Below are 69,747 nucleotides of genomic sequence, written 5' to 3'. Positions count from 1 at the left end.
CCCCGTCCCCTGACTGCCGCAACCCCTATCCACACCCTGCCCACAGACAGCCCCCCTGGGACTCCCACCCCCTATCCAACCACCCTCTGCTCCTCATCCCCTGACCACCCCCTCCTGGGACCCCCCCGCCGCTAACTGCCCTCCCGACCCCTATCCACATCCCCGCCCCCTGACAGGCCCCCCAGGCTCCCATCCCCTGACCGCCTTCCCAGAACCTCTGCCCCATCCAACCGCCCCCTCCTCCCTGACTGCCCCCCAGGACACCCAGCTTCCTTACCCACCCCCCACCCCCTTACCAGCAGCAGGAGCTCGCAGCTGCAACACCCGGCCAGAGCCAGCTGCGCTCCCCATGCTGCCCAGCGGAAGCGGCAGGCCAGAGTGCGGCCTGCACTGCGGCATGGCTGCGAGGGAGGGGGGACAACGGGGGAGGGGCTGGGGACTAGCATCCCCGGCCCAGAGCTCAGGGGCCGGACAGGATGGTCCCGCGGGCCAAATGTGGCCTGCGGGCCAGTTTGCCCATATCTGCCATAACCATTGAGCTGAATGGGGCCAAATTCACCCCCTGCCTTACACCAGGGATTAATTTGGCTGACTGTTCCAGTCCCTGCAGATTCAGCACTGCTATGCTGGTTCACACTTGGGATGTGTTCTGCACAGTCAAAGGAGCTAGCGGCTTCTGTTCCTAAGTGAAAGCTGAAATTCTAGAAAAAACATTAAGGCCTCCAGCAAAGGGATGGTCAGATGCAGCTGTGCTTACTGCCTTGATCTGGCCTTCGTCCTGGAGAATTGCTTCTCCCCTTGGTGGGCAAGCTGGCATGGCACTATGTAGTGGCTCAGTCTGACCCCGCCCAGGAGACTTGGCAGCTTGGGAGGATATGACTGAGTGTGCTTCTCTCGCCCTGCAGAAGATCTTCCGGACAACCATGCTGTTTCAGTTTGTGAATGTGCTGCTTCAGGTGCTGGTCCACAAATCACATGACCTGTTGCAGGAAGAGATTGGCATTGCTATCTACAACATGGCCTCAGTGGACTTTGATAGCTTCTACTCAGCCTTTCTCACGGAGTTCTTAGCCAGTTGTGACGGCGTGGACTCCAATCAGAAAAATGTACTGGGAAGGAACTTCAAAATGGACAGGGTAAGGGGGAGTGACGCTGCAGAGGGGTTACCTCTGGGCCAGGTACTGGCATGCATCACAGCAGAGTTATGTCATGACGCATTCTCTATCAGCTGGAGACCTGACCCCCGTGAATTCCCCGCCAAACAAAAGGGATTTCTCAGAATTGTCACTAAAGACAGGTGGCATTCCTATTGTCCTCTGTGCCTGCAACTGGAATTTCCTAGGGCTGCTAGTAAATCCAGCTGCTGTCTTGTCTCTGATTGTCTATCCAGCTGTGAAAGAATTGACATATTGGGGGAATAAACTTCACCTGTGGCACTTCCTCACAGGGCCAGGACTTACACTCCTTCTGGAACAAGGTCACTCAGGCCTTGCCCAACCACGAACTACCCTTGCAATTTAAGAGCTGTAGCAAAGATGTATAAAATAGTGTAGCTGGAATCTCATCCATCTCCTGCAGGCCTCTTGGATAAAGCTGGAGTAAGTGGGGGGCTGTAATCTCCTTATGAATAGGGCTGTCAAACGATTAAAAAAATTAATTGCAATTAATCGCATGATTAAACAATCATGGAATACCATTTATTTAAATATTTGTGGATGTTTTCTACATTTTTAAATATATTGATTTCAATTACAACACAGAATACAAAGTGTACAGTGCTCACTTTATATTTATTTTTGATTACAAGTATTTGCACTAAAAAACAAAAGAAACAGTATTTTTCAATTCACCTTATACAAGTACTGTAGTGCAAGCTCTTTATCATAAAAGTTGAACTTACAAATGTAGAATTATGTACAAAAAAATCTGCATTCAAAAATAAAACAACATAAAATTTTAGAGCCTACAAGTCAACTCAGTCCTACTTCTTGTTCAGCTAATTTCTCAGACAAACAAGTTTGTTTACAGCAGGAGATAATGCTGCCCGCTTCTTGTTCACAATGTCACCTGAAAGTGAAGAACAGGTGTTCTCATGGCAGTGTTGTAGCTGGTATTGCAAGATATTTACGTGCCAGATGTGTTAAAGATTCAGATGCCCCTTCATTCTTCAACCACCATTCCAGAGGACATGCGTCCATGCTTTTGACAGATTCTGCTCAATAACAATACAAAGCAGTGTGGACCAATGCATGTACATTTTCATTATCTGAGTCAGATGTCACCGGCAGAAGGTTGATTTTTCTTTTTTGGTGGTTCGGGTTCTGTAGTTTCCGCATCGGAGTGTTGCTCTTTTAAGACTTCTGAAAGCATGCTCCACACCTCATCTCTTCAGATTCTTAAACCTTGGGTCGTGTGCTGTAGCTATCTTTAGAAATGTCACATTGGTACCTTCTTTGCATTTTTTGTCAGATCTGCAGTGAAAGTGTTCTTAAAGTGAACATCATGTGCTGAGTCATTATCCGAGACTGATGTAACAGGAAATATAGGGCAGAGTACGGGTAAAACAGAGCTGGGGACATACAATTCTCCCCTGAGGAGTTCAGTCACAAATGTAATTAACATTTTTTTAATGACCGTTATCAGCATGGAAGCATGTTCTCTGGAATGGTGGCCGAAGCGTGAAGGGGCATATGAATGTTTAGCATATCTGGCACATAAATACCTTGCAGTGCCAGCTACAAAAGTGCCATGCAAATGCCAGTTCTCACTTTCTGGTGACGTAAATAAGAAGAGGGCAGCATTATCTCCTGTAAACGAACTTGTTTGTCTTAGCTATTGGCTGAACAAGAAGTAGGACTGAGGGGAATTGTAGGCTCTAAAGTTTTACATTGTTTTGTTTTGTTTTTTGAGAGAGAGAGAGAGAGAGAGAGAGAGAAAGCAGTTATGTAACAAAAAAAATCTACATTTGTAAGTTGCACTTTCATGACAGATTGCACTACAGTACTTGTATTGAGGTGAATTGAAAAATACTATTTTTGTTTATCATTTTTACAGTGCAAATGTTTAGAATAAAAAATATACACTTTGATTTCAGTTACAACACAGAATACAATATGTATGAAAATATAGAAAAACATCCAAAATATTTAATAAATGTCAATTGGTAATCTATGGTTTACCAGTGCAATTAATCGTGATTAATTTTTTTAATCACAATCAATTTTTTGCGTTAATCGCATGACTTAACTGCGATTAATTGACAGCCCTACTTATGAAATATACCTGGCAATAGCTACAGACCAGCTTCCAAGCTCCTGGGAGCACACATGGCCTTTGGGTGCTCCTGATCTAGAAGGAGATTTGTATGGAGGGAGGCAGGAAACCTGAAAGAAATAAGAATGGCCCTACTGGGTCAGACCAAAGGTCCATCTAGCCCAGTATCCAGTCTTCCGACAGTGGCCAGTGCCAGGTGCCCCAGAGGGAATGAACAGAACAGGCAATCATAAAGCGATCCATCCCCTGTCGCCTATTCCCAGCTTCTGGCAAACAGGTTAGGGACGCCATTCCTGCCCATCCTGGCTAATAGCCTTGATTTCCTTGGTGTTTTCTAAAATAGCCAAATGCAGTTGGAAAATAGGAGTCTTTGTTTCCATGTGTCCCATAGCACTAGGAAACGTGGGAATTGCCCTGCGTGGCTTCACTGCAAAAAAGCACACAGGTTGCTGTTCTAGCAGATGGCTCCTCCCCTGGCCATGTGATGCCAGCTCATGTTCTGCATGCGTAGGCACACTAAGAAATCAGTCCTGTAAATAAAATCCAGGATTTTCAAAGTTCTCTTGCAGGGAACTCCATTCTCAGTAACTAGCCATTAGATTGAAGAACTATTCCAGGCAGAGAAGTGGCTTCTCTCTTAATATGAGATTTCAATAAGAGCATATTTACATCAAGGATTTGCCCTGGGATCAAGCTGTTGGGGGGAACCGCCATAAGGTATTCTCCTGGCATCTACAGGAGAACTGGGTTACAGGTGAAATAAATAGGGGCTTTTGTCTTTGCTCATTGATTTACTAGGACAATGCCAAATGCTGCTGCCTATGGTAAGACAGGTACTTGCAGGCACTACTCCATTGTCACTGTAACTGTGTTGCTTGATCTTTCTCCAGGACCTGCCATCTTTTACGCAGAACGTGCACAGACTGGTGAATGACCTGCGCTACTATAGGCTCTGCAATGACAGTTTGCCCCCTGGAACTGTGAAGCTATAGTTTCTGCACTGGACTCATATTTTGATCGCTGTAAAGAATGGATTTGTACTTCTTTTGTCACCACTTCCTCTCCTCCCTGCTCTTGTCAGTACTGGAGGATGATGCAGTGTCTTGCGCATGGGCACATGTTCTTGGATTCACGCACCACCACGCTTCCTTACCCAACTCAGAAACCTCCCCGTTGAGTCAGCAGCACTGCCTGCAAGAATGGGTCTTAACGCCAACTGTAGGGCATTCCCACCATATGAAAAGTCATCTTGCTGGGTTCTTGTTTTACTAATGTAGCACTTCGTTGCGTCCGGAGATTTCAGTGAGTCGTCTTGACAAATCTGGTGTGTCAATCATGAGGCAGAAACGCCAAAGACTACTTCAGACATTCGCACCTTCGCATCATTCCACCTTCCCGCCCCTGCCCTGCTCTTGGAGGAGAATTGTGATGTCGGGACTGGTTCGGCACTTGTCACTCCCTCTCGTTTTAAATTGCCTTGAAGCCTCCCTGCTATTTTCAGGGATTTAGAAACTGGTGGGTTTTTTTTAATGTTTTCTCATCATTCCATTGTGATACTAAAACAACATGCTTAATGGAAATAAAGTGCTTACTTTGTTGTTTTAAATAGCTTCTTACCTCTTGGCTCCATCAAACTGCTTTGCTAGTTGGAAAAGCATTTCTTACCATGGGAAGTGTGAGGGGGAGAGGCACTGGGTTCTTGCCCTTCTGCCCATCCCAAAATGGGAAGAAACTTTCAAAGGTGCGTGATGCTGCAGCATGGGATACCTGGATTCAAGGTTAATCTTGGAATAGACCAAGGGCTTTTTACCTTGGAGATTGAGTGGTGGGTAAAAAGTCCAACAGTCTCCATTCTGCCTGGGCCAAAGTTTATGATGGCCACAGTAGCACATTTGTGCCATTGTTAGGCAACTGGTACATGGTCTTTGCTTTTATGGTCTCTAACTTCTGTAACAGTCCTGTCTGAAGTGTTACTTCACCATCTGATCCCCACTAGGTGGTGAGGCCATCCAGAGCCAGGGTTGAATGATTCGCATACCCTTGATGTTCGTGGATTCACATGCCACCACTGAGGAAGCAGTGCTGCTTGTTGGAAGAGAGCAGTTGTTTTGGTGCATCCTGAAATTTCAAGCTAATTTCCTTTAGGTGGTGCATACCTGAAGGACTTTCCACCTCCACCTAGAAAGATGTGCAGGTTGATGGTGCACTGTAGTGTTGGTAAAGGGGACTCTAACAAGGAGCCTTGCAGTAGCATTGCCAGCGTGCACAGTGTTCCAAAGCAGGCATTTTGTGGGAGCAGGAATATTCTAATACCAGGTAGGAGAGAGAGGGCTCAGTCCTATTCTGGTTCTGAGAGCTCCACTTCAATCTCGTGTTTCTGAAAACAGTCCCCTCACTTGTACAAGAAGGTAGCTGGCTGGGTGCTCAGGGCCTTGGCAATGCCTGTGTGTGCCCTGAAGTACATCCAGTGGGGGTTGACTTCTGCCATGGACACAGCACAGCCATTTCTGTGCACTGCTTCCCAGGATGGCACCCGTTGTGTGTGTTTGCACAATACTTAGCAGTCATAGCAAAATATTGACCTGGGATGAAAGTGCATGTTTTCCCCTGTCCGAACAATTAAGCAAGGGTAGGATTCTGGAAGGAATCCAGGCCTGGATAATGGCATCACTGGAGCTCATACTAAAACTACCAAGTCTTATTCATCCATAAAAAGAATCAAAAAGGCCACAAAGGCAATTGTTTGCGCTTTGTAGGTCACCTGTAAGGTGGCTAGTCTCACTAACCAAAAAAGGTGTTCATCTGGGGTTCATAAGATCCCTATATCTGTGACCGATATCTGAAATTGCTAAACGCTAGTATCTGCCACCATGCAGTTGGGTGTCTGTCATCCATCTTTGTCACACAAGGCCTCTGCCAGCATATCTGAGGTCACTATAAGGTCAGGCAGAGTTGGTCTTCCATGATGAAAGCTTTGGTATCTGGTGGTAATTGAAGAGACTGGTCCTTTTATTTTGTGGGCTGTCCCTTCCTTACAACTGTCGGCAGATTTTCCAGATGGTTTCCTAGTATGCCTCCACGTCCCAACTGGCAAGCAGACGACAGTGCATGTGCGGTCCCCATCACTGCTATGGGGTATGGGAGCAGCCTGCAGGGCAAGAATGGGCACAGCCCTGCTGGCAGAGAAATGCCAGCGTACAGTGGGAAGGTTGTGCCCGAGCTAATACACCACCTGGAAAAGACAAGGAAATTTTGATTCAAGTTTTTAGATTCCTGCGAAATTGTAAAATTCTGTCTCTCTCCTCTTTCCCCGCCCCCCTTGCTGTGCTCTTCCTTCTGTGCTTGTCAGCAAATTCCCCATATGGCAAGGTGGAGAGCTGCATTAACTTGTTACAATGTGTAGGTGAGACACAATCCACCTTTGAATGAATGAAGCTTTATCGTGAAGGGGGGATGTTTACACTAACTACTGGGATCACTGAATGGACTCTACTACAGGGAGAGGGGTGATACACAAGCTACAGGGACTGGGTGAGAGGGTACTGGGAACATATGGCCATGTGTGTTCCCTTTGTGATGTCAGTACCAGGATAGTGTCCTTGATACTTAGCTTCTTTAAAAGAAAACAACTTTCCTGGTGCCACTGTTCTGGGAGCAATGACCTGCTGCATTGCAACAAGCTGGGCCATTTGCCCCTTGGAATGCAGCCAGACTGGAACTGTAGATCAATGACCAGGTGCCTCTTTGGAGAGTGTCTTTAGCTGGCTTCACTCAGCTGAAAAGGTTTTGTGTCTTGAGGGGACCAGCATAGAAAAGCTGAGCCCGATGAGAACAGGCCGGGAATATGACTACTGACTGACTATCAAATGGCCTGGCTTTGAAGCCTTGTGTGGGACTGGAAGAGGGAAGGAGGCACCTTCTCCTCCACTAATGAGAGAGCTGCTCTGGAGCAGAATTCCTACACTGTTGCTTTACAATTTTGTAGCTCTTTTCCAGTTGTTTTGGGAGAAAATGCACCAGTCTAAATGGACGAAGCTCTCCTTATCTAGCTTGAAGGCAGGGCTACTTCAGAACACATCCAGCAGCCCTTTTGCATGAGCAGTACAGTTGTCTGTGATTGCATTGACAAAGGCGGGTGGGATGATCCTGTGGATAAAAGGCTTGGTGTATCTGGCCTTTCAGTCTGTCCTAATGAGATTAATTCCTTTGTAACAGAGCTGCCTCTTTCTTCAGCCATGAAACCAAACTCCCTTGTACATTTGCTGATGCCCTGCCATTGTATATTGTAATCATCTGGAACGGGTGGGCAAACTACGGTCCGTGGGCCACATCTGGCCCGCCAGCCAATTTAATCTGGCCCTTGAGCTCCTGCTGCGGAATGGGGTCTGGGGCTTGCCCTGCTCCCACACTCCAGCTGGGAACCAGGGGCCACTCCACATCCATGTGCCATGGTTCTGCACGGATCCCAGAAGTAGCGGCATGTCCCCTCTCCAGCTCCTACATTTAGGGGCAGCCAGGGGGCTCTGTGTGTTGCCCCAGCCCCCGCAGCTCCCATTGGACAGGAACTGCAGCCAATGGGAGAGGACCGGGCAGCACACAGAGCTGCCTGGCTGTGCCTCTGTGTAGGAGCTGGAAGAGGGACATGTCGCTGCTTCCAGGAGCTGCTTGAGGTAAGCACTGCCTAGAGTGCCCCTGAGCCTCTCCTGTGCCCCAGAGCCTGCACCCCCAGCCGGAGTCTCCTCTTGCACCCTGAACTCATTTTTGGCCCCACCCCAGAGACCACACCCCCAGCTAGAGCCCTCACACCCTCCTGCACCCAACCCCAATTTTGTGAGCATTCATGGCCTGCATACAATTTCCATACCCAGATATGGCGCTTGGGCCAAAAAGTTTGCCCATTCCTGATCTGGAAAGTGGTGGGAGATGGAGAACAGCCCTTCATCTTTGTCACCCATTTAAAAGCCAATGGTCTCGGTCAATTTTGTAGTGGCTGCATATTCACATCCAGCAGGGTTCCTTTGTTGGCAATCTCAGCAGAGAAGTTACGGGTCGAAGGGACCCTGAGATGGAACTCCCATTTCGTTTATGGGACTGGTGCATCCACAAGCAATGTGATGTCAGGAAGTTTGTGACCACCTTTGCTGGTTCTGTGCATCATGTATCTGCAGGGCTCAGTCTGTTTGTGCATCCCCTTTCTTTTCCATTTGCAGTAGCCTTTACTACATTGGCATGTGGCTTCCACTTACAGGAAGTGGGAAGCAAGATCTCGATGGAGTCTAGCCTTGGTCTGTCCCTTTCTCAGTTGTTTGTCCCCTGCATGCTGGAAGCATAGAGTTGCAGTTACCTCAGTCCTCCTGTCTCCACTACCTCTGATTTCTTCTTGCCTTCTAGGAAGGGGACAATGAAGGAGACAGAAGGAAAAGGCAGGTCAGGGATCAAAAGGGAAAGTAGTGGTGGTGATTCTGCCCCTTCTCTGGTCATTTGCCTCATCTGTAATCAGAATGTAATGGCTAGGCTGATAGCTGAGAGAGCCTGTTCTTCCAGAGCTGTGCTGGCTTTGCAGGGATTGTATCAGCGTGCTGTCAGGACAGTGAGAGAGGGTGGCCAGAAGGTGCCCAAGGAGCATGTCTTGAGTGAGAGGGGGCATTGATACACAGCCACTCCCTTTAATCCTCTGTTGCACTTGGAGAGGGATTGGGCATCAGCTGCATTTCCCTGTCCCCAAAGAACAGCTCCTGGGTATGTGGCTGTACTTCATCTGCTTGGCTGCTGCCTCCAGACCCTAAGAACTTTGGTTGCATTTTGCCTCAGTTGTTGGCCACCACCAGCAAAGTGTGAGGTCTTTACTCCCTGCTTGTCTTTGGTATCTCGCCAGCACCATCCAGAGCAGGTAGCCAGACTCCTCTCTCGATTTCCACTGGAGTGCACTGGGGCTCTAACAGGGATGGAGGAGGATGTTAGCTAGCAGCTGAGCAAGGCTGGGCCAACCATCAGCCAGCTATCCCCTCTGGAGGGCTGCCTTACTGCTGGAGGCCAACCTGTGCAGCTTGGACAGAAAAGAGCATTTTGAAAACAAGGTTGGACTCATGGGAAGAATCAAATCAAGGGCACGAGTATTTGCTGTGTGCAATGAGTGATCAGGAAGATTAGGCTGTGTGTTCCCTTCTTAGGAGCGGACAGAGCGAAGTATTTTTTGAAGGCTGTGGCAGTTTGACTCGTAGGGGCAGTTCAGCTCTTCATGCCACTGGGACCTGAAGAGGGGACATTGTCACGGGTCCTGATGTAACAGGAAACTTCTGAATAACAAGCTTCACAGCTGTTGAGCACATGGTGCACACTTGCTCATCAATAACATACATGATGGATCCTGTATGACTTGTATGAACAGCGCAGCAGCGAAGAAAGGTCTTTTGGATCTGTCCCAGGAGTGTGAGCCTAGTGATTTGGGTTTGCGACCTTGAGCTAAAGCACCTAACTCTTCTGCATCTCAATTACCGCATCCGGGCAAGGCTACTGTAAGGCTTAATTCATTGTTTGTAAAGGGTTTTAGAGATCCAGTGAGCACTATATGAGCGCACAGTAGTATTAATTAGCACATGCATACAAATGTGACAGGAGCATTGTGGGAACTAGTTCAAATTACCTCCCTTTTAAATAAAACAGTGACTACAATTTTCCATTAACTTGGAACTGGTTAAATAGAAATGTTTGAGTCAAACAGTTGTGCTAAGAAGAGTCTCAGGAGTCTTATGTGTATGGGAAATAAAATTCATCCAGTTATCAAATTAATTACAGGAAATTAATCCCAGCTGGGGGGGTCTAATGATGACCATTTTTAGCTCTTCTTATGATTTGCTGTCCCTAGAGCCCTTTTCTGAGCTTGCAATGGTCACCATTAAAACAGCAAAATTTGCCAGCTGTTGCTCTGCTCTCCTAACTGAGTTACTGCAGTAGTCCTCTGTGCTTTACCATGAGCAGTAACAGATCTGTGATGGTTACCACTGTCAGGAGCAACTGGTCTTTTAATAAAAAGAACAGGAGTACGTGTGGCACCTTAGAGACTAACAAATTTATTAGAGCATAAGCTTTCGTGGACTACAGCCCTTGTAGTCCACGAAAGCTTATGCTCTAATAAATTTGTTAGTCTCTAAGGTGCCACACATACTCCTGTTCTTTTTACGGATACAGACTAACACGGCTGCTACTCTGAAACCTGGTCTTTTAATGGTGACCAGAGATTTAATAAAAGCAAACCATCTTCTGTACAAAAGATCCACAAGATGCTTTTGTGGTGACTGCAGCTGTGGTACCATCCACTAGCCGCCATCCGCTGCCTGTTGGTGGATGGGGAAATGGGTTGGGTGGCAGGAGGACCCAACTTCTGTTCTCACCTGTGCCCTGACTTTGTGTAACTCTAGGCAAGTGGCTTTAGTTTCTATGCCTCTGTTTCCCTGTTTGTAACAGGGAGATGATGCAAAGTGCTAAGTGACCTCCCTTCCCTCTTCTCCTTCAGATTCGCCTACTTGGACTAAACTCTGAATGTTATTTGAAACATTCTTTGGAGCATCAGTTTTTAAATGCTTCCCCCACCACCACCCCTTTTCATATTCTTAGAATCATAGAATATCAAGGTTGGAAGAGACCTCAGGAGGTCATCTAGTCCAACCCCCTGCTCCAAGCAGGGCCAATCCCCAGACAGATTTTTGCCCCAGATTCCTAAGTGGCCCCCTCAAGGATTGAACTCACAACCCTGGGTTTAGCAAGCCAATACTCAAACCACTGAGATATCCCTTCTTCCCCCTCACCCCCCCCCCTTGTATTCTAATGCAAACTTTTGGTTTTGCTGCCTCTCTCCTCATTAGTGAGACTTCCCAGGAGTGTGAACCTGTCCCTGACAGTGTTACAGCTTGAGAGCTATTTTCCAGATTCCCACTCAATTAAATATTTCTATTAATTGGGAAAGGCCTCTAATGGGGCTTCTAGCTACCTTGGGTCTCTTTCTTTTGTTCCCCGGGGGATAAAGGAATCATGCTGATATCTGTATTTCCAGCAGCATGCATGGGAAGTTAATACTCCCACAGGATGTCTGCTCACATCCCTGAATCCCCACACATTTTGGCACAATTGGCACTCTGTAGGGGGAGGCTGGCAGAGAAACACCAGGTCAGGCCTGAGCTGCAGTAGTAACGCTGTGTTCTGGTCTATTCATATGCTGTGCTCATCACTGGCGTATGAGTGCCTTCCAAGAGGGAGTTCAGTGATGTGACTAACGACGGTCACGTGTGTGTGAATGGGGTGCATGGGTACTGCCAGGAGCGAGGAGCTTGCACTCCAGTTGCCTAAAATCTCTTTCCAAATATGCACAACAATGGTTAGATCCAGACCAAGAATCAAAGTAACCCACTCCAGCCTATGTGTGGCGATGCAAATCCTGACCCAAAGGGGAGTCAGATAATGGAAGATACCTTCCCAGAGTCAGGTGGGAAGGCTGCTCCAGGTGCCAGAAGAAGCTGCTGCGATGAAGGCTCTCCCATCACTGGGGTTGGGGGCAGGACCCTACAGAAGGACAGACATGCCTGAAGCAGTGAGTAAGCAAGGACACCAGGAGTCACGTGGAACAATTCAGGGAGGGTTTTAAAACCAGCAGAGGCACTTCTGCTTTGAGGGAGTGGGGGTGTGGCTGCACTTCCTTCTCCACAAGAGCAAATCATAGAATATCAGGGTTAGAAGGGACCTCAGGAGGTTATCTAGTCCAACCCCCTGCTCAAAGCAGGACCAATCCCCAACTCAATCATCCCAGCCAGGGCTTTGTCAAGCCTGACCTTAAAAACCTCCAAGGAAGGAGATTCCACCACCTCCCTAGGTACCCCATTCCACTGGCTTCACCACCCTCCTAAACCTCCCCCACTGCAACTTGAGACTATTACTCCTTGTTCTGTCAGATGCACAGCTGCCATTGTAGGTGGGCTCTGCAGAGGGAGAGGCTGCACTCCCACAGCTGTGACTGGGAAAGTCAGAGGTGACGTGCGGGTGCGGGCACGGGTGCAGGCAAAGAATTTTAGTCAAGGCCCCAGCCTTTGCACGTATCATAGTAGATAGTTCCTATCACTCCTCTGGCCCGGCCCATGAAACCAAATAACTTACCAGCGGTTCCTGCCAGCAGTGTGTTTCCTAGGTGCTGTGCTGCATCAACTTCCCCCCCTAGAAGCACAGCTCACACCTTGCTGCTCTCTGCCGCTGGAGCTACATGCACAGGTAGCCGTGAGCCAGCTACTGCCCCAGCCCCACTTTGGCTTGTAAAGTGGGGGGAGGTCATAGCTTCCACCCAGGGGAGAGCCTAGGAGAGACGTTGGGCTGGGTGGATGAGCTATAAACTACACAGGGTCTCTCAGGGGGCTGGTTGAATGACAGTTGCCCTCCCTTCCCAAGGGGATGTGCAAGGGCTGAGGATTTTAGGGTTCTCCAACCTTAGGGTAACCTGCACCCAGACTGGATTTGCTGTGCTAGGCCTCCCCCTGCGTTTGCTAAGGGGAAGTGTGGTTCAGTGGGAGCCTAACCCCTTCATGGAGATTCCTGTGTGCTGTGCCTATCACCTTGGCCTCTGGGTGTGGGGGTCAGCGGGAGGACAGGCCCCTGGCAGCTGTGGGGAAGAGGGGGATAACCAGGCTGAGCAGGATTCCAGGGGAGGGACTAGGGAGCCCCCGGGGGGGAATGCCTGGAGAGGGGCAGGGTCTGCTCTGGACTGGCTGCACTCCAAGGGCAGGAGCTGTGCGCCCTGGGGTGGCTGGTACCCTCTATGCAATGGGCCGGGGGTGGGGGAGCGGCTTGAAGCCGGTGCAGGGGGAACGGGGGAAGGGAGCAGCCAGCGCAGCGGCCTGTGAGGCTGGCGTCCGTTTTAAGGGGTGGGATGGAAACCTGACACTTCCCTTGTTCCTCGCTGGGACCGGGGCGGGGGAGCCTTCCCCGGCCCCGAACAAGCCTGGGGCGGGCTATAAAATCCAGCTTGAGAAAGCAGAGTCTAGCGGTGGGTCTCTGCCCTGCTGTCCCGGTCCGCTGGGGGGCGGGGGGAGCGGGCAGCCCGGGTCCGAGCATCATGGGCTTCTTCCAGCGCTGCGTGGCCAGGAGCCTCCTGCAGGGCCAGCGGAGTCTGGGCGGCTCCACGCCGGGCTCGGAGCGCCTTAAGCCGGAGGCGGCGGCGCCAGCAGCCCGCTCCCTGGGGCCTGGCTCCAGGCGCCCCTACAGCGCCGGTGAGTCCGAACTGTGCGGAGCTGGGGGCCGAACCCATTGCAGCACTGGGGACTTCCCGGCCTCCCATCCCCGACACCCCCGGATGCAGCGCCGGGGCTCCCTTGACACACACCCCCGCCTTCCTCCCCGCAGCGCCGGGGACTCTCCCAGCCCCCCCCCCCCCGGCTGCAGCGCCCGGGGCTCCCTTGACACCCCCGCCCCCCATCCCCGCCAGGGACTCCCCCGGCTGCAGCGCCCGGGGCTCCCCTAGTCCCCCATCCCCGTCCCACCGGATCCCATCTCCCCCCCCCCCCCCCTCCCGTTGGGTCTTTCTCCGCTCGGGATTACCCAGCAATGCACAAATCGCACCCTCCGCCCAGCTCCTCATCCCAGCGCCGAGCAGTATCAAAGCCCGACGGAGACCGGGTGTCCGAATGGGACCAGCTGCTCCGAGCCCGGCAGTCCGGCGGGACTTGCCCTCTGCACCCGGCGGGCTCTGAGGAATGTGCGGGGATGTCTGTAAACTAACAACAAAGCCGCCCGCTGCTTTGATCGCTGCCGGCCGGTGGTGGGGGGGAGCCCCCTCATAGCCTTTGTCTCGTGAGCACAATATCTACACGTGCATGGGGAACACCCCTCCCTCCTTTCCAGTTTGTTTGTTTTGGTTTCCAGTCCCTCCGTGGATGTGCTTCCTCTGCTGCTTCCCAGCTGGGTCATCAGCTGGCTGAGTCTGTGATCTCACTGCCTGCAAGTGCTCCCTCCCCGCTAGCCCGTTACCCAGAGCTGCAAGCCTCCAGGCATCTGCTGGCCAAGAGCCCTTTCAGGGGGAGGGGGCTGGCTAAAGCTCCAGGGACTGAGGCTGCCAGATCGTGCTGCTGCTTTGCACCGGGACCCTCTTCCACCACCAGTTCTCTGGGCCCTGCCTCCTTGCTTATAAATAGGGTATGAAATCCTCTAGAATGAAAAGTTTCAGAGTAACAGCCGTGTTAGTCTGTATCCGCAAAAAGAAGAACAGGAGTACTTGTGGCACCTTAGAGACTAACAAATTTATTAGAGCATAAGCTTTCGTGGACTACAGCCCACTTCTTCGGATGCATAGAATGAAAAATGCACACTCCAGCCTGGTGAAATTCTTCTCCCGTGCTGCTTTATTTGGGGGGTTGAAACTGTAACCTGGAACAAAGAAGGCAGGCTTGTTTACTTCTATTTTGTTGCTCAGAATGGCAGTGGGGGTGGGGTCGATGCTGAGCACTGGTCCCTTTGTCACTGCAGAGAAAGTTTAGGGATCTCCCTCTGTTGTCTGGGCCAAAAACACTCAGATGCCTCCCGTCCTGCCTTTGCTGTGTTCTGGGCAGGGGACCAGAATGTTTTCCAAGTTTCTGGGAGGAAAGAGGAAGTATTTAAGACAGTGGAACTCAAATACAATCAGCCCTTCCCAAATTGTCTTGAGGGGGGCGGTGCTGGCCAAAAGGCGAAAGCTACCCTCATTCTTGGACTCCCCTCTGCATTTGGCACATGTCCGGCAGTGCCTGCTCTAGAAAATTCACATCCTTTTTCTTTCAGCTGCTCTAGTGCTAGCAACAGCACAAGTGCTAGGATAGACTGGATCCAGCATCTTCAACGGTGTCACAGCCCCCTAAGCGCCACCTGCGCTGGCGCCTGCACCATGGCTAGGGATGCATCTTGACACTGGAGCCTTTTCCATGGCTGAGAAGCAGCCGTGGGTGGCAGGTTCTGTGGGTCCTACATCCCACTCTCTCCTCCTGCTGCAAAGGCCCCTGCTTGAGAGAAGTGAGAACTTTAGTTCCTTCCAGTTAAACTGGGATTTAAAGCTTTTGGATCTTTCAGAAATCCCCTGTAATTTAGCAAAAGAGGGATAGATTCAAGCTGGCCAGGTATTTCATTTGGCAAGCGCGTTCTCCTCTCCAGTCCGTCTGTCTGGTCTAAGTAAAGATCACTGCCCTGGGGCTGAGCATAGGTAGGGTTACCATATTTCAGCGAGCAAAAAAGAGGATGGGAGAAGCCCCGCCCTAGCCCCGCCCCTGCCCCTCCCACTTCCCACCCCCCCTGACCTCCCAACCCTCCCCCCGTTCCTTGTCCCCTGACTACCCCCTCCTGGGACCCCTGCCCCTAACTGCCCCCCAGGACTATCTAAGCCTCCCTGCCTCTTGTCCCCTGACTGCCCCAACCTTTATCCACACCCCCACCCCCAGACAGACCCCTGGGACTCCCACGCCCCATCCAACCACTCCCCACCCCCTGACAGCCCCCCCAGAACTCCCAACCCATCTAAACCCCTCTGCTCCCTGTCCCGACTGCTCCGATCCCTCTCCCCACTCCTGCCCCCTGACAGCTCCCCCCCAGAACTCCCAACCCATCTAAACCCCTCTGCTCCCTGTCCCCTGACTGCTCCGATCCCTCTCCGCACTCCTGCTCCCTGACAGCCCCCCCCAGAACTCCCAACCCATCTAAACCCCTCTGCTCCCTGTCCCCTGACTGCTCCAATCCCTCTCCCCACTCCTGCCCCCTGACAGCTCCCCCCCAGAACTCCCAGCCCCCTACCCCCCCGCTCCTTGTCCCCTGACTGCCCCCTCCTGGGACCCCTGCTCCTAACTTCCCTCCAGAACCCCACCCCCTACCTAAGACTCCCTGTTCCTTGTCCCCTAACTGCCCCCTCCTAAGACCCCCCCCCAACTGCCCACCAGGACCCTACCTGTACCCTGACTGCCCAAAACTTTCTCCACTCCCCCCAAAAAGCCCCCCCCCGTTTCTTGACTGCCCCCTCCAGAACCTCCCTGCCCCTTCTCCTGCCCCCCTTACCCTGCTGCTCAGAACAGGGTGTTGGGCTCTGTGCGAGCCGGACACGTGGCTAAGCTCCCCAGCACAACAAAACCCGGTCCCTGGCCCTGCACAACAAAACCCGGTCCCTGGCCCGGACCGGGTTGCAGGGGAGAGCTGCCCTTGTATCAGCACAAAGTGCTCTCGCTCCCGTTTTGCTACGCTGCATGGCAGTAACCGCTCCCAGTTGCAAAAGGGGAGGGCTGCACTTTGTGCTGAGACACTTGCTCAGAATGCAGGGTGGAGCTCCTCTCCAGCTGCTCCGGAGTCCAGCCCGGGACTTTCCTGCAGCCCTCCCAGCCGCTCCGGGGGAGGGGGGAAATCCCGGACATTGTGAGTGCTTTACAAATTCCCCCCGGACGCTATTTTTAGCACAAAAAGGAGGACATGTCCGGGTAAATCCGGACGAATGGTAACCCTAAGCATAGGCCACTAAGGTCAGGCCTGGGTTTCTGAAAGCATGCTGCACTAGGCTGGAACCTCTGCTTACAGTCACCAGTTGGCTGCTAGCCTGGCTCCAAGCAGTTTCAGTCCAACACCCAGCGATGGCTGCAGCTCGGCAAACAATTGGGCATCAAATAATGCACAAGTGCGAGGCCCCAAGTCAAGGTGCAGCTCTGATGTGGGCCTTGCTGCACTGTAGAACTGACCTTCTGTTAGCCCTGATTACTGGGACTCATTTGTCCTGGTGCGTGGATGGGATCCAGCTAAGACTCAGAGACTAAGGCCAGAAGGGACCATGTAGTCTGACCCAGCCCTGTGGCACTGGAGTCCCTGAGGACCGTCCACACCATGAATCTGATGGGGTTTAAGCCTGCACTCAAGTTTAGCTCTGCCTGTGTAGGTTATAGCCACATGTGGGGCAAACAAAAGGGACTGAGGGGGAGATATGTCCAAGTCTCCTGGGTCCCCGTTCCATGATCAAACCACAGAACCATGCTGCTGCTTCCATCAGTTCTCCCTCTACTTTCCAGTGGAGACGGGATGAGCCTTCGGCTTGGTCTGCCTTTAAAAGTGATATTGACATAGCTAGAACGGTCAGAGATGTGAATAAACCATGTAGCTATGCTGACCTACCCCCAGTGTAGATGCAGCTGTGTCGAGGGCAGAGTGTCCATTGCCAGAGCTAACTTCCTCTGGGGAGGCGGTGTTCCTACACCCATGGAAAAACCCCTTCCGGGGGTGCAGGCTGTGCTGGCAGAGCTATGCGGCTATGTCCATGTGGGGTCTTCCTGTCCTGTCCTGGACCATTGTTTAGAGTTGCCGGTTCAGAGGAGCTGCGGCAGCCTGCCCCAGGGTGGCTGACCTGATCCTTTGTTGGCATACAACCTGTGAAGTGTGTTGGGATCCCCACAACTTAATGCAAATCACGTACATTTTGTGTAGCCCCTCGCAGATGGCTGGAGAGAACACCCTGCCGAGTCCAAGCCCACCCAAAAGACTCCTGAGTCCTGTCTCCCCCTGCTAAGGCCAGGGGCTGCTCATCCTTCAGCATCTGGGAAGAGATTGAAGGCTGGAGCGAGATCTAAAGAGCTGTGTCCCTTCCCCATGGAGCTGGCTGAGCCCAGGCCTGGTCTTTGGGAGTCTCTGGTTAATACCAAGGGGCTGAGATTGGAAACAGATGAGTCCCATGAGGCCTCCAGCTTGGTTCTTTCCAATTAGCAGATAGCTGAGCCTCAGCTGTCTGAAAGGGGAGAGGTGGGATCCCCTTTGCCTGGTAATTGGGGGAAATTCTGCAGAAAGGTGTCTTCCCATATCCTGGGGAATGGCTAGTGCGGCCCATGTGCTCCCTGCAGTACAATACACACAAATCCAGCCAGGCCCTGTCCCAACACTCAGACCCATGGGCTAGGATGTCTCTGGCAGCTGGGGTGGAAATCACTCATACGCTCCCCTCCCCCTGACCATGGTAGGACTCAGGGAAGAGAGGGAGGGTGCTGGCTTGGTGAGCTGGGGTGGCTGGGTCACCCCATGCAGCAGTGGCAGCAGGGAGTGAAAGGTGCCCCCTATGAGACAGGAGTGGGAGAAGGAAATAATTGGGCTGCCCAGACTGGCAGAATAGGGGCAAGGCAATGGGCCAGGATGGCAGAGCTGAAAGTGAAGAATTCAGACTGGAGGGTGGGGGGTGGTGATCTGGGTGGGAAGGAGACTGGAGTGGTGTCTGCAGCTGTGTGTTGGAGGCTGGCACTGTGGCTCCTGCTTAGTAGCTCTTCCCATAGAGATGCTGCAGGCTGAGATGCTTCGTGCTTCTCCCCTGGCTTGGGAGCACTTAGCACAGTGGCTTGTTTCTCCCGGCTCCCTGTGGCCTTGACACAGCTCCAGCCCCAAGCCCAGCCCACTGCTAGTTCAGCCAAAGCAGCTAAGAGCTGCCATCCTCTGCAGCAGCAGCCTAGTGGGGTAGGGGCTGAGCTGAGCCAGGAGTGGGGGAGCACAGAAACCATCCCTCAAGCTGAAGACCCTGCAAACTCCTGGTAGGCCCAGGGGCTTCCTGCACGTCTCCTCTCCCCACTTGTCTCTTGCATGGGGAGCTCCAATTGTAAGCTCCTATTGGATCCAGAAATCTTCCCTCCTGCCTGGTCTGTGCTCCCTGCCCACCTCGCTGCAGAGAGTCACCAGCAAAGGGGAACTGAGCGCCAGCTGCCTCCCCCTTCCGCCCCCCCATGTCCCCTGGCTAAGCCAGGCACTTCCAGCTGGTCCAGTGGCTGCAGGATACAAGGCACCACAGCCTTCAATAGTTCCAGCTGGTGACTAGAGATTTGGCTTAGGGATATGTTGTAGTTCCAAAAGGTGAGGTGTGTGAGTAGGTGAAGATGATCCAGCTGGGGTGGTGTCCCTCGCCGCTAGCAGAAAGCAAGAGGGACACTCTTCTCTGCACGTCCCATGGCCCTAGGGCTTGCTCTGCAGGAGCCTGGGGCTGGCACTGAGCAGAAGTGGGGGCTCAGGGAAGGGGGCTGCTAGCGCTGCTGCTGCTTGTGCCTCTGGCTGCAGGCTCCAGCCTGAGCAGTCCAGCCCCAATTGCACCTTGTGTAGTCACAGGCTTGTGGCTACTCTGGGAGGGGAATGTTGCATTTGAGGCAGTGTTGCCTAGTGGGTGAAGCACTGAACAGGGACTCAGGAGACTTGGTTCTATTCTTGACTGTGCGGTTGGATGATCTTGGGCAAGTTACTTCCCCTCCCTGTGTCTTTCCCCCTCTCTAAGATGGAGGTGAGGATACTGCCCTGCTTTGAGAGCTGAGGCTCCTGAGACCACAGTAACTATCTCCACCCACGCTCAACCACCATAAGCCTCCCTGCTTTCTGGACAGGCATACCCTCGGGCAGGCCAGCAAAGGGCACAAGGCAGGGGGGGTATCTCTTGGCCAGGCAGTGCCTTTCCCTGGTACCTACCATCCGAGGAGCTAAAAGCCCTTTGCAGACGCTAATGAAGTCAGTCTCTCAGCCTGGTGGGTCAGTGTCATTCTCCTTATTGTGCCGATGAGGAAATTGAGACACAGACCGGTGATATGACCTGCAGGTCAGTGACAGAGTTGGGCATAGGGCCCAGGGATCCTGACTCCCAGGTCTGTGCTCTATCTGTTGTACATCACTTCTGCAGGTCAGCCCCAAGACACTGCCTGCCTTTTCTAACAACCAGCCCCCAAGGCTCTGACCCCTGTGCCTTTGCACTGACTGTGGGAGAGGCCTGCTCTCTGGCTCTTGGGGGACTGAGCCCAGCTTCCAGGGCTGTGACTCCTCACTGAGCAGGAACGATGTTTGCATCCTGTGCTCTGGTTGGGCTGCTGCAATTGGCTTGTCCTGGCAGGGTATTGAGTGCAGAGCAATGCCGGCAAGTCTCCAGGCTGGCAGGGCCCCCAGGGAGAGGGCATTCCTGATCTGTTGATGCCCATTGGCAATGTGCACCATGCTGCCCAGTATCCCAGAGGATTTTCCATCCTGCATTGGGACCCATTGGTCCCGCTGGTCCGGCATCCTGCCAGTAGCTGCAGCTAGTGCCCACTTCCTTCAGAAGGAGGTGGGAACCTTGCCGTGCACTTAAACAATTGGACGGTGACAGACAGGTGGGAAGTGGGGTTAATTCCCTTGAGCCCGCTGCTTGGCTTGGCCAGTCCTTTCATTAACACCCACGAGATCTATGCTGGTGATTACCGAGTGCACTGTCCCCAACACCGTGTCTGCCTTGAGAGAGGGTTTGCTGGGAGGCTCTAAGAACAGACGTTGATCTTCCAGATCCTGTATTCTGAGCCCCTGCTCCAGGAGTTTCTGATCTTTGGCCCCGCACATCCACTCTCTTCATGCGCCAGTGGGGTACTGATGATGCTGTGCCCATCACCATGGTATCTGAGCGCCTGGGCTTGTCCATCTGCTGCTGCCCCAGGGGGATTTTTGAAGGGCTCAGATTCCTTAAATTGTTCCCAATCCTCAGTTGTAAGAGATGCCAAACACCCACAGCTCCCATTGCAGGACCAGTGGGTGCTCAGCACCTTGTTGGAGCCAACCCTGTGAGAGTATCAGAGGAGTAGCCATGTTAGTCTGGATCTGGACTCTCTGTTGCTAACCCTGTGAGAGAAACCGACCCACCCTGCAGTGCCCAGCTGGGGCCAGGCAGCAAAACCCAGGCAGTGCTGGGAATCCTCCCCCAACTTCTGGCTCCTCCTGCCGGGTCTGAGCAGCAAAACCAGCTGCAGCGTGAAACCAGTAACTCCTGTTCCCTGCTCAGGTCGGGTCCTTGCAGGGCTCCCTGTGCAGCTGCTGGGAGAAGGATGGTGCCCAGTCTCGCTGTGTTTGTGGATGGGTGACCTGGGCTGTAACCTGGCCTTCTCCCTTTCTCGCTGCCCATTAGGGATCCCTGGGATCCAGGAGCGGACACTGGTGGCGGTGAAGCCGGACGGAGTGCAGAGGAGGCTGGTCGGTGACGTGATCAAGCGCTTTGAGAGGCGCGGATTCAAGCTAGTTGGCATGAAGCTGCTCCAGGTACCTGCCTGCCACATCCCAGAGGACAGCCTGGTTTTCTGATCTGGGGCCAGGTGACTAGAGACCTGGACAGACCAGCTAGATGGCGGGGGGATGTTAAAACATGGCCCGGATTTCTGTGCTGATGGAAGTGAGGCACTATCAATGCTGGCCTGAGCCAGGAGCTGTCTAACCTTCCCCGACTCACAGCTCAAACATGGCCCTCAGCACCCCCTGCTGCTCCAGTCCGGAGCGTAAGTGTGTCTCCCAATGCATCCTGCAGCTCTGGCCCACCCTTCCCTGCTGGATCTGGCCCTCTACACTCCACTATTGCAGGCTTGAGCCTCACCCCCACATCTCCCGCAACCTCTCCCACTGCATCACCTGGCCTCCATTATTGCAATCCTGCAAGCCCCAACTCTGTCCTTGCCCCTAAATCCTGGCCAGCTGCCCCCTGCTATTCCAGTTTCATCCAGGCTTTTTGAGTCAGAGGCAATTGCCACTAGTGTGCTGTTTCGTGGTATGAATACAGGCCTGCTAGGGCTTAGATGGAGTTCTCCAGGCTCATCTCCTTGGTGATTTAAACCAGAATCTGCTGGGGTGTGAGTCCAGTCCATTAACCCTTTGACCACTGACCTCTAGGTCCCCACTCCACCCCCTGGGATCCACAAATGGGGGCCAGGGGCAATGTAAATGGGGAGACACCCCCTTGGTTGGTGTCATGGGACAAGCAAGAACTGAGTTTGTTTGATCTCTGGCTCCTGCCTCTGCAGCTCCCCCAGAAATCTGGGTAGAGCCACTCTCTGCTCAGGGAAGGTGCAGAGGAGAGGCTGAGTGCTGGGAGTTGCTGGATGAACTCTCTCTTCTGGCCATAGGGAGGGGGTATTGATTTCCCATTGGGTCCCGTCCTGGGCTCAGGGCTTGCTTCTCACTTTGGGGTCCCCCCTTCTTCCAGGCCAATGAGGGGATCTTGGCAGAACATTACCATGAGCTGCGGAGGAAGCCCTTCTACCCAGCACTGATCCATTACATGACCTCAGGCCCAGTGGTTGCCATGGTAAGGCTGCGAGCCCAGTTGACGTGTGTGCGTGTGTTTAGGGGCAAAGGGTGTGGGGGAAGGGCACAGGGGAAGGGGGGGTGGGTTAAAGGTGATGGGTGGGGATGGGGAATTAGATGTAGGACATTACTTTAGTTTCATTGTTGATTTCTCTCAATGAAAGGGAATCTTCCAACACGTTCTGTCCTGGAATCCACATTCTCTGGGGCTTTGGTTTCTAAAGTTGGTTTGTTCAGCCCCAGATCCAGTGCTTAATTTGTGCCAGGGCTGACCCCCAGCACCTCTGGGCCTGGCAGTTCAGAGCCCCGGCACCTCTGGGCCTGCTGTGTCAGTTATGGATATAAAACAATTGCTTGAGCCCCAGCACCTCCTTCATTATAAATTAAGCACTGCCCAGGTCCAAGTGGAGAATGTTCCCTGCCCAGTGCAATACAGGGGACCGTATATTGGGTGGAACTGGGACCTTCCCTTGCTGTGCTGGGAACCAGCAGTGAGAGTGACCAGCCTCGTGTGCCCGCCCCAGCCGGGTGAAGCTTCAGTGCAAACACCATGAAAGCCCCTTGCTCCAGTGACCTGCGGAGGGGCTTAGGATCATGACGGGTGGGGAAGATGATGAACCTGTGGTGACATCAGTCCCAGGTGCAGCCCCTCCCCCAGGCTCAGGCCTTGCTGCTTTGATGCTCGCTCAGCCCTTTTGGCTTTGGCCTTGGTTTCCGTTAGTTTTTCCTCCCCGCACATCACACTGTGTCTGTCCTCTGCTCCACTCCCCTCCCGCACAGAATCAGTGCTCACAGTGCAAATGCTGCCAGTGTAGGCCCAGGACTTTGCGTTGTGGCTCAGCTTGGCGTGGCCCTCCCCTGCCTTGTGCCTGGCTGGCTGCCCCACTCTGCTTCTTTCACACCGGGTAGGAGGAGTCTGTTGGGACTGAGGAGCTCAACATGATCCCAGGCACCCCTGGCCTTCCCCAGTACTCACCCCCCTTCTGGAGGGCCCAGACAGCCTGCATACACCGGTTAATGGCCCTGAGATCAGCCCTGAAAGGGGCACCCAGTTTGGCTGCTGGAGCAGAGTTCTGTCTGCCCAGGATGGTTGTGCAATGGGAGTTTCTGTGCAAGCTTGCACTGTCTCAGCTCACACAGCCTGTGTCTATTGCAGGTGTGGGAAGGTTACAATGTGGTCAGGACTTCCAGGGCCATGGTAGGAGATACCGACTCCGCTGAAGCCAAGCCTGGGACGATCCGGGGAGATTTCAGCATCCATGTCAGCAGGTACAAACCGCACCGAGCCAGCCAGCCAACTAACTCTGGCATGCTGGGCAGTGCCATGTGCCATGCTGGGCAGTCTCACAGACCTGAACCTCCTTGGCAGCGCCCTGGCATCTGAGACAGTCTGTGCCTTGAGTTCCTGTAGACCCATCTGCTGACAGCATTACTGTAGAGGGCATGGGGTGAGGGGAGAGTACTCACAGGGGGCAGGGCCAGCTTTAGGCCAATTCCACCAAATCAGGCCCCGCGCCTAAGAGGGCCCCGCGCCCAGTGGCAGGGCCGCCGGAGGGGAGGGGAGAAAGAAGTGGCCGAGAATCCCTTCCCTGGCTGGCTAGAGGCTCCTTTTTAATTTTTACTCACCCGGTGGCGCTCCGGGTCTTCGGTGGCACTTCGGCAGCGAGTCCTTCACTCGCTCCGGGTCTTCGGCAGCACTTCGGCAGCAGGTCCTTCAGTGCCGCCGAAGACCCGGAGCGAGTGAAAGACCCGAAGACTAGGAGCGCCGCCTGGTGCGTACAAGCCCCACGTGTTTTTTTACGTGGTTTTTTTTTTTTAGTCATCCCTGCCGGGGCCCCGTCAAAACTGTTCGAATTGGGCCCCGCACTTCCTAAAGCCGGCCCTGACAGGGGGGTAGCAAATGAAACTGTGGGGAGATGCTGGGGGGACTGAAGATGCTGGGGGGGAATGAAGTAACATTTAAGTGACCAAGGCTATGACATGGGCATATCGCCCATCTGTGGTGGCCAGAGGCAAGGGGAAGGGTCTCGGCTGCAGGACCATGTCCCCAAGGGCACCCAGGTTCTGCCCTTGAGCCTGCGTGTCTGCCATCCTTATCGCAGGTTTCTCTTGGCTGCAGGAACATCGTTCACGCCAGTGACTCAGTGGAGACGGCCCAGAGGGAGATCAGTTTGTGGTTTCACAGCAGCGAGTTGGTGGACTGGGACTGCTGTGACTACAGTAACACTTACCAGCTCTGAAGGCCTCTCCTGTCCATGTTGCCTGGCCCAGAATCTACTACCTCTGACAGCGTAGCCTTTCTGTAGCTCCTCGGGGCCCAGCGAGCATGCCGCAGGTCCTGATGCTGCAGGGTGGAGGCCACACTTCCTTCGCGTTGACTTTACTAGAGGCTGCACCTCCCTTCACCCTGCTGACTACCAGATGTGGCAGACTTGCTCCTCTTGTCACCCTAGTGCCAATAAGCCCTTGGAGATCTGATGTGCATGAAGGAAGAACGATGGGGTTAAGTCCTTGAAGGATTCACATTAAAACCTAATTTGTTACAAATGTGACTTTGGTTTCCCTTCCTCTTTTGTTTTCTTGCCCTTCTTGTGGGGTGAGGATGGGAGCGTCTTGTGGGGCCAGCAACCACCTCTGTTGTAACATGCCACATAAATGGAGTAGTCATGGGGCAACCCAGTCCAAAACCCCTGATTTTTCCCAGATCCATTATTGTGGAACAATCTGAGGTAGCTGGGTGGATGGCAACGTCCCCAATATCTATCAGCATATCGGCAGCTGATTTGAGGTTGGCAACGCGCCCTAGTGGTTGGACAGAGAGGCAGAGCAGGAGAGTGGATAGGGCTGAGCCTGCTGGGATTCTGCAGGTGGGCTGTGGATGAGGAGGAGCAGCTGCCTGTCCTGACACTCTGGGAATCTGTCTGGCAGCGAGCAGAACCTTTGAGGGACAGCTCCATCGACTGGATCCAATAGAGTCCACCTGGGTAACGTGTCTTCCTCCAGAGCTATGAGACCACCCGTGTGTGCATCTGTGCCACAGCCAAGTGGATACTGGCCAAAGTTAGATGCTGCTGGTGGTAGTTTGCCATGAACTTCTCAGTAACCTAGTCCAGCAAGGAAAGTTTTACAATCTGGCAGTAGCTAAAGAGATGGTTTGGCATCTGTGGATCTTCTCATTCCGAGTGTTGGCTGGACTGACACATGCTCTAGGCCCCCTGAGCAGTTGCTTTCCTTGAGCGATATATTGACCACACCAGTGCAGAATGGGCCCACGTGTTTTTCACTTGACTTCACAATCCAGAAGGAGCACAGACATCCCATAGTACTTCCAGGGCCTCTACCACTCTGACTCAGGAAATGCTAACGAGGGTGGCATAGGGGTGCTTGTCTGTCCTGTTGTGGTTTCTGCTGCTTGGGGGCTCAAAGACCTTTGCTAATCCCCCACCCCCCCAGTTCAGTATGATAGCAAATCTTTGCATTGGGTGATGCTGAGCTCAGAGGTGTAGCAGTGTGGCCTGGTGTTTTACTGTTGGTACAGTTCGGCTGCTCAGGATTTTGCCGTGGCTGTGGTCGAGTGATAATAAGCTGTCTTGTCTTCTCATGAACTGTTGGTAGGCTTTTATGAACTCCTTGTGTCATAGGGGATCTGATGCTGATGGAGATTTCTGCCATCCACATATAGGATGGAGATTTCTGCCATCCACATATAAGCTGGACACCCCTTTGTCTTGCCCACAGTACCCTATGTTCACATTTACTATGGGCCACAGGCCCACATTTTGAAGAGTGTAGCAGCCGCCCACTCCACAGTAAGCAAAGATTTGATCATTCACTTGTCCCACCATCCCACTGTGTCTACAAAGACTATAGTATATCTCATATTGCAGGAGCTCGAAAGCTGCCAGCAGCCTGGGACCTTCCTGCTGGAGAAGCTCCCTTTCCCCCTGAATCATGCTGCCATGACTGAGATGATCAGGGGAGCTCTTGATGTAACCTACTTGCTGATATTGTTTAAATTGATGATAGTGCCCAGAGGCTCCAGCTGAAATCAAAGCCCCTTTGTGCTGGGCACTGTCCATACCCATAGCGTGGGACAGTTCCTGTCACTGAGTGCTCACAATCTAAAGTTTACAACACAGAGGCAGCAGCTAGCAAAGCGCTCTCTGTATCGTTCCCTTTTCCTTCGGAAAGAAAGGAGTCATCCCCCAATCAATATCCAGAACAGCCTAAACCCGGTGACCCTCCAGACCTGTTGAGGGGGCAGTGTAGGGGACCTGAGTCTGCCCAGGTGAGAGGGGAGTTCTGATCTACGCTGCTGATTAGAACAAAGTGTAGCTGGGGTGGGAAAGGGAAAATGCTGCTGATTTCAGGGGCTGTGGTTTGTAACACCTCTTATAAATCTATGGCACAAGTACTGCCTGGAAGGGCCTTCTTTGGGGTGGAGGGTTTCGATCCAAATAAATAAAATATCTTACCTGTTGTATGCAGTCCTGACGCCCTCCTTCATCCACCATCCCACGATGGGCTGGAGAGCCCATCTTCCTTTTCCCTCCTCCTTGCATGGCCTGGAAACCCCACTGTACCTCTCGCTTTCACTCTCCCTCGAGGGACTGTGAATTCCCACCACACAAGCTCCAGAGACCTCCTCCATGCCACAAATACTGGCCACACACCCATGAGACAGCAGGCTGTGTAGAAGTCCTGTTTCCTTGTGCCTGAGACCGCAGCCAGCATCTGTCACTGCCAGAGTGCAGGCCCATTCAGGTCAATCAACAAGTCATGTGATATAGCCTGAAGAGGTTGGATGCACCCAGTGTGTCTCTTGTTCTGCTATCCAGTCCCTCTGGGTCTTATGTATTGCTCCAGCAATCAGTTGTGTTCTGCCTGCTTGCAATTACATTCTGTTTCCCAGTAGAGGCTAGAAGGGTGGGAGCCTGGTCTATGCAGTGATTCTCAAACTTTTGTACTGGTGACCCCTTTCTTCTTTTTTTTTTAATTAATGGAGATATCCCATCTCCTAGAACTGGAAGGGACCTTGAAAGGTCATCGAGTCCAGCCCCCTGCCTTCACTAGCAGGACCAAGTACTGATTTTGCCCCAGATCCCCAAGCGGCCCCCTCAACCCTGGATTTAGCAGGCCAATGCTCAAACCACTGAGCTATCCCTCCCCCCTTTCACATAGCAAGCCTCTGAGTGCAACCCCCTTATAAATTAAAAACACTTTTTATATATTTAACACCATTATAAATGCTGGAGGCAAAGTGGGGTTTGGGGTGGAGGCTGACTGCTCGCAACCCCTCACATAATAACCTCACGACCCCCTAAGGGGTCCCAACCCCCAGTTTGAGAACCCCTGCTCTACAGCTAAATACCATACTAATGGAGATCACACACCCAGCAAAACAGAAGGATTGCTTTCTCTGAGGATCTGTGGGGGGGCTCCAGCCCACAGGTGGAGAGAAGGAAGGAGGTGGGTGCAAAGGCAAGGCTCGTGCTGGAACTGCAAATTTCCCATCTTCAACCATTTAGGCTTTTACTTCAACATCTGGTAAGGGGCGGCCAATCTTGGGGTGGCGGGGGGGGGAGGCAGCGCGGCGCAGTGCTTGGCGGGGGTTCAGCAGCTTGGCTGGGGGTGTTCAGCAGTGTGGTGCTCCGCGGGGGTTTCAGCGGCGCTCTGGTGGGGGGCTTCGGCAGTGCGGCGCTCCGGGGGGGGAGTGTTCGGCGGCGCGGCGTTCAGCAGCTCGGCAGGGGTGTTCGGCAGCACTCAGCGGGGGTTCAGCAGCTCGGCGGAGGTTCAGCAGCGTGGCGGGGGGTGTTCGGTGGCGCGGCGCTCAGCGGGGGGGGTTTCGGTGGCGCAGCACTTGGTGGGGGGGTTCGGCAGGGCGGGGCAGCGCTTGGGGGGGTGTATTATGGCAGGGCGGCACTTTTTTTTTGCTGCTTGGGGCGGCAAAAAAGTTAGAGCCGGCGCTGCTCCTAAGACATTACCGAGGGTACAATCTGGACTGATGGACAGCTGTGTCACCTCAATTCTCCAATCTGGGGTGCTTTTTACACTGCTTTGCTGTGAGAGCAACCTGGCCTCCTGGCCTCCTCTCAGACAGCCTCCAGCATTCAAAATCATTCCCAGCTGAATTATAAGAGTGCTTCTAGCCAGCCATTCCTGAATTATATTACAGAACAACATCAGCAAACTCCCAGTCCCAGACTTGTCCCCAGAAATATGCATTGTGTACTGCCCAGCTCTCTTCTTCTGGACAATACAAGCTCATAGAAAGTCCATCATTTCATTAACAGATAATGATATGCAGAAACCCTCTCGAGGATAGGTCATTTCAAGTGGAGGTTCCCCAACACTTCAATCCAAACACACTGGTTTAGATAAAACAATAAAATAAAGTTTATTAACTATCAATAGATAGATTTTAAGTGGTTACAAGTAATGAGACATACAAGTCAGAATTGGTTACAAAGAAAATAAAAGATAAAATGCAAACAAATAGCTAACTTAGGCCTGGTCTACACTACGGGTTTAGGTCGACTTTAGCAGCGTTAAACCGAATTAAGCCTGGACACGTCCACACAACGAGGCCCTTTCTTTCGAATTAAAGGGCCCTTTAAACCGGTTTCTTTACACCACCTCCGACGAGGGGATTAGCGATAAAACCGGCCTTTGCGGGTCGGAATTGGGGTAGTGTGGACGGAATTCGATGTTATTGGCCTCCGGGAGCTATCCCACAGTGCTTCATTGTGACCGCTCTGGACAGCGCTCTCAACTCAGATGCACTGACCAGGTAGACAGGAAAAGACCCGCGAAGGTTTGAATTTCATTTCCTGTTTGCCCAGCGTGGAGAGCACAGGTGACCACGCAGAGCTCATCAGCACAGGTAACCGTCATGGAGTCCTCCCAGGATCGCAAAAGAGCTCCAGCATGGACCGAACGGGAGGTACGAGATCTGCTCGCCATATGGGGAGATGAAGCAGTGATAGCTGAACTCCGTAGCAGTAAAAGAAATGGAAAAGTATTAGAAAAGATCTCCAAGGCCATGAAGGACCGAGGCCATAACAGGGACACACAGCAGTGCCGCGTGAAAATTAAGGAGCTAAGGCAAGCCTACCACAAAGCCAGAGAAGCAAACGGAAGGTCCGGGGCAGAGCCGCAAACTTGCCGCTACTACGCGGAGCTGCATGCGATCCTAGGGGGTGCAGCCACCACTACCCCAACCGTGTGCTATGACTCTCTCACTGGAGAAACACACAGGGAAGACGGTTCGGGGAACGAGGAAGATGACGATGGAGGTACTGTAGGTAGCTCACAGCAGCAAGGAAGCGGAGAAACCGGTTTCCCCAACAGCCAGGATATGTTTGTGACCCTGGACCTGGAACCAGTAACCCCCGAACTCACCCAAGACCCTCAGGGCACACAGGAGACCTCTGGTGAGTGTAACTTTGTAAATATTTGTAAACATTACAAAAAAAAAGCAAGCAAGTCTGTTAACGTGTATGGGGATGGGGCGGAAATCCTCCAGGGACATCTCCAGAAAGCTCTCCTGGTTGAAATGGGGTGATTTTATTAAGGGGGACATTCAGAGGCGCCCGTTCCTGCTCTTCTGACCAGAAATGTTCCCCGCTGTTAACCACGCGGTGGGGGGGAGGGGTGAAGTGATCATCCCAGAGAATCGTGTGTGTGTGTGTGTGGGGGGGTGGTTTACTTGTGTTTGTGCCGCATGTTAACCGGGAAACCGCAGCCCCCTCCTTTTACATTGAAACCCCATTTTAAATGGACAACCCAATTCATCCTTGATATGGGAAATGCGCTGCTGTTTGCAACCTTTCCCGCATGTTAAGAAGGTTAAAAAAGCCAAAACACTGTGGCCTACGATGGCTGCCTGCAAGCCGAAATATGCGACCTTGTAATGAAAGAGTGTACCCATTGTTCCCTAAAATGTGTCCTTTTTAACCACCTCTCCCTTCTCCTCCACCAGCTGCAAATGTTTCTCCTTCGCAGAGGCTCGTGAACATTAGAAAGAGAAAACGTAAGACGAGGGACGAGATGTTCACGGAGCTGCAGATGTCCGCCCAGGCTGATAGAGCACAGCAGAATGCGTGGAGGCAGTCAATGTCGGAGATGAGAAAAGCCCAACATGAACGAGAGGAGAGGTGGCGGGCTGAAGACGATAGGTGGCGTCAGCTTGCAGACAGACGGCAAGAGGCAATGCTCCGTCTGCTGGAGCATCAAAGTGATATGCTCGAGCGTATGGTTGAGTTGCAGGAAAGGCAGCAGGAGCAGAGACCGCCGCTACAGCCCCTGTGTAACCAACAGCCCTCCTCCCCAAGTTCCATAGCCTCTTCACCCAGACGCCCAAGAACACGGTGGGGGGGCCTCCGTCCACCCAGTCACTCCACCCCAGATGATCGCCCAAGCATCAGAAGGCTGGGCTTCAATAAGAGTTAAAGTTTTAAAATGCAGTGTGTCCTTTTCCATCCCTCCTCCCCCACCCATCCCAGGCTACCTTGGCAATTATCCCCCTACCTCTGTAAGGAACTAATAAAGAATGCATGAATGTGAAAAAACAATGACTTTATTGCCTCTGCAAGGGGGAGGGGAGGGTGGGGTGGGGTGGTTGGTTTACAGGGAAGTAGAGTGAACCAGGTCGGGGGGGGGGGTTGGAGGGTTCATCAAGGAGAAACAAACAGAAGTTTCACACAGTAGCCTGGCCAGTCACAAAACTCGTTTTCAAAGCTTCTCTGATGCGCACCGCGCCCTGCTGTGCTCCTCTAACCGCCCTGGTGTCTGGCTGCGCGTAATCAGCGGCCAGGCGAGTTGCCTCAACCTCCCACCCCGCCATAAAGGTCTCCCCCTTACTCTCACAGATATTGTGGAGCGCACAGCAAGCAGCAATAACAATAGGGATATTCTTTTCGCTGAGGTCTGAGCGAGTCAGTAAGCTGCGCCAGCGCGCTTTTAAACGTCCAAATGCACATTCCACCACCATTCGGCACTTGCTCAGCCTGTAGTTGAACAGGTCCTGACTCCTGTCCAGGCTGCCTGTGTACGGCTTCATGAGCCATGGCATTAAGGGGTAGGCTGGGTCCCCAAGGATCACGATAGGCATTTCAACATCCCCAATGGTCACTTTCTGGTCCGGGAAGAAAGTCCCTTCCTCCAGCTTTCGAAACAGAGCAGAGTTCCTGAAGACGCGAGCATCATGTACCTTTCCCGGCCATCCCACGTTGATGTTGGTGAAACGTCCCTTGTGATCCACCAGGGCTTGCAGCAGCATTGAAAAGTACCCCTTGCGGTTTACGTAGTCGGTGGCTTGGTGCTCCGGTGACAAGATAGGGATATGGGTTCCGTCTATGGCCCCGCCACAGTTTGGGAATCCCATTTCAGCAAAACCATCCACTATTGACTGCACGTTGCCCAGAGTCACTACCCTTGCTATCACCAGGTCTTTCATTGCCCTGGCAAATTGGATCACAGCAGCCCCCACCGTAGATTTGCCCACTCCAAATTGATTCCCGACTGACCGGTAGCTGTCTGGCGTTGCAAGCTTCCACAGGGCTATCGCCACTCGCTTCTCAACTGTGAGGGCTGCTCTCATCTTGGTATTCTGGCGCTTCAGGGCAGGGGAAAGCAAGTCACAAAGTTCCATGAAAGTGGCCTTACGCATGCGAAAGTTTCGCAGCCACTGGGAATCGTCCCATACCTGCAGCACGATGCGATCCCACCAGTCTGTGCTTGTTTCCCGGGCCCAGAATCGGCGTTCCACGGTATCAACCTGCCCCAGTGACACCATGATTTCCACATTGCTGGGGCCTGTGCCTTGTGAGAGATCTATGGCCATGTCAATTTCCTCATCACTCTCGTCGCCGTGCTGCAATCGCCTCCTCGCCTGGTCCGGGTTTCGCCTTGGCATGTTCTGGCTCTGCATATACTCCAGGACAATGCGCGTGGTGTTCATAGTGCTCATAATTGCCGCGGTGATCTGAGCGGGCTCCATGATCCCAGTGCTAGCTATGGCGCCTGGTCAGAAAAAAGGCGCGAAAGTAGTATCTGATGGACCAGGAGAAGGAGGGCGGGAGGGAGGGAGGGAGGGAGGGAGGGCCAAGTGACGACATGGCGTACAGGTACAGGAACAGGGAGAAACACAAACAACTGTCACACAGAATGGTCCCCCCAAAGATTAAACTGGAAACCCTGGGCTTAGCAGGCCGTTGATTTCACGGAGGAAGGGGAAGCAAATGAACACAGAATAAATCTATTTTTTACATCTTAAGGTGGCAGCCGACGCTGCAGCATGAGTGACAGCCATACCAGTATGATGATGATGGGTACCAATCATAATATACCATCATCTGCCAAAAGGCAAGGGGCTGCTGCTGTGTAGCAATGCAGCCCCATGTCTGCCAGCCCCACGTCCGCCAGCACCCAGCATCGCCCTCGGCCTCTTCTGGGTGCTTAGCAGACAATATTGGGCAATTGGCAGAAAATAGTACATTATGACTGGTAACCGTCATCATCGAGACAGTAGCATGTCTGCCCAGGTGGCCATGATTGACAGCCACTCCAGTACGACGACGACAGGTACCAGTCATAATATACCATCGCCTGGAAGGGGCTGGTGCAATGCAGCCCTACGGCTGCCAGCCCCACGGCTATCACTCATGCTACACCGTCTACTGCCAAAAGGCAGTTAGCAGCTGCTGCTGTGTAGCAATGCAGTCCCACGTCTGCCGGCACCCAGAGGACATATGGTGACGGTGAGCTCAGCTGTGCTGAGCGGGCTCCATGTTGTCTGCACAGGTAACCCAGGTAACCCAGGTAAAAAGGCGCGAATCTATTGTCTGCCGTTGCTGTGACGGGGGAGGGAGGGGCCTGACGACATGTACCCAGAACCGCCCGCGACACTGTTTTGCATCATCCGGGCATTGGGATCTCAACCCAGAATTCAAAGAAAAGGCGTGAACCGCTTCGCGGCTCGAGCTGTGGCGCAAACGTAGTATCTGACGGCCTAGGGGAAGGAGGGAGGGGGGCCGAGTGACGACATGGCGTACAGGCACAGGGAATTAAAATAAAGAACGGTGGCTGTGCATCAGGGAGAGACACAAACAACTGTCACAGACTGGTCCCCCCCAAAGATTAAACTGAAAACCCTGGGTTTAGCAGGCCGTTGATTTGACGGAGGGAGGGGGAAGCAAATGAATACAGAGAAAATCTATTTTTTACATCTTAAGACGACGGTGCAGCGTGACTGATAGCCCTCGGCATCTTTCTGGGTGCTTGGCAGCAAATACGGGGCGGTGTATGACGATGGTCTTCAGGCCTATTGCACGAGCTGCTGCTCAGGGAAGACTCTGCTAATGTGCGATGACCCGACTTGTAATAGGCCGGCTAACAGTCATAATACACCATTTACTGCCAAAAGGCAAGCCCCACGGCTGCCAGCACCCAGATCGCCGATGAAGGCTACCAGTCTACTGCACCGTCTACCGCCAAAAGGCAGTTAGCAGCTGCTGCTGTGTAGCAATGCAGTCCCACGTCTGCCGGCACCAAGAGGATATATGGTGACGGTGAGCTCAGCTGTGCTGAGCGGGCTCCATGTTGTCTGCACAGGTAACCCAGGTAACTAACCCAGATAAAAAGGCGCGAATCTATTGTCTGCCGTTGCTGTGACGGGGGAGGGAGGGGCCTGACGACATGTACCCAGAACCGCCCGCGACACTGTTTTGCATCATCCGGGCATTGGGATCTCAACCCAGAATTCCAAGGGGCGGCGGAGACTGCGGGAACTGTGGGATAGCTGTGGGATAGCTACCCATAGTGCAATGCTCCGGAAGTCGACGCTAGCCTCGTACTGTGGACGCGGTCTGCCGACTAGAGCACCTAGAGCATTTTATTGTGTGGACATACACAATCGGCTGTATACAACCGATTTCAATAAAACCGGCTTCTATAAATTCGAACTAATTTCGTAGTGTAGACATACCCTTAGAAAACTAAATGAATTCAAAGCAAAGGGTTTTCTCACTACCTGCTTTTTGCAGTCTTTACTGGAGGAAAGCTTCCCAGCCAGGATCCCTCCCCCACTTCAATGTTTTTTCAGGTGCTGTTGATGCTCTGAGCAGAAAGAAAGGGAGAAGAGACGTCATTTGTGTTGTGTGTTCTCTATCCTTATATCTTTCTCTTCTCTTTGAGGATCCTCTCTTACTGGGCTTCAGGCGACAGTTGGTCTGTTTCTTTGCCAACATGTAAATTTCTCACCCACATGCGTCTTCCTGCCAAATAATGGCTATTTGACTTGGTGATAGTCCATTTGATTATGTTGACACCTGGCTGAGGTGGTGGCTAGCCTTTCTTCTCTGGGGAAATGGTCTGAAGCTGTTTTTCTAAACTTGGAACATATTCAGCAATGTCATACAGTAGAATTTTAAAACTTTACATACAATGTTGACACACATTTTACCAGGACAATAATGTTCAGCAGATTGGGTTTTCAAATGATACCTTACAAGGCATACTTTACGCAAAATTTATCATAGTCTTGGGAAAAAGGTGAAAATAAGAGTACAGACTGCCACACCTACCATGCCTGAATCCACATTGACTACCCTCTAGCAAATTACTTTTCCAGGGGTTCTCCCTCCAGCCCTTGCCACGGCTTCTAAGCTTTCCCCAATACTACACAGTAAACTCACTGCTCTGTAGTTTCTTATTTTGACTCTTGCCTTTGGAGTTATCAGTCTGCTGTCCAGTCCCTCCAAGACCTAATGCGGTTTTACGAGTGTCTGTTGCTGTGCAGCTTTGCTGGTTTCCCCTCTTGGCTCCTTTACAGATCATGTGGGCATGCAACCCACAACTGCTGCTTTAAGAACAGCTAAACTTTGTATAACCCATACTCTTATCGGTACCTTGCCTGGCTTCCCCCCTGAGAACCTGATCCCTGACTTTGTTGTATTTCTTCCCATCTCCTCAGAAAAGACAAAAGCAAAGTAACTGTTTAACAACGTTCTTTCTTTCTCCCCACCATATGGGATCCACTTTCATTTTAATTGGCTTAATGGTTCCTTTTATTCTTTGAAGAAAGATCCTTCTGGGCGTATTTGTGTGTGTTCTATAGTTTGCTTTTCATTATTTCTTTTTCTACTTTAATTTTCATCCCTTCTTCTCTTACTCTCCTTTCTACAGTGGCTGCTAAGCAAGGGGCCAGCTAGTACCAGTAGGTTGTGTCTTTGTGGTGGGAATACCTGTCCCCTGTGAACTAGACCTAGGCCCTCCACTTACCCTGCACATGCTTCCTAACAGCCATCGGATGGTAAATGACCTTCCGGCACTGCTAGGCTGGGCTGGATTAGAACCGACACCCGCAGGTGAGGGAGAGTAGCTCTTATCTAATAGTTAGGGCACAGGAGGTTCATAGAGTTTAATGCCAGAAGGGACCATTCTGATCATCTAGTCCAGAGGTTCTCAAACTTCATCGCACCGCGACCCCCTTCTGACAACAAAAATTACTACACCACCCCAGGCATTGGCTTCGGCCCTGGGCTCCAGCAAGTCTAACGGCAGCCCTGGCAATCCCATTAAAACTGGGTCCCGACCCACTTCGGGGTTCCTCCTGACCTAAGTTCCCTGTAAACTGCGAGGCCACGCAGCAGCCTATTTAGTGCCACGCAGGTGTTCAAAGAACCCACCCAGGGACCCAATGGGGGAGGGGCGCTCCTCTCCTTGTCCCCACCTAGCCTGACCCCCAACATGCTGTGGCCAGGACATGGGGCGCCCCTCCCCCAGCACCAACTCTGCTGTGGTGCGGCCGGGCTGTTCCCAGGCATGGCCAGAGCAGCCTGGACACAGCTGTGGCCGGGTCACCCGGACCTGCTGGGGTGGTGCAGCCGGATCAGGCCCAGCCATGGTTGGGGCGGGGTGGCCCAGCCCCAGCTGCGGCCAGGGCGGGGCAGCCCAGGGGTGGCCCAGACCTGCTGGGGTGGCGTGGCTGGAGCGACCCAGCCCCAATCGGAGTGGCCTGGACCCAGGCACGCCCAGAGTGGCCCTCCCCCAGCCCGGACCTGCTGGGGTCTGGGGTGGGGCGCCAATCCTGCAGCCCCAACCCCAGAGCTGCCACAGCGGGGAGAGGTGCCTCTCCCTCCAAGCCCAGGTGCTGCTGCTGCGGGGAGAGAGAGCTGGGGGGAGTCCTCTCTCCGCGCATAGCCCCTGAGCACCTTCCTGAACCCCAAACCTCTCATTCCCGGCACCACCCCAGAGCCCACACCCCCAGCTGGAGCCCTCACACCTCTGCACCCCAACCCTCTGCCCCAGCCCTGAGCCTCCTCCCATACTTCGAACCCTCGGCCCCACTCCCACCACATGAATTTTGTTATGTGCACCAATATGAAGGGGAGGTGTCACACATCACCTCCATATTGGTGCACATAACAAAATTCATTCCGCACATGTGTGGGAAAAATTAGAGGGAACACTGGTCCTGACCCACAGTTTGAGAACTACTGATCTAATCTGAAATTCAGCACCACACACGCCAGAGAACCTTACCTAGTAATTCCTCCATTGAGCCCATAATGTTATGTACTGCTCGTATCTCCTAGGCGCTAGAGCAGAAAGGCCCCCATCCTGTGCTATAGGATGGACAACTTACAGTGCATAGCTCAACACCACTAAGCTCCACAGAGCCTTCTTTAGTGCTTAAAGGTACTGTAAGTCATAAAAACATTTATCAACCTTTTGCCAAGAGTGGCATAGTTAATTTTTATTAGGAACTGTGGACTCCCTCCGGCGTTGTCTTTGCATCTGTGCATAGCTAGTCATTTCAGACCTGACCTGGGGCCTAGTTCTGTGGTTGACTCACTGTGTAACTTTGGCAAACTTCCCAGTGCCTCAATTTCCCTGAGAGGGATATGATGAAATGTTCAATGTTATTATGTTTTGAGTTCTTTCTCCCACTGTCAATCCCTGAGCCATTCCCTCCCCGACCAGTAAACCTTAAACACATTTCCTCATTTGATTTAAAATTCTCTCTTTGACTTTATAGTTTTTTTTTAAACTTTACAGCTCAGCATCTAAGGTTAATAAGACAGTAAAAGTGTCAAAGGTTGAAATGGAACAGTTCTGAAGCAATACAGACTATGCAATTTCAATGGCAAACATGCAGATTATTTCAAAATTCTCAACAATAAAAGCTCAGTTTAGTGCCATTAGATGCATCCTAAAGAAAATGGAACTAGGTGAAAATGCTTAAGCCACTCAAATGGTACCTTATTCAAGCACTGTGTGGTTTCCTTTGGGAATTAGCATGTAAACTGGAGGGAGGAGCAGAGAGGACAGGTGAAGAGAGAAGACAGATGTATTAGAATAAATGTTTGATTTAGGCCAGAGTAGAAACATCCAAATCCAGGTCCAAATCTTCCCTAAATTTTAAGCTGTTTGGATCTGGGGTTCTCATCTGGCCAATGCCAGAGAAGGGACAGTTGTGAAGGGTGGGATTGTTTAGATCTGGGCCATTCTTTGGATCACGAATCAGTTTTGTTCAGTGTCATACTAGACCAGGGGTGGGCAAACTACAGCCTGCGGGCCACATGCGGCCCACCAGCCGATTTAATCCAGCCCTCAAGCTCCCGCTGGGGAGTGGGGTCTGGGGCTTGCCCCACTCCTGCACTCCAGCTGGGGAGTGGGGTTGGGGGCTGCTCTGCGTGCCACAGCTCCTGGAAGCAGCGGCATGTCCTCCCTCTGGCTCCTACATTTAGGGGCAGCCAGGGGGCTCCACGCATTGCCCCCTCTGCAGGTGCCGCTCCCGCAACTCCCATTGGCCAGGAACTGTGGCCAATGGGAGCTGCAGGGGCAGCGCCTGCAGATGGGGCAGCGCACAGAGCTGCCTGGCCGTGTCTCCGTATAGGAGCTGGAGAGGGGACATGCTGCTGCTTCCGGGAGCTGCTTGAGGTAAGCACCGCCCAGAGCCTGCAACCCTGACCCCCTTCCGTTCTCCAACCCCCTGTGCCAGCCCTGATCCCCCTCCGTCTGAACCCCTCAGTCCCAGCCCAGAGCACCCTCCTGCACCCCAAACCCCTCATCCCCGCCCCACCCCACCCCAGAAGCTGCACCCCCAGCCAAAGCCCTCCCCGCCTCCCCAACCCCCTGCGCAGCCCAGAGCCCCCTCCCACACCCAGAACTTCTAATTTCTCGCCCCACTCCAGAGCCTGCACCCCAACCAGAGCCCTCACCCCACACCCCCGCCCCATGCCTCTGCCCCAGCCCTGATCCCTCTCCTACCCTCCGAACCCTCGGTCCCAGCCTGGAGTACCCTTCTACACCCTAAATCCATCACCCCCACGCAACCCTGCACCTCCAGTCAGACCCCTCATGCCCCCTTGCACTCTAACATTCTGGTCCAGCCCAGAGCCCCCTCCCGCACCCTGAACTCCTCTTTTCTGGCCCCACCCCAGAGCTCACACCCCCAGCCAGATCCCTCACCCCCTCCTGAACCCCAACCCCAATTTCATGAGCATTCATGGCCCACCATACAATTTCCATACCCAGATGTGGCCCTAAGGCCAAAAAGTTTGCCCACCCCTGTACTAGACTGTATTGTACAGCCCCTCCCCTAGCACAAGCAAAAGTAAGGGAAAAAGGAAAACCATTGTTGAGGGTTACATCCCATGATCCCTACACATGTGGAGATGGGGACCACGTGAAGATCAGCAATGTGGATGTTCCCACTGGAAACAAAGCAAAGGGATATTTGAATGACAGCTACTAACCTTAAATCAAGTATCAGGAGATAGCCGTGTTAATCTGTTTCCACAAAAGCAATAAGGAATCCGGTGGCACCTTAAAGACTAACAGATTTATTTGGGCATAAGCTTTCGTGGGTAAAAAACCCACTTTTTCAGATGCAAGACCTTAAATCAGACACTCTGGTAGGGCAGGGATTTTATCAATCTCTTTTCTGCCTGGCCTTTCTCAAATCAGCTCCTAGAGGTTCTTGTGTGGGCCTGATGGGGGGAGAGAGAAGACCCAAGTGATCAACTCATCTCAAGTTGGACATGTTAATGAGTATGATAAATACATATAACATTAGCTGGGGAGGCAGTGTTGCCTAGTGATAGAGCAGGGCAGGGGTCTGTTCCTGGGTCTGCCGCAGGCTTCCTTGGTGCCAGTTATTGCCAACGATGGACCCAGAGCTGCGCCTCTGCCGCCTCTGCTGGAGGGGGGTGTCTGTGCCCCGCTGGGGGCGGGAGGGGGCATCAGCCTGGCCTGGAAACCGGAGTGTGTGCTCGTGGCTAGGTCCTTCCGCCACGCTCTGGGCAGGCCCGGGGACACTACGCCGTGTGCCCCGCTTCCCCACACGGCTCGCGGGAGGGGGCTCCCTCAAACAACACAGCCGCCACCACACCTCAGCAAGGCGAGCAGTGCGCATGCGCCTCGAGAAACACCCTCCTCCAACGGGGAAGGAGGCCCGAGCGGGAAGACGAGCCCCAGAATGCCCTGTAGGACTACAAATCCCGGCGTGCCCTGCGTGGAGCCAGCTGGTGCGCAGGCGCGGTGCACTGGAGGCGAGAGAGATCTAGCTCCGGCTGACCAGCTCACGGTGGGTGCGAGGTGCGTCCCGAGCAGGCTTCCCCCGTGCCCCAGGCCAGGGAGCCCTTTGCTGGGGTGCGCGCCCCAGGGAGTCCCCCCCGGGTGGGGGTGCGCCATGCGGCTCCCCAGCCCCCGCGAGAACCCCTCACAGTGACGCTGGCAGTACCCGATGGCTGGTAGCCAGAGTGGCCGAGGCTGGCGAGCGCTAGCGGGCTGGGGCAGGCTGGCATGGGCCGTCCTGGGTGGGAGGCAGTGCACGGGAGAGCAGGCTGGACATGTAGGCGGGCAGCACTGGCAAGGGGCGCGCTCCCCTGGGGCTGCCCCTTGCCCCTGTCGAGCTCGTGGCTTGTGTCTGACCCTGTCTCGCTCTGTTGCAGTGCAGGGAAGCCATGTCCCAGCCTGGCTCTGCTTGCCAGCCGCCGCCTGACGTTGACACAGATGACTGTCTCCAGGACTATTCCTACCTCTTCAGCCCGGATATCCTCAAGTGAGTGCAGGGAGAAGCGGCTATTTCTGGGCCCCAAACATCCTAGCTGTTCTCTGGCCCATGACCTGTACTAGTCAATGGTTATCTGTACTTTGCTCCTGTCCTGTGTACCATAACAACCCTGCCTCACACCTTTCAGCCTGAAAAGTGGGAGAGGGTGTCTTCTGGGAGGTCCTCCCAGGAATTGTCTTTTTATTTAGGAATGTAGGATTTGTTATATCACAGCTGGCCACTGGTCCATCAGATCCAGTATTGTGCTTCTGGCCATGGCCAACATGATTCTCTTTATTTGTACAGCACACAAGTGTGTGTGGTCCTTCACATGTGGTGATAAATTAATATATAATGCTATTCCTCAATATATCTTAAAGCTCTTTACAAAGGGTGGTCAATATCATTATCCCAATTTTACTGATGGGGAGATTGAGGCACTGTAGGGTGAAGTGACTCTCACAAAGTGACTTAGCTGGCTAGTGGTAAAGTCAGGATAGAATCCAGGTCTCCTGAGTCCCAGTCCAGTGCTCTATCCATTAGGCAATGTTTCTGCCCTATATAAATAGGGTAGCGTATACTCTACAGGCAGGGCTGTCCCTAGGGGAGTGCAGGGCCCAGGGCGGAAGTGATGGATTCGTCTCTTCCGGGACCGACTGCGACAGCCAATTGCACTGGTCAGAACCCCCCCTTCAAAGCCGGGGCCCAAAGCGGTCGACCCGATTCACCCTACCCAAGGGACGGCTCTGTCTATAGGTTTCTGCTGCAAAGATATTATGATCTAAATTTATGCTTCAGAGAAAGTTGACCCCTCCACTCATATAGCTAAAGACCTCTAGCCTACTGTACAGTGCTGCATATGTGAGAAGGGATGTTCCTTCTGCCACCTCTGGTGGTCCGCTCATATCTTGAAGCTTGAGATTTAATTACTCTTCTCTTAACATGTATAGATTCAGATTCCTAATGTTATTCAGCCCCTTGGATTTGGATTAACATCCCCATTTATAGATGTAAAAGTACTGTGTCATCAGTGAAGATGCTTGAGAACTGCCCTCTCTATGGAAGGGTTTCTGCAGACAGACAGATAGCAATGTCCATCTGCTATAGCAGCCTCAGTAGATTCAACCTCAGGAGTGTCTCGAAACTGACCCCTACATTCGGAGTCTGGGACTAAGTATCCTGAGCATGCTATTTAAGTTAACATGGTGAGTGCTAGTATCTGATCTGCTTCCTAAAGCAGCCCCCATGCCAACAGCCCACTGTCTAACTCCAGGGGGTAGGGTATTTGTTGCTTCCGTGAGATTGCTGTGCATGCACTTACTGTCACCACTGTGTCTTTGGCTTTGATCAGAATTGTTGCCCTCCATGACTGAGGCAGGGAAACATCTAGATGAATTCCATGTGTGAGAGTTTGGCTTTGAACGGCTTTACTTCCTCTGCCAATAGGGGCAAAGTTGCGTTCATCACTGGAGGCGGCTCTGGGATTGGATTCCGTGTAGCAGAAGTTTTCATGAGGTATGGATCTCTGATCTTCCATGACAGTTTTGTTCCCAGTCCACCCCATCTGCTTCCTCTACTTTCATATTCCCCAGCTTCCTCCATTTGTCGTTTAGCTGAACCAGCCCAGAGTATTTCCCTCAGTATAGCTTTTGTCTGATTCCTGAACTCGCCCTTTGGAAAAGCCTAACTTTGATTTTTGTGACTTTTCATTTTGCTGCTGGATCCCAGCTAGCTTTGTACATACCAAAATCTATTGAGAGCGGCCATTCTCTTGTGCTTTCCAGCACAGTTTTTCATGTTCAAACAGCTAGTGCTCATATATTTTCATAACAAATATCTTAAAAACGTAAAGTAAAATCACTCATGGCATCTGTGCTGTATCCTTTGTATATTCTGATATGTATAGCTTGTCCAGAGAGGATCCATCATATTAGCCAGATGGATGATTGGAGGAATGCTTGTGTTCCATTCCTGTCTTTCAGATCCTGCCAGTTAGATTGTATCAAATGCAGAGAGAGACTTCTCTGGTCATATTAACCATCTAACTTGTTTAAATCTCTTTACTTTTGTGCACTGAACGTATTGTTGGTGCTAAATTAAATTCTAATGAATGTCCGTCATTGCTGGCCATTCCTCTCTGTGCTTTCTGGACAATTTACTTTGTAATCTGGTTGCTCTCCAGAATAACTGTGTAATAGTATCTTTACTTTTGGTAACATTTGTAACAGCCTTCTAACTCTGATTTAATTTAACCTGAGCACGCTATGGATTGAACACTCTGAATTCGCTCCCATGCTGAGCCCTGCCGGGCTCTCTTTGCTACAATTTCCTGTTGTACTGTTCTTCGGATGATGAATCCCCTATGCACTGTTACTGATGCATAGATTTTTAGGGCCAGAAGGAAGCATTCTCATCATATAGTCTGACCTTCATAACACAGGCCAGAAGACCTCACCCAGTGATTCCTGCATCCTGCCTTTAACTTCTGTCTGAGCTAGACTAGATCTTTCAGAAAGAAAGAGGGAGCCAACTTACCTTTGCCAGATGTGCATTGTGGAGAGTGGAAGGCACATCATGAATAATACCACTTGCTCTCAAACACTATAGAAAAGAGAAGTGAGCTCAACCTGTCTCCTTCCCCTGAAAACATTGTGGTGAGAAATTCCTAGGCATTCCTGTGGCAGAGCTCAGCTTCAGGTTTACTAAGCCACTGTGGGTGTGACAATTAATCTCTGTAAAGATTTTGAGGTAGAGGAGCTGTGTGTGGTCTGTACGAGGCATTCAGTGTCCCTATTGGGGTTTCTTTGCAGGCATGGCTGCCGTACAATCATTGCCAGCAGGAACTTGCAGAGAGTAGCTGAGGTGAGTAGATGGGAGTCTGATGGGGCAGGAGCTGGGAAATCCAAGAACATTTTTGCATATTTCCAAAGAGACCAGAATACGATAGGGGCAGTAAGGCATGGTGGTACTAAACACCTAATGAACTCCACCCTCTTTTGTCTCCATGCACATCTCGAGGAGTATGGTCCGTTCCAGGCACCTCGGTATCTGAAAGATAACCGGTGAGCTGAGGGGATATGACAAGGAGTATTAGGATAAGGCTGAGCTAAGAATTCCTCTTGGTGAGATCTGTTGCATTTTGGATTAGTCTTCCAAGGGTAGTGGTGGAAGTTTCAGTGCTTGAGTTATTTACAGCAGGACTGGATGGAGCACTGGAAACAGAGCAAGGAATAATGGTCTCAAGTTGCAATGGGGGAGGTTTCGGTTGGATATTAGGAAAAACTTTTTCAGTAGGAGGGTGGCGAAGCCCTGGAATGGGTTACCTTGGGAGGTGGTGGAATCTCCTACCTTAGAGGTTTTTAAAATCTGGCTTGCCAAAGCCCTGGCTGGGATGATTTAGTTGGGGATTGATCCTGCTTTGACCAGGGGGTTGGACTAGATGACCTCCTGAGGTCCCTTCCAACCCTGATATTCTATGATTCTAAAAGTCAATTGGAATAACACCACCACCCAGCTCTTATCTAGTGATTTTCATCCATAGATCTCAAAAGTGCTTTACAAAAGGGGTGGGGGGTTCCAGTATCATTATCCCCATTTTACACATGAAGAAACTGAGGCATAGAAAGGAAGTGACTTGCCCAGTGTTACCCAGTTAAACCAGAGGCAGAGCTGGAAATGAGACCCAGTTCAGAGTAGGGTCTAATCCTGTATTGGCTCCAGAGGATGGACTACCTGGGACCTAGCAGGGTTTTTCCAGTCACTACATGTTGTTTTTTGCATGATTAAAAGGCAGGTAAAAAGAATGAAATTCTAGAAAGTAGAGGAAGCAAAAGGCCTCTTAGGCCCTGTCTACACTGGTAAGTTTCTGCGCAGTAAAGCAGCTTTCTGTGCTGTAACTCCTGAAGTGTGTACGCTGCCAAGCTACTTAGTGCGCAGAAACTGTGCAGTTGCAGCACTGTAAAAAACCACCCTGACAAGAGGCGTACAGCTTTCTGCGCCGGGGGTACAGTGCCAAGGTAGACGTAGACACCCTGGTCAATTACAGCGCTGCGATTGGCCTCCGGGCAGTGTCCCACAATGCCTGTTCTTGCCTCTCTGATCATCGGTTTGAACTCTACTGCCCTGCCCTCAGGTGACCAAGCATCATCCTCACCCTGTAAAATCCTTTGGAATTTTGAAAGTCTCCTTCCTGTTTGCTTGGTGATGCGTGCAGTGGTCTCAGCGCATCTTTCCAGGTGACCATGCCTGCTCCACGCACCAGGCGATCCCCCACTTGGAGCAATGCCGAGCTGCTGGACCTCATCAGCATTTGGGGAGAGGAGGCTGTCTAGTCCCAGCTGCGCTCCACCATAGGAATTATGATGCCTATGGACAGATTGCATGATGCATGACAGAAAGGGGCCATGAGTGGGACACACTGCAGTGCAGGGTCAAAGTGAAGGAGCTGCGCAACGCCTACCATAAGGCATGGGAGGCAAACTGCTGCTCTGGTGCTGCGTCCATGAGCTGCCAGTTCTACAAAGAGCTGGACATGATACTGGGTGGCGACCCCACCTCCACTGCGAAGGCCACTGTGGATACTTCGGTGACTCGCGTGCCAGTCCAGAGTGGACCGAGCCAGGAGGAGGAAATCTTGGATGAGGGGGAGTGGGACCCAGAGGCAGAGGATGACTCGGAGGTCAGAGATGCATGCAGCCAGAAGCTCTTTTCTACCCCAGAGGAGGCTACCCAGTCACAGCTGTCGGATCTTGGCAAAGCACAAACAGGATAGGAGGCCCCTGGTAAGTGGAATTGATTTGGGGAATTGCTGAAGCGAGTTGTTGGGGGCAGGAGGGTTGCAGAAAGCAGGCTTGTGTCTGTATGATGCGCGTACCACCACCTGCCTAGTCTGAGCGGCAGAACAGGCTGTTGATTGAGGCAGATTCCCATGAAGTGAGGGAATCAGAGATCTCCAGGAAACTCTCATGGAGATACTGGGCAATCTGCTGCCGCAGGTTCTTTGGCAGAGCTGCTTTGTTTCTTGCCCCATTAACGGTAGCTTTCCCGCACCACTCTGCCGTTAAGGGAGGAGGGGTGTGGAACATTGCTGCACGCAGGGGAGCCTCATAAAGACCAGGGCAAAAGCCACAGTCTTGGAGAAGACCCTCCCTTGATTTCCTGCTCACCCTCAGCAGTGAGATATCTTCCATAATGCACACAGCCTGTGGAAAATGAGAGGACAGGAATGATTATCAGCCCTCCCCCACCTCCCACGGTGCTGTCTTTCCCCAAGAGCCACGTGCCTAGTGTACAGTAGGGTCCGGGAACACTGATTTACCCTGCTCCTGCAGCTACACACCATTTTGGGGATCTTGTGGCTCATGTGTGCTTGCCTGGGGTCAGCCAGTTAGTGACAGGTATGTAAATACTGTCTGTGTTTTTAAATCACTGAATCAGTGTATTGCAAACAATACTGCTTCTGTAAAATGTTGTTTTTGCTTCATAGAGATGACCTTGGGAACCCAGCCTCCCTCTTTATCGGCAGCTGAACGGCTGCACAGAATTAGAAAGCGGCCATGAAGAACTACGGAGGACTTTCTGGTGATGTTATCATGCACTATGTGGCCGAAAAATGGGAATTGAAGGAGAGGCGGGACAGCAAGAAGAGGGACCAAAAGGAGAACACGGCACGCCAGAATGAAGCCACGGAGTGGCTCTTAAACATTATGGAGTGCCAAGTGGACACGCTCCAGGCGATACTAGCTCTTCAAACCGAGCAGCTCTGCACCCACCCTTCCCTGCAGCTGCTGTCGCAAAATTCTTTCCCATGTGCCCCCCAGACACTGCCAACACGCTCTTATCAATCTCCTGGCTCCAGTCTGTACCCATGGCATTCCACTCCTCCCCCCTCACAGTCCAGCACTGTGGACTCCCAGTACCCCCTGCACTCAACACCCATCCCTCTGCAGTTTGGCCCTGCGGAAATACAGTACTCACTGCATTGTACTCCAAAGTAGAAGGATGGGTATGATCCCTGGACATACACAAATCTTTAACTGTCCTCGGACCCCCACCTCCTCCTGGTACCTTCCCTTCCCCATCAGTGCTGATGTGTTTTTTTTTGTTTGACTCTCTCCTCCAGTTGTTGTTTTTTAATAAAATAATTGTGTTGGTTTGAAAGTAATCTTTATTCTATTAATTGAAAATAAACAGCGCCATGCAGAGCAACAGATAGTTATCTTAAACCTCCATTGTAGCATCTGCACCACTCACAGTCACCTCCTAGCATTACAACCACTGCAATCCTGAGCATAGCAACAAATATCAGTGGCTTTCAGCTTCAGATCACTGCCTCAAGGCATTCCTGAGGCCCCGCGACTCCCTCTGCCTTCCCACAGCTCTTAGCGGCAGAAGAGGAAGAGATGTTCTGTGGGATAGCTGCCCAGAGTGCACCTCTCCAAGTACCGCCGCAAGTGTGAACATGCTATTGCGCCGGCAGCTGACAGTGTGAACACACAACAGCGCTTTCCCTTCAGCGCTGTCTGACTGGCGCTGTAACTTTGCCAGTGTAGACATACCCTTAGACTTGACTATGCATGAGGAAGATGCCCTAAACTGAATGACTTTGTTAAATTGAGCTTTATTTGTTTATTTCAATTGAATCAAAGCCTCCAGTTGCGAGTTGCTGATTTCCATGCAGATTCATAAAGTAACAGGAGAACATCTGATGTAATCCAGCATCCCCTTCACCCTGTGTAGAATTCACTGAAATGGAACAAAGATCCAGATAGAAACTGGAGAGTGAAGCGGTGTGACTGATGGGCTGCTTAAGATGCAGGATTGCAAACCCCGAGCACTTGAAAAATCATGAGTTGGGCTAAAAAAAACCCTACCTGATTTAAAAAAAAAAATTTTTTTTTTTTTGGTTCTTTTTTGTATTTGACTTTTGGGGTCTGAATCTTTAGGGGCCACTAGGTTACATTTTCAAACTTTTCTCTGCAATTATGAGGGCTAGAAACTTCCTTGTAATTTATTTCTGTAATAAAAGCTGAGCGTCTCATGAAATCACCTGATGCCAGGAGCTGGGGCTTGAAGAGGGATCTGTCCCTCAGCAGGGGGGCTGGAGCAGGGAGAGGCTGGGGCCGCCAGACCTGTCTTGAGCATCAGGGACATGAGTCATAAATGTGGGGGCCCCAAACTGTGCTTTAGGGATTTCCTCCTTCACTCCTGGGGCTGGCCCCATCCCCAGGAGTGGGGGAGAGCGAAGACTGGTTGACTCCTGCCCTGTGCAGTCTCCCAATCCAGCCCTGCCATGTGTCCTGGGGGGCAGAAAAGAGAGAAATGGTGTTGGGGGGAGAGGGATAGAAAGACACATGGGTGAGGAGAGAGATCAACGGGCTCAGGAGCTGCTGCAGGAACTCTGGAAATGGCTGGACAAAGAGCCTTCAGGGTTGAATGAGGCATGAGTGAGGGGTGTCACGCAGGGTATGGGGTGAGACAGTGATGACCTCATAAATCTGTAGTGGGATGAGGGGGCAGAGTCACTCTGGATGTGAAGGGAGACACTGACCTAAGAGTTAAGGGCCTCTCAGCCAAGCACCACATTCCCCCTCCCCTCCACGCCCCCTGCACACACGAGCTCAGGCCCCCTCTCATCCAGACCTTTCACACTACCCAAACTGGGCCCTTGGCCCTCCCACTCTGCTCAGAACCTTATTGATTATGGTGAAAAGCAGAAAGCCAGAGTATCCTTAATTGTAGGGGAAACCAGTCTTTCCCATCTGCTCATGCCCAAGAAATAGTTCTGCCCTGTCTCATCTCTCCTTCTCCTGGGTTCCTCACCACCTCTCCCAGGCTCTTGGGGACTGCAGCTGGGTCCCCTATCCATTCCCAGGCAGGAGCTGGGGGTGGGCAGAGGAGCCTAGTCCTACTGCCCATAGGGGAGTGGCTCTTACTGCTCCCCAGCCAGCTCATGGCGAGAAGGGAAAGCTCCACTGGCCTTCTGCAGCAGCAGCCCTGATTGGCTGCCCCTCCCCTGGAGGCAGTTCAGTGGGGCAGGCAGCCAATCAGACAGGGGCTTCCCCCCCCACTCCCCCGCCCCGGGAAAGGTGGAAATTGGGGCTAGGCAGGAGCATTTCATGTCATACTCAGATGGCTCCACCCCAGCACATCGCTGACTTGGGGCAATGGGGAGGAGAGGGAGAGGCTCCCTGCTGTCAGAGTGGGGCTGCCCAGCCTCCAAAGGCCCGGCCTACCTTCTCGTCATTGGCTGCAGCTCTGGAGGGGCGGGGCACAGGCTCTGCCTCCCCTGGGCCATCACACAGCTCCTTGGGGTCTCCCAGCCTTGCTGCTCTCTTGGTTTCCTGCTCTCCCTGGCTGTGCCCATAGATCATTTGTTCTTTCCCCTTCTTCCTCTGTTCCTACTGGCACAGTAGCTATGTATGGGGTGATGGAGTCCAATCGTGCGAGTGATGTGACAGAATGTGGCCTTGTATTCACACCCTACACGCTATTGTAATAATCTTTGTCCAAGGCACACCTTGGGAGGTATCATTTGAAAACTCATAACTTGATGATCAGTAACATGCATAAACTTTATGAACATAAGCTGATGTCATGGCTGTCCTGTGTTTCCCAGATAAGTCTGGGAAGTGGCTAAACCAGTTTCTCTGAGACAAAGGGCAAGCTGATGCCCCAGTCAGGTGTCAACAAAGCTGATGGGCGATGACCTATGAAGTGGCCATTGCTTGGTAAGAAAGGGGGGCAGGGACAAAGAGATCTGGATCTTAGCACAGAAACAGCACAAGGTCTCCTTCCTCCACCAGCCCCTGTCTCTTGGTTCTCAGCTGGAAATGCTTTTCAGAGAGGGACTGAAACTATAAAAAAGAGGGACAAACACTCAAAGAGACCCCTCCTATCTCTCCCTGTCCATCTCACTCTTTGCATCTGAGAAGACAAAAGAAGCAGCTGTTGGACTCTGTGGGAGGGGTCCTGACCTGACATTTGGCCAGCAATGCTGTTTTTGGCATTGCCAACCCCAACAGTTCAGAAATCATGAGTCAGACCCACAAAATCATAAGATTGGCCTAAAAATCATGAGATTCTTGTAAAAGATTAAATCGTGGGGTTTTTTAGTCCACCTTTGGGTTTTTGATCTCCCCCTGCCTACTCTCAGAGGATCTGTGACTAGCACAGTACTGCCTGTTCTTGCATATTTATTGAAAGGAAGAGGATTTGGGCTCCTACTGGAGGAGCTCTCTCAATAGTACAAAGAGCTCTTACCTTTATGCAGTTATGGAGCACGACCTTCAGGGTCCACTTTTTATCTCTTGCCCGCCCAGGCCATGGCAGTCACCTGTTCCCATAGCTGCCAAAATGTTTGCAGTTCCATGCAGGACATTTTGCAGCAGTGTGAAAAAGTCATTAGTCTCACCTAAATGGTCCCCTGCCACTGTTTGTGGGGGAGACAGCTACATGAGGGACATTAAAGACTCGCTCACTGATGAGGAACATCACACATGGAGCTTCACAAAACGTTACTTCCCCCCAGTAGTCTATGAATGCCCCATACCTTTTGTGGCTCTATTATTGCCTCATATCCTGCTGCTGTCCTGCAGGAAGCCCTCACTCAGGACTGGGGAATGCAGAGGAAGATGATGGAATTTTAACTCTGCCTTACTCCTGGTCAGAAGCAGCAGCAGTGCCTAGAGCAGAAAGGAAAACCCTGGGGAAATGAGAAGGAGGTGCTGGTGAAAGCTGAGCTCCAAGCAGCTGCCCGGGGAGGCATTATACAGCCCTGGCAGAAGAGGTGAATTGAAGTGGCTCCCCAAAACAATGTGCATCCCAGGGCAGTGGGAAGAGGTGGGGGGTGGAGGGCTCAGCCAGGGCAGTGAGATGAGGTGGTAAGAGGCAGAGAAGCTTATTTGACAGCGTATATTACATTGGTGGATGTGCAGGTGAATGAACCGGTGATGTTGTGGCTGATCTGGTTAGGTCCTGTGATGGTGTCGCTGGTTTAAATATGTGGGCAGAGTTGGCATCGAGGTTTGTTGCATGGATTGGTTCCTGAGTTAGAGTTATTATGGTGCGGTGTGTGGTTGCTGGTGAAAATATGCTTAAGGTTGGCGGGTTGTCTGTGGGTGAGGTCTGGACTGCCTCCCAAGGCCTGTGAAAGTGAGGGATCGTTGTCCAGGATGGGTTGTAGATCACTGATGATGCGTTGGAGAGGTTTTAGCTGAGGACTGTAGGTGATGGCCAATGGAGTTCTGTTGGTTTCTTTCTTGGGCTTGTCTTGCAGCAGGAGGCTTCTGGTTACACGTCTGGCTCTGTTGATTTGTTTCCTTATTTCCTCGTGCGGGTATCGTAGTTTTGAGAATGCTTGGTGAAGATCTTGTAGGTGTTGGTCTCTGTCTGAGGGGTTGGAGCAAATGCGGTTATACCTCAGCGCTTGGCTGTAGACGATGGATCGTGAGGTGTGTCCGGCATAATACATTTGGATTGTCCAGGAGAGTGCTGAACAGTACAAGACATACATTTCTGGGGGGAAATCTGGGATGGGAGTTGTTGGGGTCCCCTGGCAAAGGTAACTAAGGCTGGTAAAAGCCAGAGTGTAACCCATGTGTGGCTGGCAGGCTGCAGGTACCCACAGACGCTCAGGATGTGGCTTGCCTACTGAAAGATTGTTTGTGATCGGCCCAGGTGGGAGTCACTGCAGCAAGTATTGAAGGGACCCAAGATTGCAGCAAGAGGGTGACACAGCCCCTCACTGGTCTCGATTGCACCCCGGCTTGTCACAACTGGCCATTCAGTTTCCACTTTTAGGTTTATTACTTTTGGGCTGCTGCAACCACACCTTTGTATTTACCAGAGCAAAGTCTGCCTTGCAATGGAATGGGGCTGCTCTACACTGGGAGTTTACATCGGCAGAGCTACCCCTCAGGGGTGTGAAAAATCCACACCCCTGAGCAACGGCGCCATGCTGATCTATGCCCAGATGTGGGCAGTACTAGGTGAGCAGACTTCTCTTGACTTAGGCCTCAGTCCTGCAATTGGATCCTCATAGTGACTCTTTATGCTTGCATGGAACTTTATTGTGCCTGTGCAGACCTGATGGCAGGATTGGGGCTTCATATTGTAACTTTGTCAATAATGAGATGAACCTCTTTAGATCTGTGAGATTCTTGGAGGGTCTTAGATATGCTGCAGTATAACAAGACTTCACACAAAAGGCAGAGTGTTTTGTTCTGTAAACCATTTTAAACGCCAACCCTCTTTTTATTCAGTTTCCAGGGGCAATCCTGGCAATTACAGGCCCGTAAGCCTAACGCCAGGCAAATTGGTTGAAACTATAGTAAAGAACAGTATTGTCAGACACAGAGATGAACACGATATGTTGGGGAAGAGTCCACATGGTTTTTGTAAAGGGAAATCATGTCTCACTAGTCTATTAAAATTCTTTGAGGGGGTCAACAAGCATGTGGACAAGGGTGGATATAGTGTACTTAGATTTTCAGAAAGCCTTTGACAACGTTCCTCACCAAAGGCTCTTAAGCAAAGTAAGCAGTCATGGGATAAGAGGGAAGGTCTTCTTATGGATCAGTAACTGGCTAAAAGATAGGAAACAAAGGGTAGAAATAAATGTTCAGTTTTCAGAATGGAGAGAGGTAAATCGTGGTGTCCCCCAGGCATCTGTACTGGGACCAGTGCTGTTCAACATATTCATAAATGATCTGGAAAAAGGGGTAAACTGTGAGGTGACAAAATTTGAAGATGATACAAAACTACTCAAGATAGTTAAGTCCAAAGCAGACTGCGAAGAGCTACAAAAGGATCTCTCAAAACTGGGTGACTGGGCAACAAAATGGGAGATGTAATTCAATGTTGATAAATGGAAAGTAATGCACATTGGACAACATAATTCCAACTATACATATAAAATGATGGGGTCTAAATTAGGTGTTACCACTGAAGAAGGAGATCTTGGAGTCATTGTGGATAGTTCTCTGAAAACATCCACTCCATGTGCAGCAGCAGTCAAAAAAGCGAACAGAATGTTGGGAATCATTAAGAAAGGGATAGATAATAAGACAGAAAATATCCTATTGCCTCTATATAAATCCATGGTACCCCCCACATCTTGAATACTGTGTGCAGATCTTGTCATCTGATCTCAAAAAAGATCTATTGGAATTGGAAAAGGTACAGAAAAGGAAAACAAAAATGATTAGGGGTATGGAACAGCTTCCATATGAGGAGAGATTAATAAGACTGGGACTTTTCATCTTGGGAAAGAGATGACTAAGGGAGGATATGATAGAGGTCTATAAAATCATGATTGGTGTGGAGAAAGTAAATAAGGAAGTGTTATTTACTAATTACGCAAGAAATAGGTGTCATCTGATGAAATTAATATGCAGCAGGTTTAAAACAAACAAAGGAAATATTTCTTCACACAACACACAGTCAGCCTGTGGAACTCTTTGCCAGGGGATGTTGTGAAGGCCAAGACTATAACAGGGTTCAAAAGAGAACTAGATAAGTTCATGGAGGATAGGTCCATCAATGGCTATTAGCCAGGATGGGCAGGGATGCAAAACTATGCTCTGAAGTTTCCCTAGCCTCTGTTTGCCTGAAGCTGAGAATGGGCAACAGGGTATGTATCACTTGACGATGACCTGTTCTGTTCATTCCCTCTGAAGCACCTGGCATTGGCCACTGTCAGAAGACAGGATACTGGGCTAGATGGACCATTGGTCTGACCCAGTATGGCCATTCGTATGTTCCAGGTTGTTGGCCTGTTTCCCAATTAGATGCTCCTGTGTGGTCCTGCTAACCCGTATGATAATGATGTCTATTGAAAGCATTTTTTAATGGGTGCCAGTTCTGTGTTTTCTGCTGGAGCTTTGAGTCTGCCTTTTAGCAAATGGCTTATGAGAGATTCTCTGTGAGATTTCTCTGGAGACTTATTCGTGGGAGGAGGGTGGAAAGAACACAGAAAGACCATACCATAGTCAATGTGGCTCAAGAGGCACTGATGACTCTTACTTGGCAATGAAACAGAGTTAGAGATGAAAAGATCTAGCAGCCCAGCCCTAAGGGCCCGAGCGGGGTGGTATCCTGCGGTATCGTCTTCCGTGCTTTGTCTGTTCCAGTTCAAATGACACTGGCAATGACTCTTTCCACTGGCAATGACTCTTTCCACAGTCTGGTAGATCTCACTGTTAGGAAGCTTTTATTGAGACTACATTTTACTTAGTTTCATTCTATTGCTTTTAATTACATCCCCAGCCTAAGCAATTCCTCTCAATTTCACCCATCAGATACTGCTGACTGTTACCACATCCTCATTAGCCATCGCCTAACCAAGCTTAAATTTTAGCTCTCTCAGTCCTCCAGTGTAAGCCAGTGCCTGCAGCCTCTATTATTTTTTGTTGTTCTCTCTTGGATCCCTCTAATGTGTCAATATCTCTCTGGTAATACAGTGCCCAGAAGTGAACACACATTCCTGCTGTGATCTGTCCAACAGAGCCTTGATGTAAACATCCCACGCACTCAACAGAGTAATTTATAGGTATAGCTACATACAAGAATCAAGTATCAGAGGGGTAGCCGTGTTAGTCTGAATCTGTAAAAAGCAACAGAGGGTCCTGTGGCACCTTTGAGACTAACAGAAGTATTGGGAGCATAAGCTTTCGTGGGTAAGAACCTCACTTCTTCAGATGCAACTTGCATCTGAAGAAGTGAGGTTCTTACCCACGAAAGCTTATGCTCCCAGTACTTCTGTTAGTCTCAAAGGTGCCACAGGACCCTCTGTTGCTTTATACAAGAATCACTTCACTCTCCACCAAAATGCAGCTGCCTCTGGGGTGGGATATGGCAGCTGTTTAACAGCACAATCATATTACAGGAGACACAAACAGCTGCCCCAGGTCGCGACAGGGACAGAAGGTCCTTCTGCCTGATATGTCCTTTTGCTGATGCGAGAGTATGAGTCTCCCCTCTGATTCCTAACAGCAGGAGGTAGGACTGGGATCCCTAATACAAAATCTTTCTCTCTCTTTTCCAGGCTGCCAAGAAGCTGGAGGCTGCCACTAGTCAGCGATGCCTGCCTCTTTCTCTAGACGTCCGGCAGCCCCAAACCATCATGGCCGCGGTGGACGAGGCTGTGAAAGAGTTTGAACGAATTGACATCCTCGTTAACAGTGAGTTGCTTGCGAAGCGGGGGAAGTGACAGGATTTTACAAACCCGTGTGTTTCAGGGAACAAACTCATCACCAACTGAGGGTCAGGAAGAAATTTGCCCCCCCCCCATGGAGGCAGTGTTCTGTTAACGTCTGGGTGCATTGCTGGCATGGGTACCTTTGTCTGAATGCTGGTCACACTGGAAACAGAATGCTGGACTAGAAGGCATATTGCTCTGTTCTGGGTGAAGCTTCCTATGCTCTCACTGCCCTGTGGGAGCCTGCAGTGCCAAGTGACATGAGAGGCTGGGAATACTGGGTCCCATAGAGGTAGTGGACTGACAACTGTCTGCCAGAAAATGAAGTGCGGAAGGGGGCAGTCAAGCCTCATTCCCAACCCAGCAGGTTCCCCACTCATCTTTGTTTGACTCTACCCTGTTCTGTATCACCCACTTAAGCAGCAATTCAAGCAGTCCCTTCTTGGCTGATCTGGAAATTGATTGCAGCCAACCCTTTGATACCCAATTGTCCCAGTAGCGTTCTTCCTCAAGAGCCAGGGGTGGCGATGCCAGGGGGCACCCGGGCACTGCTCTCTGAACAATGAGCCCTTCACCCAGTTCTGGGACATACTCAACTACTGTATATAGAAGTGTATCCCTGCCTAAAAGGTCTGTGCGCAGCTGGCTGCTCTGCTGCTCCAGCGAGCTAGGGACTCCAAAGCAGGAGCTGTAAGTCTTTGGGGACTTTCCTGACACGGCAGAGGCCTGAGGGGCACTCTTAAAAATGTCCTTTGCTAACTAAAGTGGGGGCAGCTAAGGCAAGTTACAGTGCCCCACCTAAACCGAGGAGCCAGAAACCATTAGAAGTTGCACTGGGTAGCCTGTGTCAGTGTGGCTCTGGGTTGGTAGACTCGAGGCAGATTGCGTGTTCTCTATATAGTGAACAGTTAGGAGGATTGTACACGTGCACACACACCCCGTCCCTGCTGCGGAGGAAGGGAGGGAGCAGCACCCGATGCCCACCTGGTAATAGATCATAGCAGTCTCACTCCCCCGCTCCCCACTGACTGTGCCCCTGGATGCTCTCCCTCTCCAGATGCTGCTGGTAACTTCCTGTGCCCGGCCAGCGCTCTGTCCTTCAATGCCTATAAGACAGTGATCGACATAGACACCCTCGGCACCTTCAATGTCTCCAAAGTGCTCTATGAGAAATACTTGAGGGTAAGTTCGTCCTACACCAGGGGACGCGCTGCTGGGAAGTCCATCGTGTTGATAAGAGGGCGGGGGTTCGCGTCCAACCATGGATAAGCTGTTAATAAAATCCTTGCTTGTTATTATAGCGTTAAACAGTTACGTGTGGTCTGGAGTTCAAGGGCATGTTATCACCAGTGACTCCCTTTGTACCAATCACCACTGAAAAATCTCTTTAACCTTTTATTAAAACACAGCGAAAGCATTTGAAATGTAAAGTATTAATTGTAACACTGTTCCTTAGTCCCTTTCCATTCAACTGCAGAGAGTCTTTTATGGGGGAACCCCCCATTTGCCAGGTGTTTAGATTGGGGGGTGGAGGACAGGAGGAGAGAGAAAGGGTTAGCTTTGGATAGTCTATTGAAGTCCAATCCTGTTTCCTTTGGACAAAACAAGACGAACACGTACTTGTATCCATCCTTTCAGAAAGCAATTGCAAAGATCCTTTTCCTAGCCCATTGCTCTGACCACATCACCCCTCTCTCTTTCCATCACTCCCCTGGCTCCCTCTTTTCTAGTGTATCAAACATACGCACTTGCCTTCACTTCCAAGGCCCTGCTCAGCCCAGCCCTGCCCCACCTGTCATCTCTCATCCAGTATCGAAAGGCTGATTCCAGCCTGCAGCGGACTCACGATGGCAACCTCCATCGCCCAGTTGTTAAACTTTCCAACAAGCCCCTTTGTGCTTTCTGCCAGGCTGCCTCTCCTGCTTGGGAGGAGCTCCCCTTAAACACCCCCAAAGCCGCCTCCTCCTCCTCCTCCTCCTCCACCAAACCCCTCCTTAGAACTCTCCTTTGCCATGATGCATACAAAACACTTGACAATGATTAGGCTGCTGGTGTGCTAAGACCACAGCTGATCATGCTGATTAATCTTGTCTCATTGGCAGCCCCATCTTATATCACCTCTCTGTCTCCTCGTGTCTTTCCTGTACCTTTCTTCCTTGCAGCAGAACCTTCCCCCGACACAGCCATTCACCTGTGACAGTGAATGTGGTTCAGGCGGCCTCTAGAAAGTGGCTGCCTGCAAAATGTGGGTTATACGTAATGCTGGGGAGAGGGTGACCTTGACTAAGGAGAAGTAGATGGAGGGCGACGTGAGCCAGTGAAACACTGATTCTCTTTCCCATCCCAAATCCTTCCAGCTCCTTCACTTTTCCTTGAGGCCTCTAATCTTCTGCCATCTCCTGCCTCCTCAGGGTGCTTATACCTTTCTAGAAACGGGCTGCAGATTGTGCTGGAATGTTCCAGCCCAGCCCGGAAGGAGAGCCGTCCTATGCAGATCCCAAGCAGGGAGGTGTTCAGAGAGCCAGGCAGAGATGGCAGAACCACAAAAGTTGGGCAGACAATTCCCATTCCTCACGAGACCAGTTTCGCCTTCAGGGTATTTCTCTGGTCAGTCTGTTCCATCGCACGCCCAGGTCCTGCTGCTCCAACAGACGATATCTCTGCTCTGTTCCCTAACTCCCTGTCTTGTTTATCCAGGACCATGGCGGGGTTATAGTTAACATCACAGCGACCTTGAGCTACAGAGGGCAGGCTCTCCAGGTGCATGCTGGGACAGCCAAGGCAGCTGTAGGTACAGTAAACACACCTGACCCATTTGGTTCCTTTCTGTGTCTTTTCAAGCTGCCAAAGCCCAGCCAACTTACTGGTTCTTTCAGAGCCTCTGATGGAGAGACTTGGAAGAACAATACTGGGATCTTGCATAGTACTCCCCTTAGTACAGATAGGCTGAGTCAAGCCCAGATCTCTGCAGCACCCTCCCTGACCAGGCTAAGAGGGGTCACTCGGCCTGGCTTAACAAGTTATTCCCCCCTTATGCAGTCTCTGTACTTGCCGCTTTCCAGAATGTGACATTGCAGAAAAATTGTGGTGACACAGGATGATGCATTCTGGGATACCACCAGCAAACCGTGATTGTGCAGAAAGGAAAAATAACTGAAAGGAGACTAATGAAAGCTGGTTTGACTGTCACCCCCCCCCACCCCACACACACACACACACCGCCTGCGATGGAGCCTTCCGCAGATCGGTGCCTAAGCACCAATCCAAAGCCCACTGGACTCAGTGGGAGCATTTTCACAGACTTCAGTGTTCTTTGGATCTGGCACTAAGTGACTTGCCAGGGTCACACTGAGCTGGTGACAGAGTTATGTTTAGAACCCAGGCCTGTGCTGGGCTCAGTCCAGCAGACCACACTATGCTGCCGGTCTCCGCGGCTTGTTAATGCCAGATGACGTTAGTCATATGGCCTGTGGGACAGATGCACAAACTCACACGTTGTCAGGGCGACTGCTGGGACCAGATGGCAGCAATAAAAGGTCCTCCGTCAGCAGGCAGGCACAGCTCCTTGGAGGGGGTATCTACAGAAGAAGGCCAGCTGCTTCCCCAGTCCTGTGCATTCTGACTCCTGTGTTTCATTCAGACGCTCAGCACCCGTCGTATCCCTGATCTGCCCTCCCTGGCCCTGCCAGTAGTGCTCAGTGCTGACTTGCAGCAGCCCTGCTATTCCAGCCTGTCCCCCCGCCCCCCAGCCCTCTGCTATTCCAGCTCTGGATACACCATCCCCTCCACAGCTCGGCCTAAGCCCCTCAGTCCTGACCCACAGGACCCTCTGCTAGTCAATCCCGACCATTTTCACCCCTTTGCTTTTCAGACTTACACCCCCCGCCTGGCCCCGCCAGTGTCTCTCGCTCCGACGGCAGCCCCCTCTATTCGCTCTGAAATCCCTTCACTGTTGTTGCTCTGTTTTTCATTCTGCTTTGAATGTCCTTCCTCCCAGATGCAATGACCAGGCACCTGGCAGTGGAGTGGGGGCCCAACAACATCCGTGTCAACAGCCTGGCACCAGGCCCCATTGCGGGCACTGAGGGATACCGGCGGCTCGGTAAGAGGCTCCCAGAGAAGTCCCCAGGTAGAGGCTTCTCCTGAGAGCTAGGGCTCTCTCTGATTAGTGCAACTATATGTGTGTAAGGGGGGAGTTTAGATGGTGTACCAGCCCCCAGAGCTCAGAATGCTGCCTCTGCCATACCCTGACCAGTGTCTTGCTGCAAGCAGCTAGTGTGTGCCCTGATGCTTGCAGGCCCTCTCTTGTGGTGAAGCTGGGCTGGGACTTTGCACCACCTTGTTAGTTTACCCTGTGGCCACAGGAGCTTAGCCGCTAAGATTCTCACCCTGGATGCTGTACAAAGGCTTGTTTCTTGCACTCAGTGATGTCCTTGCAATGTCACACAGGTGATCTAGCACTGCCTGTGCTACCCTAGTCAGCCCCAGCCTACTGTCTTGTTTATGAAAACATTGGCTATATTTCCATGATAATTTAAGAGACCGTAAAGGTGATGAGACCACCTAATCCACCCTCCCGGCTGCAGGATTGTTTCCTCCTCTGTATTCTTCAGGTATCTGTCCTGTCCTAAGCAAGGGGTTTCCACCATCTTCCAGGAGAGGCTGCTCCCCAGGCTAAGAGAGCTCCTTGGTAGAACTCTTTCTTTCTCTTCAGGCTAGATCTTCCCTTCCCCACTCTCCTCTCTTTGCCCATGGGCAGATCCTCATGTATGTTTCTGCATCTGCTCTAGTTTCTTAGTGTGGCTCCCATCACTGTAGTATCTGGGCTCCTTGTAGCCCCCAAACAGTGCCAGCCAGTTTCAGCCTTTTGCCCTGGGTAGGAGAACAGCATCCTGCTGGATAAAGAGCCCGAGGACCTTAGTTTGTTTTGTTCTCTCTATAGGTGGCGCTCATGCAGAAGCGGACAGCTACTTGGATACAGTGCCCCTCCATAGGGCAGGGAATAAGACGGAGATTGCCCACAGTGTGCTGTACTTGGCGAGCCCCTTGGCATCCTATGTGACTGGCACAACCCTGGTGGTTGATGGGGGGAGCTGGCTGACCTCCCCTAACAACTTCCCCGCACTGTTGGGTATTGCATCACACTCTGCTAAGCTCTAGGTGACGTGTATTTTCCCGTCTGTGGGACTAGATATGCTGTCCGGGCTTAATGTCTGAACACCTCTTTATGCTGCAAGCAAACCAGTGACATTGGCAAAAGGGGGTTGTCCCAGGCGTGGTGCATTCACAGTGAGTGCGTTCTGGGTCACAGGCACTCAGGGTTACCATGCACTCGTCAGCAGCTGGCATGGTAGCCCTGGACTTTCCCTGCCAGGCAGGGGTTGGGGCTGTGTGGCACTGGTCAGTGGTTGGTGTGGACCCCATGCTGCTGTTGGTCACTGCTTTTCCTGTCAGTGCCTCCCCACTGCACATCTGGTTAATAGCGGTTACCATTTTCCTGGTGCTGTAGTTAAATGGGGTGAGGGTGGCGTCACATCCCAGAGGAGCCTCTACCCTTCGTGTAGACTTTCCAAGATCAGCAGAATGAAATACCTTGTGCTGTGGTGATTCATATGCAGATTATTCATAGCCCAGGGCCACAGGCCATGGGTGTGTTTGGCTCCCAGGTGTGTGGGACCTCTCCAGAGGTCCTGAAGGCTTGCAAAAACTCATCTGGGATACCTCCCCTGCCCAAAGAGTCCCAGATCGACAGCACCAAGTGTGGAGGTTCCAGGCTAGGCTTCTTGAGAGAAGACTGGGCAAATAGTTAGGAAGTGCAAATGTATGGTTATTAAATCTGCAATCTCCCAAACACCTTGCCCCATTTCCCCATCTCCCTCCCCAAAACCCACAGGGCAGGGCCACGTGGGAGGAATTCCAGGCCAGCTGGTTTAGTCTGGGCACAATTAGAAAGCGTGTGTGTGAAAGGGCGCATGATGGAGCTCTGGCCAGTTCCACCAGTGCAGGATCTGCCCCCAGGTGTTCAAAGAAGGCCAACCCATGTAATACAAAGTGGTTTAAAGGACAATGGCACCAATCTGCCAGGACGGGCTGGTGCATGCTCGCCCATTGAATTGGGTGCGTCATTGGCAGTGGGAATTAATCCTTGGGCCTCTGGATCTTAAAGCAGGAGCGGCACTGGCTGAGCTAAAAGGCCAAGCTCTGTCAGCCAAGGCTGAAGAAGGCTCATCATCCACTATATGTGGCCCAGCTGCACTAGGGGGGGATGGAGCCCCACACCGAGTGAGCTGCCTACAGTCACAGAATGCCCAAGGAACTATTAGTTACAGCTGGAGGTGGCAGACCCAGGCTCGCCTGACTCAGAGCTGGGATTTGGACCTGCATCTCCCATGTCCCGGGCGATGAGCCCTGATTGCCAGGCTGCAGAGTCAGTCTCCCTTTGGCCCAATGAATATTTTGTTATTTGTACAAAGTGGAATAGCTCCAAGAGGAGAGATTAACTGACTCTTAGTGGTTATGAGCTGTGCTGGTGGGTGGTATCTCTCCCTCTGTCCTTCACAGGCCGCTCCCCATTTCACAAATCATTTTGGAAGGTCTTGGTCGAAACAAAAATAAATTTGGAAAGCTCTAAATGTTTGGTGAAAAAGAGCTGTGGTTTTCCAGCCAGCCCAGGGCTGTTCATCTGGCACCTGTAACTAGCACCATTGGCCCCTAGAGAATGTCTGTCCTTGCTAAGTAACGAGGTGCCTTTTCCCTGTGCTCCGACTGCAGGCTCACTGTGCAGAGACATGCGCAGGTGTCAGCCTCCCCTGCCCCCTCTCTCCATCCTAGCCCTCTCGCACCTTGCCAAACCCATGGACTGTATAGTTGCATCATGATTTTCAACAACCCAGATCAGAGGCACACAGGACTAATCAGAGACCCACACAGAAGTGTCCCCTGTTTAATTCATAATGTTATTTAACCAAACAACACACCAACAGGTGGAAGGGATGGGCTTGTCCTGTCTCCAAGGGCCCACATTATGGTAATCAGAACCCACGTTAATTAACAGGCTTGCCTGAACATTTACTCTGTATTCAGAGTATGGGGAAGGTGCACTCTGTTATTCATCCCAAAGAGGTTTAAGCCGTGGTTTAAGCACAAGACTTAAAGCAGCCTTAACTGTGGAGCTGCCTTGGCACCTCCGCAATAAGCTACTGATGTTGTTTGAATGAAGGGGCTCCCTTCCCCCCCCCCAGCCCTCACCCCCCAGTGCTCTTTTTGAGCCCTGCCTCAGTCTAGGCCAGTCCACGATGAATTTCACATCCATTTCATTCCCTGACTTCTATTCTGTCTTACAGATCATTGGGCCATGGAAGTGAAGAAAGACAAATGATGGACGACCAGGGACTGACAGACAGGACACTGAGCAAACACTACGGCTTTGGACATCCCTATGACACAGGGTCAGGGGCCAGCCATGACCTCTGGCCATCAGCCATTGGGATCACCTCACTGGGGCAAAAGTGAAAATGGCAAAGTTGAAGATTTAGTGTACGTCTTGGTGGGTGGGGGGTGTTAGCGGGAGGAGGTGGGGGGGGCTACGGGAGTCCTGTCCAGAGGGGAGCTGGGCCCAAGTTTGCTCATGATTTTATATTTTGAAGCTGGTCTAGCAATAGGTGCAGTGCTGGTGATGGGCTTGTGAGGGGAAAGGCAGGTTGCTGGAACCTTGCTCCCCTTCACTGTGCTGTTTTCATTTCTGTTACATCAAACTCCTTGTTTCTCTGCTGAATTACCTTGGTAATGCCAGAGAGCAGTCCTGCCACCCCTCTGTCTTGATTCCCAGCTGATTTTTCCCAGCTTTAACCTATAAACTGCTGATATCTTTCCACATCACTGGTTGATACTTTCATCTGGGCAGATGTTCTCTGAAGACGGGCGTACCAGGTAGTGTGTTGCCCTTTCCCGTTGCAGACTCAGTTCACTCCCATTTGAGAGCTGAAGGCAGCAGTGATCTGCTCCCAAAACTTGCACCCAGCTTGCAAACTGATCTCTCTGTGGCACATGCCGCCTGAGGCCAGCCCTGAATCTCCATTCCCCTCCTGCACTTAGATGGACTGGTGACCATCCAGAATGTGCACTGTGAACAGGCGAGAGTCCATATTAAAAATTAAAAATCGCCCTCAGCAAGCTGCAAATGACCACCTCCCACTGATAGCAGCATGTGCCCTGCTACCGTTCATCCTGCCGGGGATGTGAGCCAGATCACTAGCCCTGCTCTACTGGCACGGCCTTCTGTATGCTCCAGCTCTCAGAAGTGGTATTTAGCAGCCCAGACCCTTGCATTCTGTGGCACCACAGCACAGCAGGGGAGAGACTCTGCAGCAGCTTCACATACACTGTGTAATGGTGTTACTGAGTTATGAAAACAACCAGTACAATGTCTACCACACTCCTTGTGCGAATCACTAATGGGCCTTCAGTCTCTGGGTGCTAACGTGCCCAGAACGCCCATTCATCTCCACTAGAGTCATAGGTGCTCAGGACCTTGGAAAATCAGAGCCTGTGAATTTTTATTTTTATTGTACTGCAGGTCCATGTCTCACCAGTGCATCATTGTCCTACAGATGTTGGGGGCAGCCAGAGGTTCTGGCAGTTGGGGAATGTGCAGCAGGCAGTTTGGGCTATAGGATAAGCGCCCAAGCCAAATGATAAAAAGAGTGGCAGTGAAATAGTTAACTTGGGCACTGGAATCTTAATAGTGTAAATTTCAAACTCACCACTGAGATGGATGGGGCAGTTCACACTCTCAGCCTGTGGTTTCAGGCTGCCTGCACACTCAGGCAGACAACACGTCAGTTACACTCAATTCACATTTGAAAGGCTTTCTTTGCAACCAGAAGAACTAAAGAAGCTTTGCTGTTTATTTAAGCTTTGTTGCTAGAGCAGGATTCTGCATTGTGAATTGGGCCCTGACTGCGGCAATTAGGGTATATCCACACTTGTAACGCTACAGCATTACAGCTGCAGCAGTTCCGTGTGGACAACAGCAACTATCTGCTGATGGAATCCAACTCCTGTGAGGCAGGAGCTAGGGCGACAAGAGAACTCTGCTGTTGACCTAGCGCCGTCCACTCTGGGCTTAGGTTGGCTTAACTGCGTTACTCAGGGGTGTGGCTATCCTGATGTAGGTTTTCAGTGTAGACTGGCCCTTACAGACAGTAACTGGTCCTGTTGCCATCCTGTGGGTTAGGTCTGGATTATCAGCCCCATTTCACATGTGAGGATACGAGGCAGAGAGAGGGAAAGCAACTTGCCCAAGGTCACTCAAGGCGTGAGTGTCAGATCCAGCATTAGGACTCCCTGAGCAGTTCCTGATTCCTAGCCCCGTATTTAAACAGCTAGAACACATGGGACACATCTGGCTCGGGATAAAGAGGTTACAACAATGGGAGGTAACTTGCCAGCCAGCCAGTGGCTTGTCCTTGCTCTGACTTACTTGGAAACAGCAGGTTTAGAATTCTAGTTGTAGTTCAGCAGCCAAAGAGAAGGGAAGCACCTTGAAGGAGAGGCCCATGAGGGTGGTTTCTTTGCCTGCCTGTAGTGGGTCTTTGGCAGGATCCCATATGCCTGTAATACATCAGCGCTTTAGGTGGCTGATCTAGCAATGGGTTGTATCCCACAGAATATTCTAGCTTTTCCAGATGTAAAACTGACCATTTCTTTTCTGGTTGCCCCAAATCTTCCCTAATGTCCAAAATCAGAGAGGGAGATTTGAAACAAGCGTATCCTGCATCTAATCCCATCTCCACTAGCTCCGAGACTTTCCCAAAAGTCTCCTAGGCCCAGATCCACAAAGCTAGTTAGGCTCCGAACTTCCACAGAAACCAACAGAATTTAGGAGCCTGAATACCTTCATGGTCTCAAGAGGGGTAGCCATGTTAGTCTGAATCTGTAAAAAGCAACAGAGGGTCCTGTGGCACCTTTAAGACTAACAGAAGTATTGGGAGCATAAGCTTTCGTGGGTAAGAACCTCACTTCTTCAGATGCAAGGCACGAAAGCTTATGCTCCCAATACTTCTGTTAGTCTTAAAGGTGCCACAGGACCCTCTGTTGCTTTTTTCATGGTCTCAGTGTCTTTATCTGTAAAATGCGGAATGATGGTAGTAGGCTACCTCCCGGGTGTGGTGCGAGGATTGACTCCTGCCTGTAAAGTGCTTTAAAAGAAGAAATCATTATCTAAGTTCTCCTACGTTTGTGTCCAGCACACGTTGCTTCTGAGTCCCAGTCTCTCAAGCTACAGCCCGGTACATGAGACCTTTGCATATCTGTGCAGTACTCCATGGTAGGAAATGAGGTGAAATTCACCACGGCCAGAATCAGTGCAGCAGTGTTAGCTAGCTGTTCTGTTTAGTTTGGCTGCAGTTAGCAGGGCTCTGAGGCAATGCAGTCAGACCAGCTTGTGGAGCAGCTCAGAACTGTATGAGAGCTGAAACAGAGCCTTTATTGCTGCTGACTGATGTATTTGAAAACCCACCCTTGCCTCCTGTGATTCTGCTGAATACAAACTACCTTCAGTTCTGCCACAGAGTAACCAGAATGCCAGAGGTATTGCTTCACCAGTGCTGAATTTCTCAAATATACCTCCTGTAATCCTTGAGGGTGGAGGATTCCTGCTATGCACTGGCACTGTCTTTGTTAAGGAACTGAACAGAGCCAGGAAATTCTCTCCCTAACAGTGGCGCAGATTTGATCAGATACCACTCATCATTGCACCATAGGCAGCAGCCCCTGAATCAGTCTGTGAACCCAGAGAGAACAACAGGGTCTCTCTGTCCAGCAGCCTCTGTAAAGAATCCCATTTACATCCATTACAACAGAGTCTTATCTCTTCTGTGTTGCTACAGACAGTACCATCATCAGGTAAATCCAGGGGTGGATTTTGGTGCCCAGCAGGAATAGATCTTTTCTAAATCAACAAATCAGCTGATCCTCTGATGCCCGTGCATGCGAGCACTGCACCTTAGAAAATAAGCTATATGCCATGCAGAAGGGGTGTGAGTGACTCCTAGAAAGGATTTAGCACAGGTGGACAAACTTTTTGGCCCGAGGGCCACATCTGGGAATAGAAATTGTATGGCGGGCCATGAATGCTCACAAAATGGGGGTTGAGGGGGTGAGGGCTCTGGGGTGGGGCCAGAAATGGGGAGTTGAGGGGGCTCCAGGCTGGGGCAGGAGAGTGGGGTGTGTGGGGTAGGGTTACCATACGTCCGTATTTCCCCAGACATGTCCGGCTTTTTGGTCCCCAAATCCCTGTTGACGTCACTAGGCCTCACCCTAGGTAACTCGGGAGGGTGGAAGGCCACAAAGTGTCAATGAAGCCTTCCTGCACTAGGCCTAAGTGAACCAAACTCTATCCTTCCATGTTTAAACTCTAATCAACCTCAAAAGCCAGGTGCAATTGGAATATGTAAGCAACCAGTTATCTGTGTGCAACCCCCTGCTCAAGCAGTAATAATGAGGCCTGCATGTTTCTGGCTGAAGGGAGAAAGGACAAGATAACGGTTTAAAGAAGTTACTAACAAGCTAGGCTTATAGCTGCCAAGAATGACTTAACTATTACCAGGGACGGGAGAGGTAGAGGGAGGAATGGGGGGGAGAAAGGGAGGGCTAGAGGGGAAAGGGGGGGTGAGGCTTAACTGCAAAATGTATAAAAGAAGAAAAACTGTTCCTGTTAATGTGCTTGATTTGAGACTTGCCAGTCTCCTTGCACTGCTTTGGGATCCCAAATAAACTTTGTTTGATTCTCCCCCTGGTGTGTTTATTGGCGCGAAGCACACCGGGCAACGAACCCGCTGTTGCTTTGCCTCGGGCACTCTGTGCTGGCAACATCCCTGTCCGGGGAGAATTGCCAAAAAGCCGGACATGTCCGGGGAAATAGGGAGGCTTGGCTCTCTGAATGTGTGTGTGTGTGGGTCGCCCCGCTGTGACATCATCTCGGTGCGACACTCGGCTCCTGCCCAGGGCATGCTGGGGGCTGTAGTCCGGCCGGGCCTCATGCTCCAGGGAGAGCCGGGAGAGGGGAGCGGCCGAGAACTACAACTCCCAGCGGCCCCTGCGACGCGACCAACCTGCCCCTGTGAGGCAGCAAGCCGTCGGGGGAGGGGGGGCGCGGGCCCCTGTCCTTTGGGTGGGGGGTGTCTCTGGGCACCGCTTGGCAGCCAGCGCTGGGCTGGGGGGCGCCCCGGGGGGGGTTGTGGTCGCCAGCGCGTTGCGGGGAGCCGGCACTGTCTGGATTTGCATCCCCCTGGGGCTGGAGCTGCGCCCCCGGCCCCGGGCACCAGTCACGGGGCAAGCTGGAGGGGCCGGGGCGGCTGGCGAGCCTGGGGCATGAGAGGAGCCGCTAATCGGGTTGAGCTGCCTGGAGGATGTTGTTGGGATGTGTCTGCGGGGCAGGATCCCGCCCTTCCCTCCCTCCCCCCCCCCCCCCCCGTGTCTCCATTTACTTTCCTGAATGGAACTGGTGAAAATAAATCGGGCTGCTGTGTGCCCTGTGAGTCCTGTCCGTAAACCATGACCCAGGGGAAACGTTACTCAGATCTTGCACCTCCATATCTTGTGAGGCGAGGCAAAGGTCAGGCTCCTAGCCATTCACCCCACTCGTGATACACAGCCATAAAAATACTTTATGCTTGTAGAGCTCCTGCAGTGTGAGCATCACAAAGCGGCAAGTGGAAAATTATAAATAGGTGGAAACAGATCGAGTGTAAGGCCTTGGTGGTGCAGGAAAATTCTCTCATTTTAACAGTACCGGTATAATGAAAGTGGGACAACTTCTTGGCATGGACTTGGTATCAAAGTGCTTGTACCAGTATAGAATTATATCCACACTTGGGGTTGTACTGGGATAACTAAATTGGTTTAAAAAAAAACTATACCCCTAACCAAAATAGTTACCCTGGCACAAAATCTGTGTGTAGAGCAGGCCTTAGTGACTTGCCCAGGGTCACCGAATGAGGCAGTGGTATAGTCAGAAATGCAGTGCCAGAAGTCCTGTACACTAACAGCTGTCCTTAATTTTTAGCAAAATAGCTACTATTTTTTCCATTCTGTCCATCCAAAAATCTGTAATTCAGTGTATTTCAACTATATTAAGGCTCTCCGAATTTGTGGGGGGTGGCGGTCGCCCGCTGTGACATCATCTCGGTACGAGTTGTTAGTTTTGCTGCAGCCACTCGCACTCGGGGTCCCCCGAGCGTCTTTTGCCGGAGCGCTACCGGCTTCACGGTTTGCAAGTTACTGTATCAAATAACTAAACCAGAGAACTGTATTTAAGCGGTGAATGTGCTTTGACACAAATACTAAATAGAACCATGGTTACTACCTGGCCCTAGCAGAATGCCTTCTCCTTGACCATCATGATGCTATTTCTACCTCACCATTATTCTTAATAATCAATATTAATTTTCACTGCATTCTCCATGGTTTAGATTTATTTTCTTGTTTAGAATAAGGTCCCAATCTTAACTGCTTATTGGTAGCATTACCACCATCATCATCATTACTATTTGTATTACCATAGATTCTTAAATAAAAACATCTCATATAGCTAACCATGTCTCCCTCACTAGCAGCTTGTTTTGCTCACAGACTTTTCTCTGTTTCACCCTCACTTTGTAGGTTTTACAAATGTTTTACAGTTTATGAAGCACTTAGCAACTCCCAACCAAGAACAGAGCGTGAGGGAGAAGGGGGAATGCGGGGTGCTCAGAGGAGGGGGCAGAGTTGGGATGGGGACTTTGGGGAAGGGGTTGGAATGGGGGTGGGGAGGGGGTGGAGGCAGGGATGGGGAAGAGGTGGAGTTGGGGCAGGGCCAGAGCCCCCGTGGAGTGTCCTCTTTTTTCAGTGTTGAAATATGGTAACCCTAGTGTGGGGGGGCTCTGTCTGGGGGTGCAGACTCTGTGGTGGGGCTGGGGATGAGGAGTTTGGGGTGTAGGAGGGTGCTCCAGTCTGGGACCAAAGGGTTCAGAGTGCGGTAGGGGGATCAAAGCTGGGGCGGGGGGTTGGAGTGTGGGAAGGGGTGTGGGCTCTGGGGTGGGGCTGGGAATGAGGGGTTTGGGGTGCAGGAGGTGGTCTCCTGGGATCGAGGGCTGGGATTGAGGGGTTCAGAGGGCAGGAGGGGGATCAGGGTTGGGGCAGGGGGTTGGGGCACAGGAAAAGGCTCAGGGGTGCAGGCTCCAGGTGGCACTTACCTCAAACAGCTCCCAGAAGCAGCTGCATGTCCTTTCTCCATCTCCTACACAGAGGCGCGGCCAGGTGGCTCTGCACGCTGCCCCATTTGTAGGCACTGCCCCTGCAGCTCCCATTGGCTGCGGTTCTCGGCCAAAGGGAGCTGCAGGGGTGGCACGTGGGGTGAGAGCAGCATGCAGAGCGGAGGACCCTGGCTGCCCCTATGTGTAGGAGCTGGAGGGGGGGCCATGCTGTTGCTTCCAGGAGCTGCATGGTGCGGCCCCAACCCTGCTCCCCGGCTGGAGTGCCGGATTAGGGCCATGCCGCTGCTTCTGGGAGCTGCATGGAGTGGCCCCCGACCCTGCTCACTGGATGAAGTGCCAGAGCGGGGAAAGCCCCAGACCCCACTCCCCAGTGGGAGCTTGAGGGCCAGATTAAAATGGCTGGCGGGCCAGATCTGGCCTGCGGGCCATAGTTTGTCCACCCCTGATTTAGCAGGTCCATGCCACCCTCTCGGTGCTAGAAATAACTTTTAATCTGTTTCTAATTTTGTAAAAGCTTGTTTTAGAAGATTCTGTTTCTTACTTGATTGTGGTTTTGCTGACTGATCCTTCCTCCGAGTTAACACTAAAGAATGAATCCTATCTGAGCTATCATATGTTTACCCGCCAGTGTGTTTTATTCTGCAAACTTACCTCTGCCTCAAATCAATATGGGTTTGAAAAGACAGAGTAAATGTTAATTTCCTCTCATGTTCTTAATAGAGTTTAGAACAGCAGCAATTGAAGATTTAAAAGATCCATGCAGCTCTTGGATTGGAGCAGGTGACAAGCTTTGTATGGGGCCCAAGGCTGTTGAGCCAACCAGTTTGTTGCATGAAAGGCTAATGAAAATGAGACCAAACTGCTTAGCCTAGCTGTGTTCTTCCTGCATC

General features: G+C 51.6%; 3 protein-coding genes across 6 annotated transcripts in view; all 3 read left to right on the top strand.

The window, feature by feature from the left end:
• The window catches only part of XPO6 (exportin 6), a 104,152-nt gene extending 99,263 nt beyond the window's left edge, over positions 1-4,889 (top strand). For both annotated transcript variants that reach the window (XM_054041771.1, XM_054041770.1), the window contains exons 23-24: positions 906-1,136; positions 4,164-4,889. In XM_054041771.1, the coding sequence (XP_053897746.1) occupies positions 906-1,136; positions 4,164-4,265 (333 nt within the window). In that variant the 3' untranslated portion in view covers positions 4,266-4,889. The remainder of the gene's footprint in view (positions 1-905; positions 1,137-4,163) is intronic.
• An 8,381-nt stretch (positions 4,890-13,270) lies between these two features.
• NME4 (NME/NM23 nucleoside diphosphate kinase 4) lies at positions 13,271-24,896 on the top strand. Its single transcript, XM_054042675.1, has 5 exons — positions 13,271-13,520; positions 21,179-21,309; positions 22,244-22,345; positions 23,501-23,613; positions 24,464-24,896. Exons 1-5 carry the CDS (start codon positions 13,367-13,369, stop codon positions 24,582-24,584), a joined length of 621 nt encoding a protein of 206 aa, XP_053898650.1. The 5' UTR covers positions 13,271-13,366; the 3' UTR covers positions 24,585-24,896.
• A 14,918-nt stretch (positions 24,897-39,814) lies between these two features.
• Positions 39,815-62,475, top strand: DECR2 (2,4-dienoyl-CoA reductase 2). 3 transcript variants are annotated; one of them, XM_054042392.1, is made up of 10 exons: positions 39,815-39,937; positions 40,305-40,414; positions 41,852-41,920; positions 43,216-43,267; positions 54,450-54,585; positions 55,660-55,784; positions 57,300-57,393; positions 58,600-58,704; positions 59,545-59,733; positions 61,946-62,475. In XM_054042392.1, exons 1-10 carry the CDS (start codon positions 39,830-39,832, stop codon positions 61,978-61,980), a joined length of 1,023 nt encoding a protein of 340 aa, XP_053898367.1. In that variant the 5' UTR covers positions 39,815-39,829; the 3' UTR covers positions 61,981-62,475. The 3 variants fall into 3 exon arrangements, with proteins under 3 accessions (XP_053898367.1, XP_053898368.1, XP_053898369.1); XM_054042393.1 differs by having other exon boundaries at positions 59,545-59,762; XM_054042394.1 differs by having other exon boundaries at positions 39,879-39,948.
• Positions 62,476-69,747: the final 7,272 nt, after the last annotated feature.

Source organism: Malaclemys terrapin, chromosome 10, assembly GCF_027887155.1.
Source record: "Malaclemys terrapin pileata isolate rMalTer1 chromosome 10, rMalTer1.hap1, whole genome shotgun sequence".
Classification (NCBI taxonomy): domain Eukaryota; kingdom Metazoa; phylum Chordata; order Testudines; family Emydidae; genus Malaclemys; species Malaclemys terrapin.
Note: the sequence above shows the minus strand (reverse complement) of the source record. Positions and strands in the feature narration are given on the sequence as shown.

Bases quoted from the DNA above. Each gene is read 5' to 3' on its own strand.
- DECR2 (XM_054042392.1), top strand. From the start codon at position 39,830: ATGCCCTGTAGGACTACAAATCCCGGCGTGCCCTGCGTGGAGCCAGCT. The intron at 43,268-54,449 runs GTGAGTAGATGG...TCTCTTTTCCAG, and splicing joins ACTTGCAGAGAGTAGCTGAG to GCTGCCAAGAAGCTGGAGGC. The intron at 57,394-58,599 runs GTACAGTAAACA...CCTTCCTCCCAG, and splicing joins GACAGCCAAGGCAGCTGTAG to ATGCAATGACCAGGCACCTG.
- NME4 (XM_054042675.1), top strand. From the start codon at position 13,367: ATGGGCTTCTTCCAGCGCTGCGTGGCCAGGAGCCTCCTGCAGGGCCAG. The intron at 13,521-21,178 runs GTGAGTCCGAAC...GCTGCCCATTAG, and splicing joins CAGGCGCCCCTACAGCGCCG to GGATCCCTGGGATCCAGGAG. The intron at 22,346-23,500 runs GTAAGGCTGCGA...TGTCTATTGCAG, and splicing joins CAGGCCCAGTGGTTGCCATG to GTGTGGGAAGGTTACAATGT.